The sequence below is a fragment of the Nannobrachium achirus genome (assembly GCF_963921795.1).
Source record: "Nannobrachium achirus genome assembly, chromosome: 17".
In the NCBI taxonomy this organism is placed as follows: Eukaryota; Metazoa; Chordata; class Actinopteri; order Myctophiformes; family Myctophidae; genus Nannobrachium; species Nannobrachium achirus.
In genome coordinates this window covers 22,652,591-22,724,679 of record NC_137824.1, presented here as the reverse complement: position 1 = coordinate 22,724,679, position 72,089 = coordinate 22,652,591, and the positions used below count along the sequence as shown (strand labels likewise).

Genomic DNA, 72,089 nt, shown 5'->3' with positions numbered 1-72,089 from the left:
GTGTGTGTGTGTGTGTGTGTGTGTGTGTGTGTGTGTGTGTGTGTGTGTGTGTGTGTGTGTGTGTGTGTGTCAAGAGCACATACAGAGAAAGTGAGAGGGAGACAGACATTTTGTTCTAGTTTCAAGGCTTTCCTCAGCTAAATTGTGGACAAAAGCAGTTGACATTTTAATGCATACCTACTGTATATTGAAGTATGAGACCTACACAATGGTGGAGCAAGGTGTTTCACCAGAAAAAGGTACTCATTGTTTAATATTGTCACATTTGCACCACCTGATATCAGAAAGTCTGTTAAAAAAAATTAGTACACTATAATATGTGGGACGACAGGTGATAATAACTGCAGATTAAACATTGAAAGTGGTGTAATTGATATGTTAAAATAAGTGTCAATTACCTCTATATTCTGATACTATCATAATATAGAGCTTTAACCTTTTAGCAAACAACTGCAAATCACTTACACCACCTTTAAATAAGCCACAAATACACATACTAAGGCCCGAGTATCCTTTAAAACAAGATAGCATGCGCAACACAGTGCTTCATCAGGCTGCACATGAGAGCTCAGACCGACGGTTTGAGAATGTTCTAGTTGCTGGTTACACATTGACATTGGCCCAGGAACAGCAGCTGGCATCCATCCCAGACACATTGTGAGTCATACATTCTAAGAACATGAGCCAAGTCAGGTCATTGGATATTATACTTAACCCCTCTTAACCCTTCAGCTCATATCTTGGAAACCAGAGCATCATATCAGGAAAGAAGCAGAGGAAGGAACTAGGCTAGGCAATATATTGATATTAAACTTCTCTTATTGGAAACCTGTTGAAAGGGACTGTCCCTTGTGTACAAGATGTACAAGTTGCATTCCTGACGACATCCTCTGTTGCTTGGTGATTGACGTATGCTGTCCATTGCAGATCCTCAATGCTAAGCTTTCAATCAGTTTGCCTTCACCTACAGACGTCACTGGTGGTCTTGCGTATGTTTGCCACAATGCTATGAACTTGGAAGCTTGGAGGGTCTATGATGATGTATTAAGTTAATGACTTACTGACCACCTCCCCATCTATTGATACAAATATGTTCTTTCATAACCCTGATCTGATTCTAAATGCCAAATAGGTTATGTAGGCTACTACAGTACAACGTTATGTGTTCTATAGTAATCTCTCACTACACTACGTATTTAGTTTTCTTTTTTTACCGAAAGGGTTCCCAGATAGTAGTCAGGGTAAACTAGAATTTGGAAGATGCTGGAGTGGAAATCCTATCCATGCATTAGATTTGGGGGTCAGGGGTGAGTGAATAAGCAGTTGAGATGGGATACAAAAAATCAATTCAGTCAGATAGCTACTGGCTTGTTGACCTCATATCATAGCATCGCTACAATAAGACATATTGACATCATATATTTATGCAACTTAATTTTCTCCATTGTTCCGATGACTGGATTGACAGAATATGTCATGTTGTTGTGGTCAAATTGGGCTCATTCCATGCATTTAATAACATAACTGCAGGCATATTATATCTTATATCACTCAATAGCAGCCGCTGTCTCCCGACTATAGTTTAAATCCCACAGTTTAGGTAACAATAAAATAATATTTACTTAAACACACACACAGACGTAAAATGTGTTTCTCCTTGTAGTTTTTGCACTTTCAAAAAAAGGAACATTTTGTCACATCCTTAGTCAACAATATTCAACAGCTCCGTTGCTAGGGAAAACCTGCATTGACAATCTAGGTAATGAAACATTTTCATTTTCAAACGTTGCTTGGGTACAGTGCGGCCCAAAATGAAATGGCCCCTTCACTCTACCGAGGAAAAAAAAGTATAAAGAAAAGGTACCTTATTTGTGGATTGTCTGTGGATTGTCTGTGGTGACCAGCTCAGTAACATCTCCAAACAGGGAAACTAGCAGCGTCCAACCCCTGTAGGTATAATCAATCTCTCCTTCTGTGTTCCACGAGTATTGGTAGTAACTGCATTTTGTAAAAAGGAGACAGGATACGGTGGAGTTAGGTGGAATAACAACTTTACTCATAAGCAAGGATAGTACAGACGTTCTACGTCAAAGCATGCTTGGTCCAGTGGTTCTCAAATAGGGGTCCGGGGACCACCAGGGGTCCTTGAGTGGTTTCCAGGGGGTCCCCAGCTAAATATGTTAATACTTTGAGCATATTGGTTGAATCGGCGGTTCTGGATAACTGGATATCCGAACCGCATTGTGAGCTGGTAGAGCAGACATTTTCAAAAAATCCGGAAAAGTATTCAGTATTCAAACGATGGGGGGGACAAAATTTACAAAATCTTTTCAGATGTAATTTGGGGGACCTTGACATTAAAAGGTTTGAGAACCACTGGAACATGTTCTTACCGATCGTGCCTGTCGGCCTGCCGTTGTATTGAGTGTGGTGAAGGGAAGGTGAGCATGGGGGGGGGGGGGCTACTGGTAAAGAGATGGTCACTCTGTTCCTCTCCCGGCTGCTGGTTCACTGCCGCAGCTGTTCATCTGTATGAAAGTACAAATATAGACATGAGTGTATATCCACAACCTTCACTGGCTCCCAGCAAAACACAGAATCGACTTCAAAATACTGATCACCACCTACAAGGCCCTTAAAGGGCCTACACCATGCTTTTAAAACTATATTTTTTGTATAAATATATGCTCAAAATTGAGTCTTAGACAGGTTTTAACCCTAAAAAAACACTCTGACCATTCTTTTTGTTTGTTCTAGCTCTACTATAATGAGGCTCTCCAGCTGCAATACCAAAACGGCCTCTGTTTGCTCAGGGGCGCATCTAGTGGGGTTTTTCCAGAAAAAAAAAATTTTTTTTGAAAAAAAAAAGTTTTGAAAAAAAAAAAAGTTTTTGAAAAAAAAAATTTTTTGAAAAAAAATTTTTTTGAAAAAAAAAAAGTTTTTTGAAAAAAAAAAAGTTTTTTGAAAAAAAAAAGTTTTTGAAAAAAAAGTTTTGAAAAAAAGATTTTTTTTGAAAAAAAAATGTTTTTTTGACTGCATTGCATTTTTTTGAAAAAAAAGTTTTGAAAAAAAAAATTTTGAAAAAAAAATTTTTTTGAATTTTTTTTTTTTTACTGCAAAAAAAACGGGTAACGAGAGTGACGTCACTCTCGTCAACTCTCAGAACAGCACTGTTCTGAGAACCCGTGGAAAGCTTTTCATCTCTGTCTGCCCAAAACCAGAGAAAGACACAACGGTCAGAAATAGGACTTTGTGAGGATAGAAGGTGCCAGTGGGACCCCAAAAAAAGGTTTTAAAATAGAAAAAGTGAAAATTCATGGTGTAGGTCCTTTAACAACCAGGCTCCCCACAACCTCTCTGACCTCAAACGCCATGTCCCCTCCCGCTCCTCAGGTCTGCTGATGCCAACACCATGAAATAAAAAAACGTACCTGGGGTAACCGGGCTTTTTCAGTTGCAGCCCCCACCCTTCGGAACTCACTCCCACCTCACATCAAAGCCACACCCTTGCCATATTCAAAGCTTCCCTCAAAACCCACCCCTTTAGACTTGCCTTCCCTGCATACCTCTACTCTCCCTTTGTGCGCCATTAATCTTAGCCTTTTATTTTCATGTCCCTGCAAAAGTTTTAGCTCTTATATCCGTTTAATTATTATCTCCTAAATAAAGTGGTTTATTTACATGTTTTATTTGTTTTGTAAAGTGTCTTTCGGTACCTTGAAAAGCGCTATATAAGTCTGATGTATTATTATATCTTCTTAGCATGGGATTCGGAGACCCCCAGGGGTCCTTGAGGTAGTTCCAGGGCGAACCCTTCAAAATTAGTGAACACAGCATACAAAATCAGTTTAACCACTTTAACCCTATCAATCTACTTATAAATGGCTCCAGCACACAACTTAGCCATGGGGTGGCCGTGGCTAAGTTGTTAGGGAGCCTTCCTGGAGAGCCAGAGCTCCTGGTTGTCACAGATACGATTTCCGGTCAGGCAGCTATGTGTCGATGTGTCCCTGAGCAAGACTCTTGACCCCTAATTGCTCCCCAAGCGCCACATATGGCTGCTCACTGCATGGGTAAAATGCAGAGAATAAATTTCACTTATGTGCAAATGTACTGTGACAAACAACCCCCCCAAGGAGTGGGGCCTGTATTATTATTATTATTATTATTACTTGTTGGATCACAAAGCTTGAGCTTGGCATGCTATTCTCAAAAAGTCTCAAGATTTTAAACATTTAACACCACAAATCTTGTATGGGGTCCCTAGATCTACAAACGCACAACAAGATACAGACGCACTGTGACAAAACTCTTATTGTCAACTACAATTAGACTAAAACTAAAACATTTCAGATGACTAAAATATGACTGAAACTAAAGGAATTTTATTCAAAAGACAAGGTTTGCTGTCCAAACATTGGTTTCCAAGCTAAATATCCCTGTCACAAACATACACTGTGCTCACACCTCAATAAAATTATATATTGTGCAGACTGTGCACAGCGGAAAACAAGAGACCAGAAGAATACATAGTGTGATAGGTCTTCCTTTATTTTCCTGGACAAATTAGTTAATAGCCATAGGTGGCAATCATTAAAACATAGTGTTTAACCATACGCTTGTACTCCTGGCTCTCACTTCAATCTGTGCTTGTTAGTGTGGTTGCCCAGAGTACTTTCTCTCTTTCCATCTTTCTGGATAAACTTCATTTTGCCGCACAACTCCTACCAAAACTGTGAGGAGTTGTGCTCATCTGCTTGCATTTTGCTAAGAGATAGGCCTATGTTATATATAGTTAATTTATATTCATTTATTTGTGAATTAATTTTGTCCATTGACTTGAATGGGAAAATGCAAAAAAAATTAACTTTTCCCAAATAGCCTATGAAGATGACTGACATCATGGATGTGGTCATAGACCACATGAGACGGACACATTATGTCCATATATGGGCATTCCAAGATATGGGCTTAATGACATCAGGGATCTCCATATATAGGCATAAAATGGACAAGGACTGACAGATCTCCATACAGTATATGGCCATTAATTTATTAGAATTAATTTTCCCCTTTGACTTGAAGGGGGAAAATCAAATGATAAGTAGCTTAAGACGGAATTCATTTGTGTTACTCGCGTCACAGCAACCACACTTGCAATTTCCCAGAATTGCATCTTTCTAGTTTTATATTATCCTTGCTTCTTTTGTTTAATCCGCCAGCCAGCCTACAGGTCTGGAACCGGAAGTTCAGTGAAATGGTTTTAAGTCTATGGCAGCCAGCCTGACCAGCTTGTGAACAAACACCATTTCTGAACGACGTCAGTTCATCGGTTACGGAAATATAAAAGAAGACATATCACAGGTTGTTTTCCAATCAAAAGGTGCAAACAGTATTATTTTATTGAGGCATCTAAACAGCGGGATGTATCGTTTCTGGCAGTGTTGTCAGATTTTTGTGTGAGAGCAACTAGGGCACTTTAAACCTGTATATGCTACTGTATACACTGAAAATAGCAGATCTACGACTACAAGTGAGCTTGTAGATCTGCTATTTTCCACAACAAAAAATCTTGAAATATTGGAATATTTGTGAAACATTCTAACAACACAAATCTGGTACAGGCTTCCTGGCACAACACATTTTTAGATGGGGGTTAGGTAGCTCTGGTTCATAAGTGGAGTTCTCCCTAACGCTATGTTCCTCTACATCCCAAATCCTTGGCAAATCCGGAAAGACCTGTCGTCTGGTCAGAAAATAACAAAAACTGTTTCGCCCCTCACCAAACCAAAGGTATCAGTGGACAGTTGAAAGCTTACTCTACTTAGTGGACGCGGTCTGAGCCCCCCACCACATGATTAAGATACATTTCTAGGGCAAAATGAAAAATACTCTACCGGATGGAGACTCCATTTCTTCTAGTTTTTCACTATTTGTCTTCACCATCAGGGTCCCAACTCACTACTGCCGTTCAGGTCAGAGGACCGAATTACACAGAGCGGTGTCTCATTGGGTGTTATTCAACTCTGCGACGTTGGAAGCGCTGTTTAGAGAAAAAAAAGGTCTACAACCAGGAAGAGTGTCTCCATCCGGTGGAATATACTGTATATATATATGTATTTAGCCATAGAAATGTATTTTTATTGTGTGGTGGGGGGCTCAGACCGCGTCCACTAAGTAGAGTAAGCTTTCAACTGTCCAATGATACCTTTGGTTTGGTGAGGGGTGAAACAGTTTTTGTTATTTTCGGACCAGACGACGGGTCTTTCCGAATTTGCCAAGGATTCGGGAGAGGAACATAGCGTTAGGGAGAACTCTACTAACGCTATGGACCAGAGCTAGGGGTTGGGGACAAACACATTAATTTGGGGGTACATGACATATTTGAGAACCACTGATTAAAATTATTTAAACATTGTGAAGCAAGCCTAAATAAACAACTACGCTTTAGAAACAAGCCCAAAGTCGCTTATAATAAGCAGACATGGCAACACTGGTTTCTGGCTAAGCCGGATCGAGAGAGGTGTTGGCACGTTCAGAAACATTCTTTGTGCTCTTTAGATATCTCAATAATCTCAATAAACATATACAGTGTACAGTACACATCGAAAAGCAACACAACAGAAAACAATGTGTGATATGTATTTTTTCTTTTCATTTTCCTGGGCCAAGTAATTCACAAAGGTCGCAGTAGTTCAGAAATAGTTTACAGTTTAGGCATTTAGCAGACGCTTTTAATCCAAAGCGATTTACAATAAGTAATAGTGTTTGTTCTAAGCTATTCCACCATGGCCCTCATAGACTCCAATGTATTCCACAGCTGCAGTTGTGGCTTCCAGAATTGTGGGTACAGTAGTCTAGTCTCTACCTCCACAACTCCACTTTTTAGCTCAGCAACAGAACGCCTTTGTATCACTTACAAGTCTTTCCCTATTCTCCCTCATGAATTTGGTTACAACTATCAATTTTCTTTCTTTCCATGTGAACTTATGTAACACTTGTAGGTTATATTTCCCATTCTTTTTCATATTTGTTTTAATTGTATCTACGTTAATCTTGGAAGACCTGTCTTTTTCCTCTGAATGGGTTCCCAAATTGATCTTGGGGTCTCCTCCCATTGCATTGCTGTGCAGTATTGTCTGTTGCCTCGTAACAGTTTAACAACGTCTCACTTTTTGTATTGCATTTGAAGTATTATGTCCATTTGTAGCTGTTCTGACAGCCTCCTTGTTTGTATCTCAATCACAATTTGGTCTCTTATGAGTCCATCCTTAAAGGCATAGCCTATGTAACGTTTCCCTGTATTTACATAAAACAAATTTTTACCAATCATTTCCCTCTATACCTGCACTATACCAAGTTGTGTTAGCGCTAGATGAAATTTGAGGGAGGGCGTTCTCTGGCAGCAGCGGTTTGTTCTGTTAAAGGGATATTACACTTTCAAAGTCATTTTATCGTCTAATCAGGCTTTTATGAACACCCTGAACAGTTTTTAATTTGCTTGATTCAATATTTAGATATTTGATGTAAATGTTACCAGGCCCGACACGCCCAGGCCCTCTCCACACACACACCCATTGTAACTTCAAACTCCATTTTAACCGTGATAAATTCATTAAAAACAACCATTATTTTTTCTGGTGACTCAAACTACCCTCCTAATACGTGAGCAGGCCGTGTTTTTTCGATAACTTTTTTCATTTATTTTTAATAATCCATTTTTGTATTAAATATTTTTCATTTTCCCAAATAATTATTAAAAATTAATGAAAAAAGTTATCGAAAAAACACGGCCTGCTCACGTATTAGGAGGGTAGTATGAGTCAACAGAAAAAACAACGGGTGTTTTTAATGAATCTATCATGGTTAAAATGGAGTTTGAAGTTACAATGGGTGTGTATGTGGAGAGGGCCTGGGCGTGTCGGGCCTGGTAACATTTACATCAAATATCTAAATATTGAATCAAGCAAATTAAAAACTGTTCAGGGTGTTCATAAAAGCCTGATTAGACGATAAAATGACTTTGAAAGTGTAATATCCCTTTAAGCACAGGGCAGGGCAAAGTAACATACTATGCTTTTAAGTGCTCAAAGGCTGCAATATTTGAACTTCTGCTAACTTGTGCACAGCTGTGATGAATGCTTCTGCACTCTTGTTGATGAGTTCATGTTAAACTGAGCTCTTTCAAGTCAGATGCGACGCAGTGTGAGCTTATAGATCTGCTATTTTCAAAAGATTTGTGTACATTTGAAAACTGAAATGGGACATTTTGCATAATGAGTAGGCTACTTTTAGCCCCATATAGAACCTCACCCGTCGCTGCATACTGTTGTGCTCCGAGATGAGGTCCTAGAAAGGTGGCCTAGCGATCGCTGGACTGCCGCAACAACGAGTTGGAAAACACTCGAAACGAAATGTTATCCAAAAAGTAAAAGCTCCCAGACTGTGGTTACCTTTATTTTTCTTCCTATCGCCAAAATAAAAGTCTGGGTTTCCGAGGCTAGTGGTTACCTAACATCGGTACATAAAACATGAACTTAAATCGCTAGTTCTGTAATGTTTTCCCATTCAACTGGAACTCCCCCGGCGGCACTTTGCCTGTATCTGCTACAATGGGAAAGATGCAGTACTTGCACCTGCCGCCGGGGGCTTTTCTGAATTTAATGAGACTAAATAAGCGATTTAAACCGTTTTCCCAACGCCGTGGTTGATGTTTTATTTACCAAGGTTAGGTAACCACAGTCTGGGAGCTAGGAACTACATTTACTTTTTGGATAAAATTTCGTTTCGAGTGTTTTCGAACTCGTTGTTGCGGCAGTCCAGCGATCGCTACGCCATCTTTATAGGACCTCATCTCGGAGCACAACAGTAAGCAGCGACGGGCTAGGCTACTTTAAGTTTTACTTTTGGTACTTTAAGTAGCCTACTTTTACTCTACTTTGTACATTTATAATGCTGGACATCGTTCTACTTACAGAGAGTATTCCTATATTGTAGTATTTAAACTTTTACTTGAGTAATGAATTTGAGTAGCCTACTTTTTCTACCACTGCCATGCATGTCGGTCGACGCTCCATCATACTTACCTCTCTCCCCTCCTTCTCGAGCAAACTTGCTGGCTTCAAGTTCTGCATTCAGTTTCATGCTTCTCCGCTGTATCAATTTCTTACTGAGAACATATTTTACTCTCAGGCTAATAATAGCACCATGTGAGACAACAAGACGCACGGCACTCGACTGTCTGGGGGCGGAATAATAACAACTTTACTCTCAAACCAGAACCAGTGCATCATGGGTAATGTAGTTTAGTCTATAATCGTAGGCTAGCTTTAGGAATGCGATGGAGTACACTCTCACTGGGCGACCGTGTGCATGTGGGCGTTTTTTGTTTTGTTTTTTACTTGCGGTGTAAAAAAATAAATTATATATATATATATATATATATATATATATATAGGATCTCTCTCTCTCTCTCTCTCTATATATATATATATATTTGGGTCAGTGACGTGACGCCCCAAAAAACATGTTTTTTAAAAAACTTTAAATAGCAGGCATAAAAATTATTTACTTTTGTTCTACTCACTCTCAACTTTATGGAAACACATTTTGTTTTTAGATATTTTATTGGAATCAGACTTTATTGAGCAGTTTGTTGTACTTGTGCCTAAAACCGTCATCTGGTGTGACATGACAATAATTGTTCATAAAATGAAAATGGAGTACACCTTTCTTAAGTTACTCACTTTATCAAAGTCCTTTATCATAACTAACCTGTGATCCACTATAGTTTTGTGAAAATTAATTGAATCTGTATATTTTTTTCATAATCAACACTCTGTGTGAGGCCCATGTTGTCGATCTTTCAACATATTTTAATTTTATTCTGACAAAAACTTTCTTTAAAATTACACAAATATTTGTGACTCTTCCTGATACTATTTTCTATGTAAACCATACACATTTTTTCGGTTTCATCATTAATAAAGGTATGATTTCTCACTATTTGGAATGTCACACCAGATGACTTAGTGTCACACCAGATGACCATATCTTCATGTGTCAAAGCAAACTGTGTTTTAACCTACCTATTAGTGAGTACTGAACTTTACTGATTGATTAAACAATTACCCAGGAAAAACAGCAACAGTAAAATTGCTTTAACATTAAATAACATGGCCTTAATATTTCTGAACAGGATAGTATTGTTGGGCCTTAACATAGGATAACAAAGAATTGTAGTAGTAGATGGATGATGAGGATGTGCACAGGAATGCTACGCACACCTAAGTCTTCTGCCGGCCCACGGCAGAAGGATCTTAAAGAGACAATAAGGTGCATAGCCACACTGGGAGCCAAGGCAACATTTTATTAACACCAATTATTGGAAACAACTCAGCATTCAGGTGTATTACTTTTTTCCGAAGTCTCCTGAACTTGAACACAGCATTTTGAGTTGAACAAATTTATTTACGAATCATGTCGTTACACCACATCTCCACTAGCTAAAGAGTGATGGGTTGTGCAACTCCGAAAATAGCTGATCTACAAGCTCTCGCAGCACAATGCGTTGAGAGCTTGTAGATCAGCTATTTTCGCTATGTTTGTCTCGGGTCCTACCTTACCTCATTGTCCAGTCCAGTGAGTGAAAGTACAAAAGTATTAGATTAGATTAGAATAGACATTTAGACTGCATTGTACATCAGCCAGTCACATTTGGTGAGGGTATAGACATTTAGACTGTATTGTACATCAGCCAGTCACATTTGGTGAGGGTAGCAAACCGTTTGCCCTGTTGCGGTTCTGCTATGCCACAGACAACTTCCTGCTCTTTGTAGAAAATGCAGTCTCGCCCCTTTGGCCAGACAAAACCATTTTTCATTTTTCCAAGTTGATTCATGCAGTTTATCTCTAGCCCCTCCTTATTAATGGTAACAATCTGCCCCACATATGGCTTTCCCTCATATTTGATTATGACAAACTGTCCTTGTGTGTATTCATCTGAGGAGGTGTCTGAATCCTCAGCTTGGGCCTCTCCAATAGATGCACTTGTGTCCAGCACCTGAGTAGAAGACCTTCAGGAGGAGACATTTAAATGTAATTTATTTGTCAGGTAGATTGTTTTTAGTAGTAAAATGTAATTACTAGCAAGTCCTCAAGTTTGCCAAGTATGTTATACTCACTGAGCTCCGGAAGCTGTTTTGGGCCTGCAGCTGACCTGGGAAGGGGGCAGTTCCGCAGATGGGCCACCACTTAGTTAAGGAAGAAAAGGAATGAATGGATGACATAAGTTACTTTATTGTCATTAAACAGGTACAATTACAGGTATCATAAAATTGGCAAAGAGAATGATTTAGTTATACTTACTCATCACTTGTCTTGTCACCTGGCACCTCAGCCCTGGAGACTTGGTCGAACTGTAATTTCCGTGGGTTGTGACAGGTGCAGATCTGAGGAAACTGGCAGAAACAACTCAGGTCTCTGTAAACTATCTTTCCCGGGAAGATAGAAAGAACCTGGTGCGTAGTGCTGATGCCAGTCACTGGACGCACTGATGGAGGGACCATTTCATCCATGTTGGATATCTTCTCTTCTTCGATCCACATGACAGTGACTTTTTCAGAGGACTTCTGTAAATACTCACACAGATCCCTCGGTGTTTGTAGGTCACTGCCTCCGAGGACATACATGTCTGCCTTACGCTTCAGCACCCCTCCCACACCATCAGGTGCGCCCTTTCCATGGGAACGCTCTGAAAAGTTCCAGGTGACCCTCTTGAATCCCCATGTATAAGGAATGCTGCTCATGAGGAAGCAGTTTGTGCGATTCCGGTACTGGGTTGCTGGCCCATCACTGAGGACATGCAGGGTGTCAATTGCATTGTCTTGTTTTCCTCGGAAATCATCAATAACTGGCTTGATGTGTGCCCACACAGCACGCTCATCATGGCGTAAGGACTGTGAAATGGTGGCATAGCACTGGGAGCCACTGACTGAGTAGGCAACTCCGGTATGCACTGTTGCCTGCTACCTATTGCCACCAAAATGAAACGCCTGAATCTCTGTGTTTAGTTTACATGCATAGTTCTCAGAAAAGTCTATATGCAAGACCATTTCATTGGGTTGGATGCTCTCCTTGATGTGTCTGAACTGCTTCACCTGATGAAGCCAGTTGAGCTGATGACTTGCAATCGCACTGAGCCTCTGGTTGAACACATCAGTGAGTTCTCCATGTTTGTGTATTTTGGAAATAATAAAATCACATTTTCTGTACAACCCATTTTCTGTTGTCAAGTGTCTTATATTAACTGCTTATAACGGATAGTTATTATAAAGTGTTACCACAATATAAGGTTTAGGTTTCTGTGAAGGGGTTTCTGCTCTGTCTGATGAATTTGCTGTATCACCGAATGAAGCTAAATTAAATTATGTAAAAATGTTTAAAACGTTGTTTTAAACATGTTAAAATGTTTTAAATGGACAAAAGAAACATGGGACTTGTTATTTATTGTTATGTCTGTAGGAAAATACAGTATATATCATCTGGTGTGACAATCAAGTCATCTGGCGTGACAAGCAGATATGTCACACCAGATGACGAAGTGTCACACCAGATGACGTTTTCTGCATTTAGGACTACCTTGAGGCTACCAGGTACACATTAGCATGCTAACAACATGCTAGCTATAACAAAACAACCTAGATTTACATGTAATTATGACCAAAGTTTCAAATAACTTTTGCTTTATTAATGAAAAAGGTGTCACACCAGATGACATCCAGAAGTGCCACACTTGTCAAAGTTTCAACAAGATGGCATTTCATGAAAATGTTAAAATCATAACTCACCTCAGACACCTGTCTTGCAGTTGTGCTGGGAGTGCTGAATAGCCTTACAGAAGAAGGACCTCTCTAGCCCAGTAGGTGTCCAAATTATTGCCTGTTTAATTTTTCCAAACTAGTGTCACACCAGATGATTTTGGTTTGGGGGACAAAATCTTTTTGATCAGAAATGACTGAAAACATTATGCTTGGACTTTGAAAAGATATAGGCTCACAAATAGACATTTTTTTTTGCCTAAATTCATTTTTAAATGAATTTTAGCAATTCTTTTTCTTAGTTTTATTCAAGTTCCCACTTTGAGAAACAAGGTCGGGACAGTCACACCAGATGACATTTACCATGTTTGGTTGAAGATTCTGAAGAAATGAGGAATGAAATGTTTTAATCTTGAGTAAGTTCACATAAAGCTTAATGTCCTGCACAATATTCAGAAGGTTTTTGACAAATATATTTTTTATTTATACATGTTTGACACCGAGGACAGCGAAAACGCTACGTCACGTCACCCACCCATATATATATATATATATATATATATATATATATATATATATATATATACACACACACACACACACACACACACACACACACACACACACACACACATTTGTCCGCGGACCCCCATCTGAAAATATTTTGTGCCAGGGACGAGGGACCCCAAATCTTTTTTCTTTTTTTTCTTTTTTCATATTCCACAAATGCCACTTTTTATAGCAGATCTACAAGTACAAGCTTGTAACTTGTAGATCTGTTATTTTCAAATAGAAAAATGATACCAACCACTTGAATGAACTTCACATTCTGAAGCTCTGCCCTGCTTCTTCCACATCCTGCTCTTCTCTCTCTCTCTCTCTCTCTCTCTCTCTCTCTCTCTCTCTGTGTGTGTGTGTGTGTGTGTGTGTGTGTGTGTGTGTGTGTGTGTGTGTGTGTGTGTGTGTGTGTGTGTGTGTGTGTGTGCGTGCGTGCGTGCGTGCGTGCGTGTGTACTTACTGTATACACACCCTCTATACTTTGGTCGCTGCAGCCAGGAGAAGTGCCTAGCATGCCCACATGCTTCATGGTGGTCCCCGACGTGGTGCTGCTGCAGGGAATGTGTGAGGGTTGGTCCCCTACTCCCCTCTGAGCAGTGCAGGAGTCAATGAGAAGTCTACATCTGGAGTTCCTGTGTCCTACTTACTCATCGAGTTGACAAACCCGGTGGCGGATTACAAAGTTATTGTATTGCTTGTCTCCACCTCTCCAGCCACCAAACCAGGAGCTCCTCTGACAGACAGAGGCTCTGACTCGTAATAATGCCTTATAATTATTATTGAAAACGAAAGGAAACATCCTCTGCCTATGAGAGGTCAAGACAATTAATAATTGACAATTTCCTAAAGAATGTGTTTGTTCAATCATATCTCTGCTATAATAGTGGCATTCTATCACGCCTGTCCATTTCCCTTTATAATGATGTCCTATTTGTAATGATCATGCATTTTTGGATCAGCAGCGCATCTGATGATTTGGCACAAATGAACAATCTGCCCAGGCCCTGAACCACCCACACCCATGGCACACACACGCTGACATCTTTGCTGACATTAATGAGCAGTAAATACAGGGCCCTGCTGTCCTGGATTATGTGCTCCTGGCACAAGGAGAGATGTGAGCCTGTCACTGAAGCAGACTGTTTGTCCTTGTATGGAAAGAAACAGACCAACTCAGATATAGGCAGGAACTGTTAGCTTTTATCTGAGTGCATAAAGAATGTTGTTGTGAGAAGGACAACTACGGTATGTGAACTGACCTCTTTATTATGACTCATTTACATTATAATCACTCCATTTATTTTTGATATGCATTTCATATGAGCACCACTCCACCAGTGGTGACTAAAGTACTCAACCCCAGCACTAAAGTCGAAATCTAGATACTCCTGGTCAAATATTACTCAACTACAAGTGAACATTGCTGTGTCAGATTTGTACTGGCGTAGGCCTACTTGCGTTTTAAACATTTTCCAAAGTACATACTTTAAATAATACTATAATTACTGAAAAGTACAAATTACAAAGTACACTTTCTTTTTAATATCAATCTATTGCTGTATTGATATACATTTTCCAAATAAATAACATTTTCCAGAAGAAAAATAGCAGATCTACAGGCTCACAACGCCTCACAATTCGACGTGTTGTGAGCGTGTACATGAGCTATTTTCACCACATTTGAAATAGGGCTTGGTTAATTTATATTGTCCTTTTTCCCTTCCTAAAGAATTTAATGTATTCAAAAATACAAATACTCAAGTAAAGCACTGATACTCCAAAAACGACTTCAGTACAGTACTCAAGTAAATGCACTTTGGGTCCACTGTTAAGTTCAGCATATATCCATTGTTTTGATGGATTTTTAGTAGTTCTATTTTCTGGTGTCCAGAACAGACATACATCCTGTGTACCTGTACAAAAAGCAAGGCAAGGTTTTTTACCTTAACACAATAAATCAGGTAATGAAAGCCATTAATAAACTGAAGGTTCCAAGTGCTGTCCAGGCATTTGGACAGAGGGCTTTCGGGTGACTCAGCATACGAGTCAGGAATCCAATCCACAGTAAAATAACTTACTAGTAAAGTAAAGCCAGACAGCAGTTTGACACTTCAAGATGGATTTCCATCCCTCTTGAGTGAGCGCCAAAATTGTTTGTCTATTCATATGAAATCTAGTCAAAACTCTGGTTCAGTGAGACTGAGAATTTAGGGTGTGTTGCATTGTGTTTCTCTCTCCCCCTTTGCACGTGTTGGACATTATGGACCAGAAGTTAATCTGATGGAGAATTCTTCAACATCCTCAACTGCAATCTTTTCAAAGCAGGCATGGCTCCATAAGCATGTATAACATAGAATGTGAATCGTCTTCAGATAAATAAGAGTTAGAATGAGATTTTAAAGATGTTATTGACTAATGTAATTATCAACTTCTGAAGCCTGACACTCAATATTTCTCCATTAACTGACTTGTTAGCCTGAACATGGCCTACAGCTTTCACAGGATAATGTAGACAGAAAACACAAAGACATCCAGTTGTAAATTCATCAAGTGTAATAGTCTATATTGCCGTTATATTTAACAGATCACCATACGATAATGCTCACTCTACATAACTTACATACTGTACCATCGATATTTACTGTACAAGAAGCAACTGTATGCTTGCCTTAAAATCCAAATAACTTCATACAATGGGGTGGGTGTGAGTTCATGATCAGAATTTTGGTTACGTCATTTTCTGTTCTTTTGCTATTACACCATAATTATCATTGCTCTTCAGATTTGTCACTCAAAGAATAAAGCATAAAAACAGTAATAGTAGTAAGTATAAGTAACATGTGTATGTATTTGTAGGTTGTATTAATGTTTAACAGTCATTCACTGATATAGCTCACATTTATACATTTTCAGTATATTAAAGCAAACATACTGTAAGGCTTTGAATATTTCATTTGCTGTAATCGCGTGCAGGTCTAAGTTTCAAATGTATGACATGATGTGAGAACACTTCGATATTCAGGAGCACCAATAGTTTGTCATAAAATCAAAAGTACATGGTCATACCGTATATGAAAATAGTTATGAGGAATCAATCGGTCCAGACTGAAAGACTCAATGGAATATTCAGAGTTGTGCTCATTTCAAATCGTCATACTCATTACGACACAGCCATTTTGGCAAAGTGAATCGGATCTCTTAGCAATTTGGCAGTGAATGGAATCTTGTAATTTGTGTTGAATTTCAATTCTTCACACACTGGAATGAAATCATGTCATTAATGTTCAATTACACTGCTAACTTTAAAAGAAAAAAAGGTCAAATGCAAAATTCCACACCTTTTACTTAACATTGAAATTATTAAACTGTATTCTTCCTAGAAGACTATGCTGTCCTATTAGTACAATGTTTAGCTTCGTTCACCGCTATTGTCTCGTCACAATGGAATCTTCCTCCAAGTCTTGACAATGACACAACAACGAGACCTAAATTGAGACAATGACTTGCTCAATATCATGTCTACCCTTAAACTATAAAAGTGTCTTGAATACTGCATGCAGAAACTCACTCTTTGTTGCCTGATAAGCTGATTAATGGAACCTATTCAGTCTGTCACATACTTACTTAGGCATGGCACACGCATATAAAGCACAAAGTCAAGTACACGACATATACTAAAAGCTACCACATTTACACAACACTGATTCCCTTATATCTTGTACTTTCAAAATCTCCATTGATGCTTTGCTCACATTTTGTAGATTTTTGTGCCGTTTTCCCCTCCTTTTTACATGATGTAATCCACAAAAAATGCGCCATTAGAACAAGAAAAAATAAAGTTGAAAAAAGGGCAATATCAAATTTTTACATTTAGCTTTGCGAGAGGGGATATAGTCCCTTAAAGGCAGTTCAACATTCCTGTGTCCGCTCTATTACTCCATGTTGTAGCTTCTTCAAATTTCCATTCCATACGCAATTTATTGTGCAGTCTTTGTCCTTGGGTTTTCTCTGCCGAAGTATGTTTTTATATCAAAGGCCTACAGTAGACTGATGGGTTGCAGCCATGCAGAGTCTTATCATGCATGATGAATGGACAGACATATTGTGTTGACTGGTTAAACATGTGCTTATAGGAAGATTGGCATGGGGCCGGGGGAGGAATTAAGGAGTCAGGGTTTGGGCAGGGGGAGTCACCATAGTGTCTTTTGGTCCTTCGTGGGCATGACAGTAACATGTCATAGCAAGGAACGAGCTCACAGGTCAAAAGGTGTTTGGTGGAACAGCATGGGGCTTCTCCTTTCCCTTCTCTGGGGCACCTCGTGGCATCACTCCAATGGACTGCTTGGGAAGGGGCCTTATGCGGAACTGTTGCTGCTGCTGCCGGTGGTAGATGCCTGAACATAGAAAGAAAGACAATTAGACAAATGTGGACAGGATCCAGAAAGCCTTGGGATTGGCCAGACTTTGACATGCCTCATGCAGCCGAGATCTGTCAAGTCAGACAGGGGCATCAGGCAGAGCAACAGAGTGGGTAGGGTGGGGGCAGGCCCTCGAATATGTAGTGATGTGGTGGTGGTGGTGGGTCTATCTATGAATACCATGCTCCAATATTATGTGAGGGACTGAGTGGTTGCTAGGTAACTGGGTGATTGGTTTCACTTTGCGTCTCCCCTGCACAAAGAACTGGGTCACAAATCACACTGCAGAAAACAGGAATTCACAAGTGTTGTGATCTCAGCATTTCAACGTTCAGCTAGTTCTAGTTCTAAACCATCTAATCACACAAAAAACACAACAATCAATCCCACATTCATTGTATTCCTAATCTGTACAGTGATGGGAATATAAAGGATGAACAGATTAATTTCACATGCACAGGGATGTTTTTGAAAGCACAAAAAACTGAATTAAAAATAACTTTATAGATTTATCATATTTTTCCACATATAAATTGTGAAAATAACAAAACAAAAGCAAGGCCAGGGAGAAGCAACACCTCACATGTACATCAGTGAGGTATTTTAAAAGTTGTGATAAATGAATTTCACATTAGCTTTATTCATTTTATATTCAATAATATTCATACTGTGAGCCCAAGGGACAGCCTAGTTCAGGGACTAGCTGTAGTCAACTCGGTGTGAGTGTTTGATACAAAAAGGTAATCTCTTGGGAGGAAATACCTTGAGACCCTGTAACCACGTAAACCCTTTATTAATAGAAAACAAATACTTCATTGACCGAGGTCAGCTCTGTGCTTGGCCTGCTCCTTTTCCCTCTACACCAAATCTGGTCACTGAAATCGGCCGTAGATCGTCTATTTTTGGTGATTCCCACCAGAATTGTTATGCTAGGGTTCATGTGGTTACACTGGATTACCACTTTAGCTTGATCCACTGAGAAAAACAGAGCAGAGATTATCGTTATTGTAATCACCACCATTATTATTATTATGGCCTCTGCTCTTTGCCCCCTGGGGTCAATCAATGTTATGAGAATAATCCACAATATGTTCTTATGACGTGTGTGTGTCACATTCTATTTACAGAGGGAAAAAGAGATGAGCAGCAGCACTAACTGCATGTATTCTTTCAATGACAGCACAGCACCTATAGCAGTAGTGCTCATTGGTTTATGCGATTATTAGACAGTTTAGTAGTGGCACTGAGGTCAAGTTAGTCGGTTAGTTATAGTTAGAGTAACCAGGCTGCTCAAATAGAAAAGTAATAATATATAGAGGTTGACTGAATGATCTTTAGCAAATCACAAAAGCCTCCTCCTTTGAGAGGAAGGGGGGGGGACTAGACAACAGAAAGAAGGGGGGGAAAGAAGAGGAACATTTTAAACTCAAACAATAACAAAACACTCAATTTTAAAAGATCATTCAAAAGGGGATAAATCCAGGGGAGTGTGAGACTCCTGCATACCTCCAGCTGCAGAGTGGACTTCCCTCATTTAGGATACTTTGGTGGGGAGAAAAGAAACAATCAGTCCAATGGTGAGCTCATTGCAAGAACGAAGAAATGAAACTAATATGCATGTACTGGTATCCTAGTACACAGTAAAATCCTCAGTGTTGATTTAAAGTCTGAGTTAAATTAACACTGAAAATGGTATGTGTATGAATGTCTGATTAATTAACACTACTTTTTATATATATATGTATGTCAAGGCACTATCAATAGAATATACTGTAAACCTTTTGTCCTGGGGGTATATAGAAACTAAACAAACAGAGACATAGTAATAGTAATTAATAGCAGATATAGGAACATTGTAAACAATCATGTCAGCATGTCATTCTGGAAAGGTGAGAAAGAGTCAAATAAATAGATGTACACACACCGGAATTCACTCAAGTAAACTACCAGTGGTTACTCCAGCCATACTTACCTCCTTTACAGCAGCCAGTGAACACGTGTTCACTCAGTTTTGAGGTTAACAAAGGACATTGACATAAAAATAGCTGAATGTCAAAGTTGCATGTGCACTGTATAGCTTCCAGTGTTTCAAACAGGGGTACTGGAGCGATGCAATGCTCTACACAAATACCCCCGACCCCCTTACAATGCAGCAGACTTTCTCCTGCTTTCTCTCCCACTATTGAGTGACGTAATGTAAGGAGGGGACGTACAGTAGCCCTCTGCACCAGAGAAGGGGTGTGGCAGGACTGATACTGTATACTAGACCACATCAAAGTTGGCTCCTGCTACTGTAACATATATACCGTACATAAAGTATACCATATACCACATATAGAATAAACATTTCCATTCATACCATAGCAATGCCGTGCTTCCCTGTCAAGCACAGAAGAGGAAGTAATCAATTCATGGGGGCCTTTAGGATGGGCTTGTCTGATATGAAAATATTTTGGTTATGTGCTCTCTACAGCAATAAGTGTCATCAGGTGCCCCAAATCCCAAAAAGTAAGTGGCTGTGAACATGAAAGTATTGCCCTTATGGGCCTTATGAATATGTAGTTGCTAAAGGTCTATACCGGGAGTGTCAATTACCGAACAGTAACAGTTACAGTATAGAAATGAATCAAGTAGATGAGTCTTCATGTCTCTCTAGTTTATTAAAGTTAGTAGGGTCACAAGCAGGATGTGGGGCTGGTGTAGTATTTGCTCTTGGCCGGCCGCTCTCGGGCCTTCTGTCCTGCAGTCTTCCCCTGCCAGTGCCACTACATATACTTTTACATACAGTATAAATGTTATATACTATACAGACTATATAATTAGTCGATGGCAGGGGAAATGTGCAGTAAACACAAGTTCAACATAAATACTGGGTCTATAAAGACAGCCTAAAAAAGTAATGCAAAAACCTAAGTCTAGTACAGGTATATCATTTAATTGTTTATTGTATGTTTATGTTGCTGTTGCCAGGTGTGTTATACACAACATTGTCTGTATTATTATTTCTGTCAAGTGACTGTAGCAATGCAGGCACAGCTGATACACTGAAATCTAGGCCACAGGCCAAAGTCACACACCACCATGTAACTCAACCAGTCGGAACAAATTAGTGAGGCTTTTAGTAGCAGGTATGGCAGCTGTGTACCCCAAAGAGGAAGAGATGGCGTCCCTGCTTGCTCCTTGCATGCAGGGAATGCAATTCACCAGTGAAATAGGGTCTGCAAGAACCATTTTAAAAATGGAATATGACATTTTAAAAAAAGAATATTGGGTACCTTTTAAATTTAATAAAGATTTTGTTTTTGAACAAGAAATCAATAATGTGTCTGTAAAATTTTAAAGAGTTGCAAAGAAAAGCAGAATAGCAGAATATCAGTGGTCCTCAACATGCGTGTCGGGACCCCCAGGAGGGATAATTTAAGGACTTTTAAAACCTTTTTAATACCTAAAAAAGGGAACAGAGAACAGACTATAAAAACTGGTCAAACATTGGCCAAATTGTCAAATGATATAAGAAAAGGGCATACATTGTGAAAATACAGTAGCAGATGTACAAGCTCACAACTACGAGGCGTTGCAAGCGTGTAGATTGACTATTTTCAGGATGTTTATCTGTGGAACCGAGTCAAACTAAATGTAATGCCTCAACTCCTACAATTCCAAGTGCTTGTCAGGGTGGGGGGTCCCCAGTTCAAATATGATTATTTTAGGGGGTCACGGCCTGAAAAGGTTCAGAACCACTGGCCTACATGATATTACTGTACATTGACTGAAAATAAGTATATGAAATTAGAAACTGTAGAAATGTAAATAGTATTCTGGTTTGTTGTTATTCTTTAGGACACAAATCCCATCTTTACGTACTTGGTGCTGTTAGTTTTTTAGGCAGGTCCAGAACAAAATAATATTTATATGAATGAAATTCGTTTTTGGTTTTATGTGAAACCTTGAATTTGACGGAATAAAGCGGTTTCCGATATTAGACGTTATAGAAGGATTGGATTTTTTTTTTTGATCGTTTATAGGGCTTTTAGCAGCAGCAGCTTGTTTTGATGGGTATTATCTTACCTGTAGAGTTGAAGCTGCTGAGTCACTGGTGTCTGTCACACCTGTACTCCTTGGTAAACTGGACACAATGTATCTGGAGCCCTTTGGCACAGGCTGTCTAACCACCAACTTTCCTTTCCTGGTCTCTGCTAGAAACAGACTGTACCAGTAGGCATCATTGGAGACCAGGGTGGAATCAGCGATGGTGGAGTTCCTCTCACTGAGCACACTGTTCCTACAAGGAGGAGCTGTTTTGCTGTAGCTGGGTTTCTGACACTTGAGTACGATGGTGACCAATATGGTGATCAGTAGAAGAAAGGATACTGAGCCCAGACCGATGAGCAAATACAGGTTTATGTCTGAGAAGATGTCATATTCCAGAGGCACTTCAGTCATGTCAGAGTAGGCCTTGACAGCAGTCTCTATCGTGGATAACTTGATGGTAACTGTAGCAGAGAGAGCAGGCTCCCCGTTGTCCTTGGCAACAACAACCATCTGTTGGTGACGTGAATCTCTGTAACTGAACATTCTCATGGTCCGGATCTCTCCATTGTATTGGTCCAGACTGAACAAGGTGGCATCACTCACTTGTAGAAACTGGTAGCTAATTCGAGAGTTCTGTGGGGAGTCAGTGTCTAAAGCTATCACCTTGGCAACCATTGAGCCTTTATCAGTGGATCGTGGGATCTTTTCCTCGACCACTGAGCCATGTGGGCGCCATGGAGAGACTATGACTGGCTTGTTGTCATTCTGGTCCACAATAATGATGTGAACAGTTACATTACTGCAGAGTGGAGGAACACCAGAGTCCCTGGCCTCAATGTGGAAGAGGAACTCCTTCTCGATCTCATAGTCAAAGGTTTTTAAAGCATAGAGATTTCCATTTTCAGGGTTGATGGAGAACAGCATGGACATGGAAGTGTTGGCTATTTCTTTTTCTAAAATGAAATAAACTAGATACTGGTTTTCATGGAGGTCTGGGTCAAATGCAGTGAGAGAGCTCAACAAGGCCCCGGGAGCATTATTCTCCTGTACACGTATTTTATAAAATGACTGAGGGAACTGTGGGACATTATCATTAACATCTAAAAGTTCTAAAGTCATTGTCTCATTGTCAGATAATGGAGGAGAACCTCTGTCTGTAACTGTGAATGTAATGTCATATTCTGGTACCTTCTCTCTGTCTAATGGTTCTGACACTACTAATTCAAAATAATTATCGGATGATTCTCTCAATTTAAATGGGATATTATTGGGAATTTTAAGATCAACTATCCCATTATCACCTGAATCTTTATCACTCACACTGACTACTGCTATGACTGTGTCTGTTGGTGCATTCTCTTTTATAGGACTTTGAAATGATTTGATGGAGATTTCTGGGTGGTTGTCATTCATATCTGTTACTACTATTGTTAATTTACATTGTCTGGATAAAGAATTTGGTCCTTTGTCTGTTGCTATAACTTCCATTTCATAATTTTTTAAATCCTCATAATTGATCAACTCTTTAACTCTGATTTCACCATTATCTGGATTCAAGCTGAATGTGCTTTGCGTTTTCTCTGATGTATACAAACTATATGAGTAAATCAAATCTGAGTTCGATCCCTCATCTAAATCAGAGGCATGGACTTGAATTACAAGGCTGCCTATTGGAGAGTTTTCCATCAAATCTACCCGATACATTTCTTTGTCAAATGTAGGGGCGTTGTCATTTATATCTAACACGCGAACGATGATATTGGCGGTACCAGAGCGCGCTGGTACTCCCCCATCTACAGCTGTGAGTATCAATTTGTGAACAGCCTGACTCTCTCTATCTAACCCTTTTTTCAGAATTAAGTCAGCAAACTTGGACCCATCTCTTCCGGTCTGAATTTCAATACCAAAATGTTCGCTTGAGCTCAGCTGGTAGTCCTTAACAGAATTAGATCCAACATCTGGATCTACTGCGTTGTTCAAAGAGAAACGTTCTCCAGCGGAGCTTGACTCAGATATATCCAAATGCATCGTGCCACGTCGAAAATGTGGAGTGTTGTCATTAATATCCATGATTTCTACTTCAATGTTGAACATTCGCAGTGGGTTTTCGATCGTAACATCCAATTTCAGAAAGCAGGACGTAGTTGTCTTCAGTGGGCACAACAGCTCTCGATCCATCTTTTCTAAAATATACAGCTCTCCCGTGTTCTTGTTTATCTCGAGATACTTTTTATTGGCCACCACGTCTATCCGCATTTTTCTTTTATTCAGTGTCTTTATGTCTAATCCCAAATCAGATGCTAAATTGGCAACAACTGACCCTTCCTCCATTTCTTCAGGAATAGAATAGTGAGTCACAGCCGAGGATGTGTCCATGATGACAGCAAGAACGAGGAAGCGCGACACATACCATATCCAAGATGACTGAAGTAAGTGATGCGCCATAACGGTGGAATGCACGTGTCCCGTTCCAAAATCCACTCCAAGCGTTCTGATTCTGATGTTCGTGTGAGACCTAATCTTGTAAATTGTAGCTCAGCGTCGTCACACCACAATGTCGACCTTTTAGAATGGATGCTTTCAAGAAGACCAGAAGGAGCCGCCCACATACATCTTCCTGATGACGTCGAAGGACCGAGTCGTGTTTTATAGACTGGGTTCCATTTGATTTGCAGGTTGCTGTTCCGGTGTTTGTGTCTCGAGCGGATGCGGAAGCGTTGCGTCACGTCAATATATGTGTGTGTGCAAATTACAGGATACAGTAGGCGGATCCTAAACTGGATCATCAGACACGTGTTAATTTGGAATAGAAACCAGGCTTTCCTATACGGTACTGGCTGTGAAAAGCCTTCTTATACGCGATGTTAGTATTTATGGTGAGCAGCGACGCGTTGGTGTTTTTGTGCTTTTGCTGGATCAAATCTAGATGCTGACTGATTTGTATACAAGAAACATTAATAGGGGAATAATTTTAACAGGCCTATGAGCCTGTGTAAGAATGGGAAAAAAGTTAATGAAAGATTATGCGACTGTTAAACAATAGGATTGTATTCATAATAACGAGTTTTAGGCATATGTGCGTAATCCGTGCGTAATTAACATTGTTATCAATAGCCGATCATAATAGTCATTTTGGGTGGAAGACAAAGTTTCATGCAATAGGCTAAAGCATGATAATTTACATTTATGGCCGTAAATGTGGAACATGGGGACAGTGGCCGGATTAAGGGGTGGGTAGCCAGAGACTAAAATCAAATATTTGCTTCTGGGGGTCCCTGGAACAAAATATTTTGTGATGGGGGTCCGTAGCCAAATACATATCATTCTGGGGGTCCTTCACATGACAAAGTTTGAGAAACACTGATGGCAACATAAGTTTTTTTCAGAAAAGTGTTATGATTTAGAAGACATTTGTAGAATGTGCCTATCAGTGGTTAAGGACCCCCAAAATGAGTTTTTGGCCGTGGACCCCCATCTCAAAATATTTTGTTCCACGGATGGACCCCTATTGTAAACTTTTTTGTTCCAGGGACCCCCAGAAGCACAGATTTGATTTTAGTCTAATCTGCATCTAGCTTAAGGCCACAGACCATAATAACATATATTTTTTTACAATTTGTATATATTTATGTATTATATGAGTGCAATGATTCACCCATGCCAACAGTTGAACGCAGTAAATCGGATTCACATTTTATGGCAACATGTGAGAAGAAAACTTGTTGCATCCCAGACCATTAGAGAGGGACTTCACATTTCGCGGTTGATGAAATGAAAGGCTGTTTAGTCTTGAGATTCAGTCCAACAGACTGCTGATTGCAGCTCTATTGAATCAAGGTAAATTCTTGTTTAAAACAAATGCCATAATATAATCTTATTGAAGCTGTTACTGCACGTTATGTTGACGTCTTATTGGTCGACTTTATTGAATAATAATTGGTGGCTTTGTTATGTTTCACTCTTTTTCCATTCTCCCTCTCAACTCAGATCCCACTTCGCTGTCCATGGTGCTGACACGGGCGCATTTGCTGTGTCAGAGGGTTGCAACTTGCAACCATAGAGTATAACATACAGTAATATATTGCAACACATTCGTCAAGTCACCGGCTTTGTGGTAATTGGCTGCCGCTGCATATTTTATTTGATGACGTAGGAAGTTCGATCTATTTTTTAAATGTGGCACTTTGAAGTTGTTGTTGTTGTTGTTGTTGTTGTTGTTGTTGTTGTTGTTGTTGTTGTTGTTGTTGTTGTTGTTGTTGTTGTTGTTGATGATGATGATGATTTATGATGATTATGATGATGATCATCATCATTTAATTTCATTGTGCAGTGGTCTCTCACCTTATTTGTTTAGTTAATCTGTGACAACCTAGCATTTAATTTGACATATAGGCCTACTGTAGGTTTCTTTATGTTAAGTTGTTAAATTGAGTCATGGTTCCCTGTAGGCCAACGTGTTTTACTTGTCTCAGGTTAGAAATAATTGTTTACACGAAATGAAGAGTTCACTAATTATCCATATACTCATCTTTCTAAAAACTGTTGTTTTCCATTCATAGAAGGTACATTCCTGATTCTGACAAAAGTGTATTGACTATTTAGCTCAACCAGCCTTCTGTTCTTCTGAATCAACATCTTGATTGGTTGGTGTGGTCTGAGCTAATTTTAGTTTGTTTGTTTGATTCACTTTAAGACATGGGATAACCTGAATCATTTAGATAAGGTTTATCCCCAGATCCCATGGGCCCTTTGTGTTCTTAATCTGGCTTACATGTTATACTTTACAGAACACCAGATATACTGTATATCAGGTTGTTGAGGATGTAATTAAAGAAAGCTTTTGATGAAGGGACTTTCATGAAATGTATTATGATAATATTTTGTGGTGGTGCATCGATATTTCTGAATCCGTATGGTTGGACAATGAGGTGGATTAGTTTGTGCAAAATTGAAGCTGCTGAGTTGCTACTTTCTGTCATGTACTTCTTGGTATAATGAAGACAATGTATCTGAAGTCCTTTGAAACAGGCTGTCTAACTACCAACATTACTTTCCTGATCTCTGCTAGTAACAGAATGTAACAGTAATAGGCATCTGAGGCCAATAGTTGGTAATACAATCACACCCAGTGAATTATTAGTTAATTTCATTAAGTGTCCCACGAAGCTTGGCCAATGACAAGCTTTGCAGAGCTTTCGTACATACAATGAGACAAAGCCAGATGTAGGAGCATTTAGCACCGCTAAAAACAGTCAATAATGGAAACAATTGCACAGTGGGTAGTGCCTGTGTTTCGCTATCCCGCCTGATAGGCCTGAGGCCTGACAACTTCCCATGGACCAGAATCTGCCAGTGTAATTCCAACAGTGCAGATGGATTCCCTGCACTGACACAGCAGCTTCTTGGTTCCTTAGAAGTCTGTGATGTCAACTGAGCCCAATAACCGGGTCTCAATGGAAGGAAAAAGGATCCGGGCCCCAGAGCTGTGAGTTTGGCACTGAGGTTTTGTTTTATTATTTAGTGTTTCATTGTCATTGTATTGTGCACTGTATGATTTTAGGTTAGAGTACCATTGGCTCAGGTATAGATATAGTTGTGGGTTTATTGGGTGGGGTTTATGTATTTTATCTTAACTCTTTTTCTGTTTACCTAAATGGCCTTTTGGGTGTCTCTGGATCTTAGATGTTAATATTTTAGACCCCTCTAGGGAAACAGCAGCAGATAAAAGATGTATGTGTGTGTGTGTGTGTGTGTGTGTGTGTGTGTGTGTGTGTGTGTGTGTGTGTGTGTGTGTGTGTGTGTGTGTGTGTGTGTGTGTGTGTTTTGTTCTGTTTTTGATTTTACCTGCAGGGTGGAAGCTGCCGAGTCACTAGTGTCTGTCACACCTGTACTCCTTGGTAAACTGGATACAATGTATCTGGAACCCTTTGGTACAGGCTGTCTAACCACCAACTTTCCTTTCCTGGTCTCTGCTAGAAACAGACTGTACCAGTAGGCATCATTGGAGACCAGGGTAGAATCAGCGATGGTGGAGTTCCTCTCACTGAGCACACTGTTCCTACAGGGAGGAGCCGTTTTGCTGTAACTGGGTTTCTGACACTTGAGTACGATGGTGACCAATATGGTGATCAGTAGAAGAAAGGACACTGAGCCCAAGCCGATGAGCAAATACAGGTTTATGTCTGAGAAGATGTCATATTCCAAAGGCACTTCAGTCATGTCAGAGTAGGCCTTGACAGCAGTCTCTATTGTAGATAACTTGATGGTAACTGTAGCAGAGAGAGCAGGCTCCCCGTTGTCCTTGGCAACAACAACCATCTGTTGTTGACGTGAATCTCTGTAACTGAACATTCTCATAGTCCGAATCTCTCCGTTGTATTGGTCCAGACTGAACAAGGAGGCATCACTCACTTGAAGAAATTGGTAGGAAATCCGAGAGTTCTGTGGAGAGTCTGTGTCTAAAGCTATGACCTTGGCAATTAGGGATCCTTTGTCAGTTGATCTTGGGATCTTTTCCTCCACCACTGACCCATGCGCACGCCATGGAGAGACTATGACTGGCTTATTGTCATTCTGGTCCACAATAATGATGTGAACGGTTACGTTACTGCTGAGTGGAGGAACACCAGAGTCCCTAGCCTCAATGTGGAAAAGAAACTCCTTCTCGATCTCATAATCAAAGGTTTTTAAAGCGTAAAGATTTCCGTTTTCTGGATTAATGGAGAACAGCATGGACATGGAAGTGTTTACTATTTCCTTCTCTAAAATGAAATAAACTAGATACTGGTTTTCATGGAGGTCGGGGTCAATTGCAGTGAGAGAGCTCAACAAGGCCCCAGGAGCATTATTCTCCTGTACACGTATTGTATAAAATGACTGAGGGAACTGTGGAACATTATCATTAACATCTAAAAGTTCTAAAGTCATTGTTTCATTGTCATATAATGGAGGAGAACCTCTGTCTGTAACTGTGAAAGTAATGTCATATTCTGGAACCTTCTCACGGTCTAGCGGTTCTGAAATTACCAATTCAAAATAGTTATCAGATGATTCTCTCAATTTAAATGGCATATTATCAGGAACTCGAAGATCAACTATCCCATTATCACCAGAATCTTTGTCACTTACACTAACTACTGCTATCACTGTGTCTATTGGTGCACTCTCTTTTATAGGACTCTGAAATGATTTGATCGAGATTTCCGGGTGATTGTCATTCATATCTGTCACTAATATTGTTAATTTGCACTGTCCAGATAAGGAATTTTGTCCTTTATCTGCTGCTATAACCTCCATATCATACATTTGGAAATCCTCATAATTGATCATTTCTCTAACTCTGATTTCACCAGTATCAGGATTCAAAGTGAACGTGTTTTGAGTTTTCTCTGATGTGTACAAACTATAAGAGTAAACAATATCTGAATTGGAGCCTTCATCTGGATCAGTAGCATTCAGTTTAACTACAAGACTACCAATAGGAGAATTTTCCATTATGTCTATTTTGTAGTTATCTTTATCAAAGTTGGGGGCATTATCGTTAACGTCAAGCACACCAACGATGATGTTTGCAGTCCCAGAACGTGTTGGAACCCCACCATCTACAGCTGTGAGAATCAAATTATGAACAGCCTGCTTTTCTCTGTCTAAAGCTTTTTTCAAAATTAAGTCAGCAAATTTGGACCCATCTCTTCCAGACTGAATTTCAATAGCAAAGTGGTCACTTGAGCTTAAATGGTAGGTTTTCACAGAATTTGTTCCAACATCTGGGTCCACAGCATTATTCAGCGAGAAACGCTCTCCAATGGGTGTCGATTCCGAGATATCCAACTGCATTGTACCGCGTCGAAAATGTGGGGCGTTGTCATTAATATCCGTGATTTCTATCTCAAAGTTAAACATTCTTATTGGATTTTCTATGGTGGCATCCAGTTTAAGAAAGCAAGTCGTTATTTTGGCGGGGCATAAATATTCCCTGTCCACCCTTTCTAGAACATATAGCTCTCCTGTTTCCTTGTTAACGTCGAGATATTTTTTATTAGCAACCACGTCTATCCTCATTCTTCGCTGAATCAGCGTCTTCACGTCAACTCCCAAGTCAGCAGCCAAATTAGTAACGACCGAGCCTACCTCCATTTCCTCGGGAATAGAATAGTGAATAACTGAAGCTGCCGTGTACATGGCTGCAGACAAAAGGAAAAATAGAGAAGCGTACCAACTCCAAGACGTCTGAAATATGTGGTAAACCATTGTGTACAATCCGTGCAGCCAGGAAAAAAAACTGTTGGCCTATACGCAGGATCTTTATGAAATGATATAGCCTTTCACAATAGTCTGAGAGAGGTATGCAAATGAAATGTGTCGCTTCCAAAGCCGCTTGCAATCAACTGTCATGCGCATGCTACCCTCACTGACTGGTGTGTTTTCGTGGTGAGCAGCGACGCCCCAAACCCTGCTTATTTTGGACTGGGGGAAAAAAAACGAAACTAAATTAAACTTTAGGTAAAATATTACACAAGCGATGGCGATGCGTTATGTAGGTAGAAAATAAAAAACTAGATTGTTACTGCAGATTATGACCTCTTGACATTTATTATAAGCCTAAAATACAACGACCCATGGTTCAGGTTGACAATATGTACCTATACTGTAGTTCTAATATACTTCCATGCTAAGTCATATATATTAGAAGTGCATAATTTAAGATATCTCTATTTATACAGTGTGTCATGCCGAGTGGTATGCATTGCTTCCCGTGCGTAAAAACCGTGCGTAATGGATATTGTTTTTGTTCATTAGATTGCTGCATTTTGTGTTCTATCAATATCACAGTTTATATTATTGACTAAATTATTGATTATTATAGAACAGCCCTCCATGCAACAGTTGCTTCGTTTAAGCCTTGTCGAGTTTTACGCATAGCTCCATGTGCGTAAGGACGATTGATTGGCAGTAACATTTTTGAGATTCTTGGATATAAGATATGGTTAATCATTTTACAATATACACCAGAAACATCTTTGAAAATGTTAGGCCTACGATTTAATTTGAGGCCCGCTCTTAAGGGCTTGTTAAACAGGGCCACGAGTGTTTCTGTTGTCATTCAGAGTGGGTCAGCAGTAAAATCACCAAACCACCAAAATGACAGCCGATAATATGGAAACTGTACAGTAATTGTGCCTGGATTATATTTGATTAAAGTTGGAAATGGATAAGAGAAAAAAATCATATTTTGTTTATTTTTTTCCTTAACTGCATAGTGGAAGCCAATCATTCAGAATCATGTCAGATCACAGGTTTACAGCTGTAAAGAAGTTATTCCTGTACTCCTTGGTGTTGGACCCAAACTAAGTCCAAACTGCATAGTGTACATCTTTCACATTATTCAAATAAAATCTAATTTGATAGACCTATCAATTATATATAGCATACTTTCTGATTATTGTTAGAAAGATATCTCTGTCTAACAATTGGTTGATTTATGTACAATATGTAATGCATTGAGTTTATGTAGTGCAAGGTTATGCATTGTTTCCGTTGCATATAAGTGATATTGTTTTTGTTCGTTTTATTATTTTCTCATTGTCACAGTTTATAGTCTACTTTTTCATTATTATTGATAATCACTGAACAGCCATCTGTCACAATCACTTCATTTAGGTTTCGTAGAGTTTTTGCTCCCCGTGCGTGTACAACATATAATAATCCAGAGTGAGTCAACAGTAGCAGTAAGTAAAATCCAAAGTTTTGCTTGCTGCTATTAGGAGTACCATAGTACCTGTATTTGACTAAAGTTGGCTCAGGATGCCCATGTGTACCCATGTAAAATATAATTTGTTTTAACTGGCGTTTTCATTACCTGTAGAGTTGAAGCTGCTGAGTCACTGGTGTCTGTCACTCCTGTACTCCTTGGTAAACTGGATACAATGTATCTGGAGCCCTTTGGCGCAGGCTGTCTAACCACCAACTTTCCTTTCCTGGTCTCTGCTAGAAACAGACTGTACCAGTAGGCATCATTGGAGACCAGGGTGGAATCAGCGATGGTGGAGTTCCTCTCACTGAGCACACTGTTCCTACAGGGAGGAGCCGTTTTGCTGTAACTGGATTTCTGACACTTGAGTACGATGGTGACCAATATGGTGATCAGTAAGAGAAAGGACACTGAGCCCAGACCGATGAGCAAATACAGGTTTATGTCTGAAAAGATGTCATATTCCAGAGGCACTTCAGTCATGTCAGAGTAGGCCTTGACAGCAGTCTCTATTGTGGATAACTTGATGGTAACTGTAGCAGAGAGAGCAGGCTCCCCGTTGTCCTTGGCAACAACAACCATCTGTTGTTGGCGTGAATCTCTGTAACTGAACATTCTCATGGTCCGGATCTCTCCGTTGTATTGGTCCAGACTGAACAAGGTGGCATCACTCACTTGTAGAAATTGGTAGCTAATCCGAGAATTCTGTGGGGAGTCTGTGTCTAAGGCAATCACCTTAGCAACCAGTGAGCCTTTATCAGTCGATCTTGGGATCTTTTCCTCCACCACTGATCCATGTGGGCGCCATGGAGAGACTATGACTGGCTTGTTGTCATTCTGGTCTACAATAATGATGTGAACAGTCACATTACTGCAGAGTGGAGGAACACCAGAGTCCCTGGCCTCAATATGGAAGAGGAACTCCTTCTCAATCTCATAGTCAAAGGTTTTTAAGGCATAAAGATTACCATTCTCTGGATTAATGGAGAACAGCATAGACATGGATGTATTGGCTATCTCCTTTTCTAAGATGAAATAAACTAAATACTGGTTTTCATGGAGGTCTGGATCAAGTGCAGTAAGGGCACTTATCAATGCACCTGGAGCATTATTCTCCATTAAACGTATTCTATAAAATGACTGAGGGAACTGTGGAACATTATCATTAACATCTAAAAGTTCCAAAGTCATTGTTTCATTGTCAGATAATGGAGGAGAACCTCTGTCTGTAACAGTGAATGTGATGTCATATTCTGGAACCTTCTCACGATCTAGAGGTTCTGACACAACTAATTCAAAATAGTTCTCAGAGGATTTTTTCAATTTGAATGGCATAGTTTCAGGAATCTTAAGATCAACTACTCCATTATCACCAGAATCATGATCACTAACACTAACTACTGCTATCACTGTGTCTAATTCTATATTTTCCTTGACAGGGCTATGGAACGATTTGATGGATATTTTGGGATGATTGTCATTCATATCATCAACATGAATTGTTAGTTTACTCTGCCCTGTTAAATGATTTGTGCCTCTGTCAGTTGCTATTACCTCCATGTCATAAACCTTGTAATCTTCATAGTTTAACATTCCTTTTACAGTTATTTCACCGTTGTTGGGGTTCAGATAAAACGCTTCTTGTGTTTTCTCTGACGTGTAAAGACTGTAGGCATACATTATTTCCCCATTAGATCCCTCGTCTAGATCTGTAGCGTTAAGCTGAACTACAAGACTTCCAATTGGAGAATTTTCTATTATATTTATATTGTAGTTTTCCTTGTCAAATGTTGGAGCATTATCATTGGTGTCTAGCACACGAACAATGATGCTGGCTGTACCCGAGCGGGAGGGGACGCCCCCATCCATAGCAGTAAGAATGAAATTATGAACCGCCTGCGTTTCGCGATCTAAAGATTTTTTCAAAATTAAATCGGCAAACTTTGATCCGTCTCTTCCTGTTTGTATTTCTATAGTAAAATAATCATTTTCGCTTAAAAGGTATGTTTTGACAGAGTTTGACCCAACGTCCGGGTCCACTGCATTGTTGACAGAAAAATGTTCACCAGCCTGGGTTGCTTCCGATATGTCCAAATCGATTGTATCCCTTCTAAAATGAGGAGCATTGTCATTGATGTCCATAATTTCCAATTCGATGTAAAATATCCTTTTAGGGTTTTCAATGATGGCTTCCATTTTCAAATAGCAGGACGCCGATGTCTTGGCGGGGCAGAGAGACTCCCTGTCAATTCTCTCTACAATATACAGCTCCCCCGTTTCTTTGTTCACGTCCAGATATTTCTTACTGGCTATTATTTCCAACCGCATTTTCCGTGCAATTAGCGTCTTCACATCTAGGCCCAAATCCCCTGCTAAATTGGCGACAACAGATCCTTCTTCCATTTCTTCAGGAACAGAATAGTGAGTGACGGAAGATGCCATTTTCAGAGAAGCAACAAAAATGAAAATGGAGACATACCGCTTCCATGGTTTGGGGAAGGTCTCTGCCCCCATTGTTTCCAAGCTTTGTCGTACAGTTTCCGTCTTGGTATAGGCCTACAAACTGTGCGCGTATCCTCGCACTTTTCAAGAATGTTTGCTAAGCACAATGGCACAAGTAGCCTAATCAGAGTGATGAAGCGATAAGCCTTGGCTAGAGAGAAATTAAGCGCCGCTGCCTTTCCGCTGCTCGGTGCAGTGCCACGATGTGCTGGATGTGTATAAGTGATCAACAGCGACACTTCGTGCGCATAATAACACCTGATGTTGGAACTGATTAAGTAACAAGTATGCAGCAGCTCTGCATACGTTTCCTCTCCAACTGAGGAAAATGTTTAAAACTTCTTCTCTGCCCCAAAATGGAATCGATCCAGTCAGAAGGCTGTTTCAGCACCAGGGAGCTGTCCAGTGGATCCACGCAAACCATAAAGTGTTTTATGTAGTAAACAGCGCCACCTTTCACATATCATACACAGCTGTACCTATGGCTAAAATTGTATTCAAACACTGAAATGTCACCTTACCTTTTTTTTTTTAAATCAATGTAGTCGGTATTATTTGACCATTATTTATTATATTATGAATCGGGTTATTAATTGTTATTATTTGCATTATTTGTATTATGAATATGATATAGTTGTTAAAAGTATGTTAATTAAAATGGCATACATACAAATGTGAGAGACCTGTATATTTTTTTACAGCATAAATTATGAACATGCTAATACATTTAAGAATGTAAGATGTCTCAAAAGCGATTTGAGTTTGATACATTGCTTTTGTGAATAATACATTCGTTTGAATGTTTTTCTGTTCGTCTTTGCCGTGTGTTTACAATTTGTACTATTGAATATTATTGATGCTTAACAGTCCCCTGTGCCAGGCCCAAGTTTTACGCATATAGCTCGCCGTGCGTAAACCACATGCGTAACGACGATTGCCCCATGTTCTGCCGCACGTAGAATCCCAAATCGGCATAATTACAAGTAACTAATAATATGGGAACAGTGCTGTAATTTGTGTCTGGATAATACAAGGTGATCTTTTGTTTTGACGTGTTTTCCTTACCTGCAAAGTGGACGCTGCAGAGTCACTAGTGTCTGTCACTCCTGTACTCCTTGGTAAACTTGACACGATGTATCTGGAGCCTTTTGGCACAGGCTGTCTAACCACCAACTTTCCTTTCCTGGTCTCTGCTAGAAACAGACTGTACCAGTAGGCATCATTGGAGACCAGGGTGGAATCAGCGATGGTGGAGTTCCTTTCACTGAGAACACTGTTCCTACAGGGAGGAGCTGTTTTGCTGTAGCTGGGTTTCTGACACTTGAGTACGATGGTGACCAATATGGTGATCAGTAAGAGAAAGGACACTGAGCCCAAGCCGATGAGCAAATACAGGTTTATGTCTGAGAAGATGTCATATTCCAGAGGCACTTCAGTCATGTCAGAGTAGGCCTTGACAGCAGTCTCTATGGTAGATAACTTGATGGTAACTGTAGCAGAGAGAGCAGGCTCCCCGTTGTCCTTGGCGACAACAACCATCTGTTGGTGACGTGAATCTCTGTAACTGAACATTCTCATAGTCCGAATCTCTCCGTTGTATTGGTCCAGACTGAACAAGGTGGCATCAGTCACTTGAAGGAATTGGTAGGAAATCCGAGAGTTCTGTGGAGAGTCTGTGTCTAAAGCTATCACTTTAGCAATTAGAGATCCTTTGTCAGTGGATCTTGGGATCTTTTCTTCCACAACTGACCCATGTGCACGCCATGGAGAGACTATGACTGGCTTATTGTCATTCTGGTCCACAATAATGATGTGAACGGTTACGTTACTGCTGAGTGGAGGAACACCAGAGTCCCTGGCCTCAATGTGGAAAAGAAATTCCTTCTCGATCTCATAGTCAAACGTTTTTAATGCATAAAGATTGCCATTCTCTGGATTAATAGAGAAGAGCATTGACATGGAGGTGTTAGCTATATCCCTCTCTGAGATGAAATAAACCAGATATTGGTTTTCATGTAGATCTGGATCAAATGCAGTGACAGAACTTAACAAGGCCCCAGGGGCATTATTCTCCATTACACGTATTGTATAAAATGACTGAGGGAACTGTGGAACATTATCATTAACATCTAAAAGTTCTAAAGTCATTGTTTCATTGTCAGATAATGGAGGAGAACCTCTGTCTGTAACTGTGAATGCAATGTCATATTCTGGAACCTTCTCTCTGTCTAATGGTTCTGACACTATTAATTCAAAATAGTTATCAGATGATTCTCTCAGTTTGAAAGGCATATTTTTAGGAATATGTAGATCAACTATTCCATTGTTTCCTGAGTCTTTATCACTGACACTAATCACTGCTATTACAGTATCTAATTCTATACTTTCCTTAACTGGACTATGGAATGATTTGATAGATATTTCCGGGTGATTATCATTCATGTCTTCTACTGAAATTGTTATTTTACACTGCCCTGATAAGGCATTGGCTCCTTTGTCTGTTGCTATAACTTCCATATCATAAATTCGAAAGTCCTCGTAATTTAACATCCCCTTTACATTGATCTCACCAGTGGATGGATTCAGGTTGAATGTTTCCTGGGTTTTTTCTGATGTGTACAAGCTATAAGAGTATATTATATCAGAATTTGATCCTTCGTCTAAGTCTGTTGCGTTAAGGTGGATGACAAGGCTTCCAATTGGCGAATTTTCCATTATATTGATTTGGTAACTCTCTTTATCAAACGTAGGAGAGTTGTCATTGGTGTCCATAACATGAACAATAATACTGGCAGTACCAGAACGTGTAGGTGTGCCGCCATCTACAGCAGTAAGTATTACATGATGAAGAGCTTGCTGCTCTCTGTCTAAAGCCTTTTTTAGAATCAAATCAGCAAACTTCGATCCATCTCTCCCTGTCTGAACTTCAATATTAAAATGTTCACTCTCACTCAAATGATATGTCTTTACTGAATTTACGCCAACGTCTGGGTCAACTGCATTACTCAGGGAGAATCGCTCTCCAACGGGTGTTGACTCCGATATGTCTAAATGTATAGCGTCTCTTCTAAATTGAGGGGCGTTGTCGTTCATATCTAATATTTCTAGTTCCATATTGAATATACGTAGGGGATTTTCAAGTGTTACCTCCAATTTTAAATAACATGATGTGGACTTGCTATTGCAAATAACTTCTCTATCAATCTTTTCCACGATATACAACTCTCCAGTCTCTTTGTTCACATCCAGATATTTTTTATTAGCGATTATGTCGAGGCGCATCTTTCTTTTACTCAACGTTTTAACATCCAAGCTTAAATCCGAGACTAGATTGGCAACAACTGATCCTTCTTTCATTTCTTCTGGTATGGAATAATGAGTGACTGAAGACGTTATGAACCGAACAGTGGACAAGAGAATGATAAGCGAGACGTACCTTTTCCATGGCGGCATTGTTAAAAACGAGACCATTGTTGGGTAACTGACTGTAGCCTAAATGTGCAGCAGCTCAGCCAATATAATACATGTTTCCATTAAGAGAAAAATCGTTTCGTTTTCTGTTCTCGGTTGAAAAGTCTATAGTCAAGTCTCAACTCACAAGAAGTAAAAATCCGTTTATCTCGGAAAGGCCGTTTCAGCACCAGGGAGCTGTCCAGTTGCTACTGCCTACAGTTTCACATTTCTAATTATAATACTGTGTCATGTCATGGCGACAACGACCATGAGTTTTTAATGTAGAAAATAGCGCCACTTGTCGTAAATAATACACCTCTGCACCTAACGCAATACTCAAATTAAAGTATTAGGTCTATACAACATTGAAATAACAGCTCAAGTTTATGTCGTTGTTATGATTTAGTAGTTGAATTGTTCAATATTCATTATAGCTATTAATTGGTGGTCCTATATTCATCAATAAATGTATCCATTCATTCATTCATTCATTCATTCATTCATTCATTTTCATTCTTTCATTCATTATTTTGTTCGTTCAAATTGTTTTAATATATAACAATAAAACTGGAGTTAATAAGAAAAAAATAATAAACTGATGAAGAGGGAAAGAGAGAGAAAAATGTAAAATTAAGTAGAAACAAACACTGGGCGAAAAGAGCAAGAATCCCAAAATATCGAATTTTTATTCTTTCTGGAATACGGACATTTCCGTCACATATCCTGACTTTTTTTGATATGCACTATATCTGGTCAAATATGAACCAAATATACATCATGAAGACAATATGGTGTACTAGGATACAAGCAAATATTTTATTTTTGTCATATATATGTTCTGTAAATGACCTTAGGTCATATCTGTAAATATCTGATCACAATATTCTTTCTAGAATACTTGATGTGTCAAATATTGAGTTCATATATGACCTAAAGTCATATCTTTACAGTGGATCTGCTAGAGAATACTGACCATTTCTGAGGCATATTTAAGGTTTTGTTGACATCAACCATATCTTATCAAATATGGACAAAGTATACATCTCCTTGTCATATACAAAGTATGCATATACGTAATGAAGTAAAATATGAATATACTGACAGCATATTTTGACAAGAATAATGGCAACATCTGTAGCATATATCATCAACGATTTTCATTTCAAATATACTTACTACAGATTTTGCCATTTGGCATGTTTTGTGTGAGATATTTAACTGATATTGATAGGTCATGAAACAGAGCATTTCTGATGCATATATGAGTTCCATAAAAATGCCATATCTGGTCAAATATGAACCAAATATATATCATGGAGACAAATCTTGTACTAAGATACAGGCGTAATTTTAATTTTGTCAAGTATATGTCCCGTAAATTAGCTCAGGTCATATCTAGAAATATCTGATCATAATATTTTTTCTAGAATACTTGATGTGTCAAATAGTGAGTTCATATATGACCTAAAGTCATATCTTTACAGTGGATCTGCTAGAGAATACTGACCATTTCTGAGGCATATTTAAGTATTTGTTGACATCAACCATATCTTATCAAATATGGATGAAGTATACATCTCCTTGCCATATACAAAGTATGAATATACGCAATGCAGTATATATGAATATACTGACAGCATATTTTGATAAGAATAATGGCAATATCTGTAGCATATATCATCAACGATTTTCATATCAAATATACTTACTACAGATTTTGCCATTTGGCATGTTTTGGGTGAGATATTTAACTGATATTGATAGGTCATGAAACAGAACATTTCTGATGCATATCCTGACTTTCATGGAAATGCTAGATCTGGTCAAATATGAACCCAATATATATCATGGAGACAAATGTTGTACTAGGATACAGGCGTAATTTTAATTTTGTCAAGTATATGTTCCATAAATTACCTCAGGTCATATCTGGAAATATCTGATCATAATATTTTTTCTAGAATACTTGATGTGTCAAATAGTGAGTTCATATATGACCTAAAGTCATATCTTTACAGAGGATCTGCTAGAGAATACTGACCATTTCTGATGCATGTTTAAGGTTTTGTTGACATCAACCATATCTTATCAAATATGGATGAAGTATACATCTCCTTGCCATATACAAAGTATGAATATATGTAATGCAGTATATATGAATATACTGACACCCTATTTAGATTAGAATGATGGCAATATCTGTAGCATATATAATCAACGATTTTCATATCAAATATACTCACTACAGATTTTGCCATTTGGCATGTTTTGGGTGAGATATTTAACTGATATTGATGGGTCATGAAACAGAACATTTCTGATGCATATCCTAGGTTCCATGGAAATGCTAGATCTGGTCAAATATGAACCCAATATACATCATGAAGAAAATATGTTGTACTAGGATACAAACAACATTTTATTTTTGACATGTATATGTTCTGTAAATAACCTCAGGTCATATCTGGAAATATCTGATCATAATATTCTTTATAGAATACTTGATGTGTCAAATAGTGAGTTCATATATGACCTCAAGTCATATCTTAACATTAGATCTGCTAGAGAATACTGACCATTTCTGAGACATATTTTAGGGATTTGTTGACATCACTCATATCCTATCAAATATGGATGAAGTATACATCTCCTTGTCATATACAATGTATGACTATTACCTAATGCAGTATATAAGAATATAATGACACCCTATTTTGAGTTGAATGGCAGTATCTTGAGCATATATTATCGATGATTTTAATATGAAATATAACTTTTACCGATTTAGCTATTCGCCCTGTTTTGGGTGAGATATTTAACTGATATTGATAGGTCATGAAACAGAGCATTTCTGATGAATATCCTGAGTTTCATGGAAATGCTAGATAAAGACAAATGTTGTACTAGGATACAGGCGTAATTTTAATTTTGTGAAGTATATGTTCCATAAATTACCTCGGGTCATATCTGGAAATATCTGATCATAATATTTTTTCTAGAATACTTGATGTGTCAAATAGTGAGTTCATATATGACCTCAAGTCATATCTTTACAGTGGATCTGCTAGAGAATACTGGCCTTTTCTGAGGCATGTTTATGGTTTTGTTGACATCAACCATATCTTATCAAATATGGACAAAGTATACATCTCCTTGCCATATACAAAGTATGTATATACGTAATGAAGTATATATGAATATACTGACACCCTATTTTGATTAGAATGATGGCAATATCTGTAGCACATGTCATCAAACGATTTTCATATCAAATATACGCACTACAGATTTTGCCATTTGGCATGTTTTGGGTGAGATATTTAACTGGTATAGATAGGTCATGAAACAGAACATTTCTGATGCATATCCTGACTTTCATGGAAATGCTAGATCTGTTCAAATGTGAACCAAATATATAGCTTGGAGACAAATGTTGTACTAGGATACAGGCGTAATTTTAATTTTGTCAAGTTCCATAAATTACCTCAGGTCACTTCTGGAAAAATCTGATCATAATATTCTTTCTAGAATACTTGATGTGTCAACTAGTGAGTTCATATATGACCTCAAGTCATATCTTTACAGTGGATCTGCTAGAGAATACTGATCATTTCTGAGGCATATTTAAGGTTTTGTTGACATCAACCATATCTTATCAAATATGGATGAAGTATACTAATATACTAAATAATGGGAATATCTGTAGCATATATCATCAACGATTTTCACATCAAATATACGTACTACAGATTTTACCATTCTGCCTGTTTTGGACGAGATATTTAACTGATATTGATAGGTCATGAAACAGTACATTTTATGCATATCCTGAGTTCCATGGAAATGCTAGATCTGGTCAAATATGTACCCAATATACATCATGAAGACAATATGTTGTACTAGGATACAAGCAACATTTAATTTTTGTCATGTATATGTTCTGTAAATGACCTTAGGTCATATCTGTAAATATCTGATCACAATATTCTTTCTAGAATACTTTATGTGTCAGATATTGAGTTCATATATGACCTCAAGTCATATCTTTACAGTGGATCTGCAAGAGAATACTGACCATTTCTTAGGCATATTTAAGGTTTTGTTGACATCAACCATATCTTATCAAATATGGATGCAGTATACATCTCCTTGTCATAATGCAGTATATGTAAATATTTTGGCAGCCTATTTTGATAAGAATAATGGCTATATCTGTGGCATATAATGATATTAATAGGTCATGGAAATTGACAGAATTGGGTGAGTTATACTGGGCAAAACAGACCAGACCAGTGTCATTGATATGTCATATTTGGTCAAATATGAACCCGATATCATGAGGACATTATATAAGGAAACCAGTTACATCTTATCTTTGTCATTTGTGTTCTAAATATCACTTTATATCTTATTTTTGTCATGTGTGTTTCAAAATATGACTGTATGTCCTATCTGGACATTCTGATGAGCACTATCCTTTTCTAGAATACAGATCAAATCTATGGCATATCTGAATGTGTCCCATTTTCGATGGTTCGATTTTCTTGGCATAACCCATATCTAATCAAATATGGATGAAGTATGAACATGGCTTAATGCAGTGTACTGTCTGGAATGTTGATAACCTATTTTGAGAAGATGACAATAGGGCCTATACTGTATGTAATATATGATCACCTTTTGCCATATATTGGGCCTGTTGAGGGTGAACTGTCTAAACTGATATTTCATGAAAAGTGACAGAAACTGGTCATTTTTACTGGGTGACCGTGAAATCCCCAACTTTTCTATGGAATACGAACCATTTCTTATTCTTAGTTTTCTATTACCTTGGAACCTTGGAAGACAGTGACAAATGTCATTTTTCACTTTATCCAAATTGAAAGTGTTCATTAGCGTTCTTGTGAAGTTTGGAAGTTATTAGCAAACGCGGCCACAGGTTCTGTTATCAAGGTTATGTCCCCCAGGTTATGGGATCAGCTCTGTTGTCACAGATACAGTCCCAGGCAGTGGATGGAATTATAGCTACAGGATGCAGTACACACACTCGCACCCTGTCACACAGACAAGAAACAGACAAGAAAGCAGTAGCGACAGCTACTAAAGGTCTTGTAAAGGGCTTGTGGAGCTGTGTCCACACAAGACTGCATTTATGAGCATAGCTTTGGATATCATGTCCATAGCACAATGTTTATTCACAGGCGCAATGTTAAACCTTGTTATTTGCACATTGTTGTTTGCACATAGAACCTAGCAGCCCGAAACAATGTAAGTGTAGTGGGTTGACCTTTCCTGTAGGCAATCCTTAATTATGTGATGCTCCCTAATCAACCCTAATCAAGACAGGTGAGACACAGATGACTGCTAGTTTAATAAAAATGAAACACACCAGGCCATCATAGTAGATGGCTGGCTTGGGTTTATCTGGTGGTATGTTAGGTCACAGGGGGAGCGTATCGCTTTTACTACATGTCATCTTTTCGACACCCGACTCAAACCCTCACCCTAACCCTAACCTCCGTGGAGTGAGTCGTTAACCTTCCAGTCGAAATGATGGTCGTTCTAAAGAGCGTGATTTACCCGGTCACAAGTGCATGTCCATATTGGCATTCCCAGATATGGGTTTAAATTAATATTGATGACTCAGGGATCGACCACACTGGTTATCGTGAGACTGACACAACAGGGATCTTGGCAATATATGGAGATTGATATTAGGCATGAATGGCACACGCACAGACGGACAGACAGACATGATCTGCAGGTTTTCATGCTAAATAGATTTTAAACTTTGTCTAGTACAAGCAATTGATAAACTATTATATATTTCCCAACCTGACTTCATCTCTGCTCCTCTCTTTCATTCTGAACTGTGAATTTATGTGATATTTATTGGGGTGAAACCCAGGTGAAACTGGTTGCCCTGGCCACAAAATCATGCACTATTCATGGTTGTGGTAACGACTGACTTACTCAACATCAGGTAAATGACTGAATTACACACAGCCATGATCAAATGAGCAGCCTCCACTCCTGAAGTTTAACTAAGCATATAGGCTATGTGCACACAGTGAGTGCATAACCCAAAGTCTGCAAATCCTTTGAGTGCTCATATGTACCAGTATTGTATAATACAGATTACATCTATGGCATATCTTTGTGTGTCACAATTACATACAGTCTATCTTGGGTTCATATTATGTAAAATATCTAACTGATGCAAGTTACAAAAGAAATGGGTCGAGCTCAAGAGCTTTAAGTGGATACAGACTGTCTCACAGGTCAAAATGGGATTGGGCCTATAGATTCCAAAGACCTTACCAGGGAAGCTAAGCATAATGAGTCTGTTTTTATACCTTTAATAAACAAATGGAGTCAGCTTGTAAATGTCCTTATTTCTGTATGCATTGCAAAGGATTATGCTTTGCTGGGGATAAAAACAGAACCTCTCTGGTTAAAGACCACATAAAGTATGCAGTTGAAGGGACAGTAAGGTGTCATTACAGTTAGGGACATCTGAATGTTTATGAAATTAAATTAATTAGGATCATAGCATTCATTGGACTATCAGCGTCTCTCTTGAATGTAATGGTAGTTACAGGTAAGCATGAGCATTCAGTTAATCTTGGATGTGAACAAGACCAGTATAACTGGGGAGTTTATAGGCATGGACATAGTGAACAAGGTATCTAGCAAGAATGTCAAAGTTCCTTGATAAGCAACCCCTGAGGACACTAGCCACTTCATTGGTCCATCGTACCATTACATTGGCTCAACAAAAAACTAAAGATAGACCGCAACAGTGCCGATTATAAACAAATGTGGGTTGTCCTTAAAGTCCAAGACCATTTCAATTTCAATGTTTTGAATCCTAAATAAGAGCTAGTGTATCTAATCTGAAATGACAGGAACTTAGAGGACAAGTAGGCCTATATTTCTTCAGTGGGGGTATAACAAAATGCATTGTGGCCTAAACTCGGGCGATAAAGAGAGAAAGACAGACAGACAGACAGACAGACAGACAGACAGACAGACAGACAGACAGACAGACAGACAGACAGACAGACACATAGGCACATGATGCTTATCTAACAGTACACAGCAGCACTGCTTTGATAATGACCTCTGAATCTTGAACCCTAGAGTCCATGATTAAAGGCATATCATTCAGCCACAGAAGGGCTTACATACAACTGTTAATGGAAAGGTCTTGACCTCAGCTGTCATAGGTCATTGTTGAACATCTATGGGACACCATCAAATGGGGTATACCCATTTAAAGATAAAAAACTCACACAATAACAACATATCCCATAATATCTCCTGGCACAGGGATCATCAATGTCTGTACATTGACACATGTGGTGAGACTTGTCTTTGTCCATGGTAGATGGCAAAAATATCATTCAGACAAAAATGTCCACCGCAAGCCAGCATGGCGATGAACCCTGCCTGGGGTATCCACAGTTTAATACTACATACTATTAACTATGAGGTTTATCAATGTGAAACATTATAGATGTGACATAGAACTTGTTACAAAGTGTACAAATCAGCCCAACATACACAACCCAGTATGGACGGGAACCCCTGTTTTATCCCTCAGGCGGGGGAACACATTTTTGTGTTGTTTTTCTGAAAACTTAGGTCAGGCTTTAGAAGGTATCGACCTTAGGTCTTAATGGGTTAAAAAAAAAACAGTAAAGATATATGGAATGGCAACCTGATATTAACTGCATTAGTTCTCGAAGTGGGGTCCTTGAGGGAGTTCCAGGGGGTCCCCCGCTAAATGATAGTTAGGAATGAAATGGACCCTTATGGGTAACTCATAGAGTGTACAAATGGAACCAAAATGGACCCATTAACATTGATTTTACAATAAATTGGGGTCTCAGATAGAAATGCCATAGAATGGGGTCCGTACTTAGACTAATGCATGTCAAACTGGGGTTCTTGCAATTAAAATAGTTGAGAATCACTGCTAGACTCATCAAAATCTTCTCTAATGGAAATGTTTCTTCTTTGAAATGTTTGAGATCCACTACCATACTGTATTCCTCAATGCTTCAGAAGCTTAATATAAAACTATCCTGCTTGAAATGAGTAGGCCTATAATACAATAAAAACATCATCATACAACAGACACGACATACACAGTTATATAAGCAAATTATCATCTGTAATTAAATCTGATATATATTATAGTTTGGAGGAAACATATGAAAGATGAAGGGAGCCATCTTTGTAGTTACAGAGAGGAACACAATATATGTGTTTTTATGGAAAGCAGTTTGAAAATCAACTACACTTCCCACAATGCAATTGCAAATGCCTGATTGGCTGTGTGTCATGTGACTGTGACGTGGCCAGCTACCATTGGCTCTGCTGAGAGCACACCCCCACTTTGAATCCAAACAGCCAGCAGCACACAGCACAGCAGTTACTGTACATTTGTCACCAACAGCAAGCATTGAGAGCTGCTTGTCTAAAAGTGATTTAGGATAAAGCTAAACTAAATAAAATCACTGTTGATTGTTGAACAGGAAGATAGGTTGCTGCCAATCTATTTGTGGGATTAAATCTACATTATGGAGACTTTTGGCACACAGAGAAGGAGTTTTGGAGCAGGGAGATGACACAGGTATGTAAAGCTATTTCAAGTGATTGCTTTTGCTTCCAGTATTTTTTACAACTTCACTATTTACAATTCATACTCCAGTGTTTTCAGCCCTTTTCATGTCAAGGACCCCAAAATCCAAAATGTAGACTATTTGGCTGCAGACCCCTTTTAATATGTGACAGGAACCCTCATTCCTGTTAAAATGTTTCCATTATACAAGGTCCATTATATATTCAGCAGTTAAATTGCTTTATTGTGACAGTAATCATTGCTATAGAGTGTTTGTTTAGTAACATGTTAGGTTGAGAACCACTGCACTAGTGGTCTATGAGGTGGTTCCAGGTGGTCCCCAGCTAAATAATGTTGATAACCAAATGGACCCCTATAGATATTTTAATTATTGTAAAATCAAACCAAATGGACAAGCTAAATTATTGTTACACATGATCTGCACTAAAGTATTGGGTATGAGACTGAGAGGCTAAATCTCACTAAATGGTGAACCATATGGCTCAAATACATAAATAATTGATATCAAAAAGGTTTGAAAAACACTGATTTAGTGCCATAGTTCTCAAAGTGGGAGTGGGAGCTAGTGAGTTACAGGAGTTCACACTGCATTGTGTGTGTGTGTGTGTGTGTGTGTGTGTGTGTGTGTGTGTGTGTGTGTGTGTGTGTGTGTGTGTGTGTGTGTGTGTGTGTGTGTGTGTGTGTGTGTGTGTCATGAAATGTGATTTACCATAATCCCAGTAATCCTTAATCCTCAAATTAGACCACTGCAGAGGGCAGGTGTGTTTGTCCAGCCACCAGCTGACACTAGTTTGAATCTGCATCAAGGCAATTAGGCTATGCTTCTGCCCAGTCAAAATCATTTCAACAGAAAATGTACTTTAGTATTAGGCTACTTGAGTGAGTTCACCAACAAGTAAGACAGTAATGCTAAATTCATAACTATATATTATTTTCTCCCACACAGGGTTGGTGACCTGGCAGAAAACCTACATTCAAAATGGGATGCCATCATGGAGAATATTGATGGAGTGGACACAAGAACTTCCTCATCCAAAATCCCACCTGCCTTATCAGAAGTAAGTGTGGTATTGCATTAATTTGGGGACATATGCCCTTACATTGGTTGTAATTTTAACAATAACAATAGGATTTCCTGGCATACCTGTGATCCTAGATTACTGAGGTACTACACTGTCTCTCTGCATTCTATGTATGTGTTAACCTTGCTCACTGTAAGTCGCTCTGAATTAAAAGCTTCTGCTAAATGCCTAAATTGTAAATTTAATTTTACACAGTTGAAGTTAACAGATTGCGCACTGACTAATATTGAAAAATGTAATATTGGTGCAAGTGATTTGTTTGAAAAGGTTAGTTTTCTATTCAAACATTAGTGATTTCTATAATGTTTTCTAAATTAAATAACAGGGGTCTCCCTTCACTGCAACTTGCAACTCTAGATTATTTTTAAACATGTTGAATCTAGAGCTGCAACAACCTTTGGCAGCCCATACATCTAAACAGAAAACAGAAAACAAAAGGTGAGTTTAAAATAATTTGGTACTGTCAGATGGGACTGTTTGTTTGGATGTACGGGCAGTCAATAGTTAGTGGTGCAACTCTGGATTGCAGATTTGTACATTTGGTCTGCTAATTTCTTCGAGTCATCACTATCCTTTTGAGATGCCTTTATTATATATTTAGAGTTCATTTAGTTGTATTTGTTGTTTAATTCACTAGAGGCTTGCAATAGAGCTTATGAAAACCTAAAGGCCAGCAAGAAGATGGAGCTGGATGGGCCCATAGAGGACGTGAAGAGGAGAAAGACGATTACCAGCAGGAGAGATCGGGTGAGTTATTGCCCTGTTGTATTACGGTTGCATTTGTTTGATCATGTGAATTATCAATTACCTTATGTAAGGGATATAACAGTGAGGTGGTCATTGCTGAGAAATGGTTTCACTACTCACAAAAACACAAAGGCAGGTTTATGATCTTAAGCTTATTCTACAGGTCTGGGCAATAGCATTGTTGTCCAGTCCAGATAGGTGGCACACTTGAGCGAATCAAAGATTCTGTCTGGTGGGTATATTCTATTTCCTGGCCAAAGGTGGATTTTACCCAAAAGGTGGGGTTCTGAGAGGCTTCCTACCATAGGCTTTCATGAGAGCAGTGATAGCTGAGTGGTTAGTATCCACACCTAGGACTCCGGAGGCCCCAGAGGTCGCAGGTACGATCCCCCGCTCCAGCTATCACTGCTCCCCTCTCCCCGCGCTCCTTGTGGGCAGCACCGGGTTCGGCTGGGTTAAGCTGGAGAAAAAAAGCAGCTGGGTTGGGCTGCGATATCTGAATTTCCCTCGCGGGATGAGTAGGTATTCATTATTATCATGATGGTATCATGAAATTGCCTTCGAGTCAGTAAATATCAAACTGTTTACTCAAGTGTTGTGATGATTCCCAAGTGGGGGTCCACTGATGAGTAACTAATGCAACATTGTTTTCTCACCCAACAGTAAACATACCAATATACAGCATAAGTGTATACAGACTTTTTTTTTTACGGCTTTCATTGTAAGCTTGTAGATTTTAACAATATTTATCAGTGGAACAGTCAACTAAATGTAATGAATCAACTCCTGCAAGTCCAAGTGCTTGTCAGGGTGGGCATCCCCCAGTTCAAGTATGATTATTATAATTTTTTCTAGACATAATATAGCCCCCATAAAGTCATTTCGGATGGAAGCTGGCAGCAAGGGCTGCTGGTAGCAGTGAGTTGGATGATGCCTGCGACAAGCTGTTGAGCTGAAGTGGATGCATCTGTAAACCAATTGAAGTAGTAACTAATAACATTAGTTTTTCTTCCCATCTGTAACATGTAGAGTATTGTCATACAGTTCATATTGGATGAAAGTGATCTCTAGTTTTCCAGAGCTTTAAGGCCTATTGCATTGTTACATTGTGTTGCCAAGAACAGGGTCAGATTCATTTTGTGACCTTGAATAAGTGTTTCAGCTGGACCAGAATAATCCCTATTCTTTAAGATCCTAGTTGGGTTGGAGTTTGAAAAGGGTAGACATTAACGTGTTCCTGGCCCTTCTCTAGTCGCCAGCATTGATTATTGCCCTTATCTGTTTCATTCAACTTCCTCCTTAGTGGGCAGCAAGTGTAATGCAGGTAATCGCTTTTTTATTGCCAGGTTTGACAAGAGAAACAAGGGACTGGGTATAAGTCAAACAAGCACAAAAGAACTAGGCTAAGTTTGACAACTCTACAGTACACCGGCTATTTGAAAATGGCAGATCTATAAGGTTTGTTAACCATCTATGTGTGCAGTTAACCTGGTCATGTCTCCTCCTATCTATGCTGGCCTACAGCAGAGCTCAGAGTGGTCTCAAAATATGGTTAGCTGTTTGATATTAACTTGATTATAACAAATGAGGCAAATAAGCACATTTTATTTGTATTTATTTTTACTTTTTACAATGCAGGGCAACGGTTTAGGGAGTATGTTTGTACAATATTTATTCAGTGGAGTTATAAGCAAAACCCCAAATCAGCCTGTTATAGTGAAGACGGACAGCCAGGAGTGAAAACATTGTCTCCCAATGCCTTCGGCCTGGTGGAGACAACACGCCTAAAATTGCTTATTATAAGCAGACAAGGCAAAACTGGGGGCCCCATATCAAAGGTTTTCCTTTTGACCAGAATGGGTGAATAGAACATGTTGAGTCTAACCTCCTCTTCCCATCTGTTACACAGCTCTTCAAGAAACAGGTCGGTGTTGGACAGAAGATACTGTCCAAAGAGGACCAGCTATACCTCAGCGGTGCAGCTGCAGACGCCAATTTCGTCAGTGACAAGGACAAAACTGTTTTCAAAATCAAATCACCAAAGTGGCGCTCATCACGGCTGTCCAAAATAATGGCGGACTGTCGGAAGGTCCTGGATGACAATAGGAAGAAGGGTGTGCAGCCCAGGTCCACCCATGTTCGCACCTATTGTGGACAATTTATGCCCTCCTGCAGAGGGCAAGCAGATCTACCTGCAGCAGAGTGAGGAGGACACCACTGGGACTTAGTAAGGCTTGTTATAGGCTCTGAGTACAACTGTACTCCTGGGTTTTTAGAAGGGGCATCAATTTTTCCTGTTCAGATTCCCATAGCTTTGTTTCATTGGCTCAGCAGCAGATTTGAACCAGAATAACCAGAACAAGCTATGGAAGAACGGGAAACATTTATGCCATCTTCTAGAAACCTGGGATTATAGTTTGCACAACGCCAATTAACGGTGGTGTTCTGTTCATGCTTTTGGTTCTGATTTGTTTATTCTGTCCAACAGTGACCTGTTTCAAATATGGTTCTTACCTACCTGGAGTGTGTTAAGTAATAATTGGATGTGTTCTATTAATTTTATATTCAACAATCCCTGTGTGTGTGTGTGTGTGTGTGTGTGTGTGTGTGTGTGTGTGTGTGTGTGTGTGTGTGTGTGTGTGTGTGTGTAAATATTGTTCTCAAAATACTGTTCTTAGGTTTTAGCCCCCGTTTTAAAAGAACATTTAAAATAACATTTGCTCTAAAAAATAAATATTTGCTTAATTGCATTAAGTGATTTTCATGTGTTGAAATGTGTACCTTCATATTTAATTTTTTGACTATCATTTGGTGTAGAGAGAAAGGAGCGGACCTAGTATAGGCTCATGGGGACAATGAACTGTGTCCTGGTATGGTGAATCATCCTGATATGGTCCATGGATGGTATACAGGTTATAGGTCATATCAATCATGAATGTATCCTGACATAAAAATACACCTGGTGTTTGGACTTGACATATGGTTACAGGTCATATCAATACAGTATCCTGAGCTAAAATACACCTGGTGTTTGGGCCTGAAATATGGTTACAGGCCGTATCAATACAGTATCCTGAGCTAAAATAGACCTGTTGTTTGGACCTAATATATGGTTACAGGTTGTATCAATACGGTATCCTGAGGTAAAATATACCCAGTGTTTGGACTTCCTATATGGTTACAGGTCGTATCAATACAGAATCCTGAGCTAAAATACACCCAGTGTTTGGACTTAATATATGGCTATAGGTCGTATCAATACAGAATCCTGAGCTAAAATACACCCCGTGTTTGGACTTCATATATGGTCACAGGTCGTATCAGTACAGAATCCTGAGCTAAAATACACCCCGTGTTTGGACTTAATATATGGTTATAGGTCGTATCAGTACAGAATCCTGAGCTAAAATACACCCCGTGTTTGGACTTCATATATGGTTGCAGGCCGTATCAATAAAGTATCCTGAGCTAAAATACACCCTGTGTTTGGACTTCATATATGGTTACAGGTTGTATCAATACAGAATCCTGAGCTAAAATACACCAAGTGTTTGGATTTGAAATATGGTCACAGGTCATATCAATACAGTATCCTGAGCCAATGTACACCCGGTATTGGCACTTGAAATATGGTCACAGGTCATATCAATACAGTATCCTGAGCTAAAATACACCCAGTGTTTGGACTTGAAACAAGGTCACAGGTCGTATCAATACAGTATCCTGAGCTAAAATACACCTGGCGTTTGGACTTGAAATATGGTTAGAGGTTGTATCAATACATTGGATATGAGTTATGACTCATCTCCAGAAATGACAACTGTCCATTTCTGATGAGATATTTTAGACACTGCCTGGAGTTATTTTCCGAATATGGCATGTGGTCGTATACAGTATCTGGGAAAAGATTAACTCCATATTCTAGCAAGAATAAAGTGGTCCCATATTGGGAGTTCGATATGCTCCGAACATGAAATGTATTTCACTTGCTGTTCGGAGAGTATCCAATCTGGATATCAGCACATATATAGTTACAGGTCATATCAATACAATATATGGATTTAAGATACTTCTGGTGTTTGGACTTGAAATATGGATAGTGGTCATATATGTATAATATCTTGACATTGGATATGAGTTAAGAATCATTTCCAGAAATGACAGCTGTCCATTTCTGATGAGATATTTTAGACAGGGATTAGAGTTATTTTCCGAATATGGCATGTGGTCGTATACAGTATCCGGGATAAAGATTAACTCCATATTCTAGCAAGAATAAAGTGGTCCCATATTGGGAGTTCGATATGCTCCGAACATGAAATGTATTTCACTTGCTGTTCGGAGAGTATCCAATCCGGATATCATCATACATGACTTGTATCTGGTAATATTCGGGCAACGATATCTAGGGATTCTTGGTCTTTTTGCGCAGTGAAATAATAAACATGAAACATGCAATGTTTGCATGCAGTTTAATAAATTGATATGTTTAAATCATTGGATATATCACCAGTTTTTTGTGATTACCCATGTATAAAGAGAAATCCTTACTACAGCTAATCTCATTGTCTAAGGCAGCTATTCTTCAGGGAAATTAACTTGATTTCACCTTATTTCCCATCCATATGGTACTTTCTTTTTTTTAAGATTTGTTTTTTGGGCTTTTTATGCCTTTATTGATAGGACAGTAGACTGACAGGAAATGGGGAGAGAGATGGGAAATGACATGCGGCAAAGGTCGTCCGGGTCGGGAATCGAACCGGCGACGCCAGCAGGCATCATAGCCTAGTATGTGGTATGCGCCTTGACCACCAGGCCAGCGGGCGCCCCCCATATGGTACTTTCAAAGAGCTTTGGGGACCATTTTTGTATTCTGTTGAGCAAAATTAAGTGGTTATTACTTGCATGCCTGTGGGGAAGGGATGAGAGATATTAGCATGTGGCACTGTTTCATTTGATTGATATCCAGTGTATCTTATGGGATCAAACTTCTGTGAAATCTGTTTAGTTTAGTTTAGTTTAGCTTAGCTTTGCTTAGTTTAGTTTAGTTTGAATTTCATTTTCTTTTGTTTATTATGTATCCATTTTTACTGGTAAGGATATCGACAGCTGTTTGTATTTCTCTATTGTCTGTCATGCAATGTCTTAACATTCATTATTGTTCGTTAAAAATAGGAAAATGTATAAACTAAATGTAAAAAAAAGAAAATCACAATATTAGTCATAGTAGTAGTAATCATAATATTACTAGGAGCAGTATGGTGGTAATTCATTTTGCTTTTGTGGGAATGTTGCTATCAGAGCACCGTAAGTTTGAGGTTTTAACAGTATTAAAATGGGATACATGAATACATCTGAAAGGCCTTTATTCAGGAGGTGAATTCTAACCTGCAGAGTTGAAGCTATTGAGTCACTGGTATGATCTGTCATGGATACAATGCATCTGAACACTTTGGCACAGGTTATTAGAAGTAGTGGCATTTAGTTGCAATATGCTGTTATTATTACGGTGATTGTTGATTTTGCTTTTGTGGATATTAGTCTTCTACAGAGCACCATAACTTTTCCACAACATTGAAACAGAGTATATAAAAATATGATAGGGTTGGAGAAAAGTCAAAAAACAGTTGGTGACTTCTCACCTGCAGAGTTGAAGCTGCTGAGTCACTGGTGTCTGTCACTCCTGTACTTCTTGGTAAACTTGACACGATGTATCTGGAGCCCTTTGGAACAGGCTGTCTAACCACCAACTTTCCTTTCCTGGTCTCTGCTAGAAACAGACTGTACCAGTAGGCATCATTGGAGACCAAGGTGGAATCAGCGATGGTGGAGTTCCTCTCACTGAGCACACTGTTCCTACAGGGAGGAGCCGTTTTGCTGTAACTGGGTTTCTGACACTTGAGTACGATGGTGACCAATATGGTGATCAGTAAGAGAAAGGACACTGAGCCCAGGCCAATGAGCAAATACAGGTTTATGTCTGAAAAGATGTCATATTCCAGAGGCACTTCAGTCATGTCAGAGTAGGCCTTGACAGCAGTCTCTATTGTCGATAACTTGATGGTAACTGTAGCAGAGAGAGCAGGCTCCCCGTTGTCCTTGGCAACAACAACCATCTGTTGGTGACGTGAATCTCTGTAACTGAACATTCTCATAGTCCGGATCTCTCCGTTGTATTGGTCCAGACTGAACAAGGTAGCATCACTCACTTGTAGAAACTGGTAGCTAATCCGAGAGTTCTGTGGGGAGTCAGTGTCTAAAGCTATCACCTTGGCAACCAGTGACCCTTTATCAGTGGATCGTGGGATCTTTTCTTCAAAGATTGAGCCATGCGCACGCCATGGAGAGACTATTACAGGATTGTTGTCATTCTGGTCCACAACAATTATGTGAACGGTTACGTTACTGCTGAGTGGAGGAACACCAGAGTCCCTGGCCTCTATATGGAAAAGGAATTCTTTTTCTATCTCATAGTCAAATGTTTTTAATGCATAAAGATTACCATTCTCTGGGTTTATAGAGAAGAGCATTGACATGGAGGTATTGGCTATCTCTCTCTCTAAGATGAAATAAACAAGGTATTGGTTTTCATGTAAGTCTGGATCAAATGCAGTGACAGAACTTAACAAGGCCCCAGGAGCATTATTCTCCATTACACGTATTGTATAAAATGACTGAGGGAACTGTGGAACATTATCATTAACATCTAAAAGTTCTAAAGTCATTGTTTCATTGTCAGATAATGGAGGAGAACCTCTGTCTGTAACTGTGAAAGTGATGTCATATTCTGGAACCTTCTCTCTGTCTAATGGTTCTGACACTACTAATTCAAAATAGTTATCAGATGATTCTCTCAGTTTGAAAGGCATATTTTTAGGAATATGAAGATCAACTATTCCATTGTTTCCTGAGTCTTTATCACTGACACTAATCACTGCTATCACAGTGTCTAATTCTATACTTTCCTTGACTGGACTATGAAATGATTTGACAGATATTTCTGGGTGATTATCATTCATGTCTTCTACTACAATTGTTATTTTACACTGTGCTGATAAGGCATTGGCTCCTTTATCTGTTGCTATAACTTCCATATCATAAATTCCCAAATCCTCATAATTTAACATTCCCTTTACACTGATCTCTCCAGTAGATGGATTCAAGTTAAAGGTTTCTTGTGTTTTCTCAGAAGTGTACAAACTATATGAATACATGATATCAGCGTTTATCCCCTCATCTAAGTCTGTTGCATTAAGATGGACGACCAGACTTCCAATTGGCGAATTCTCTATTATACTGATTTGGTATATATCTTTATCAAATCTAGGGGCGTTGTCATTGGTGTCTAAAACATGAACAATAATGCTGGCAGTACCAGAACGTGTTGGTGTGCCGCCATCTACAGCAGTAAGTATTAGATGATGAACAGCCTCCCGCTCTCTGTCTAAAGCCTTTTTAAGAATCAAATCAGCAAACTTAGATCCATCTCTCCCAGTTTGAATTTCAATATTAAAATGTTCACTTTCACTTAAATAATACGTTTTTACTGAATTACTTCCAACGTCTGGGTCAACTGCATTACTCAGGGAGAATCGCTCTCCAACGGGTGTTGACTCTGATATGTCTAAATGTATCGCATCTCTTCTAAATTGGGGGGCGTTGTCGTTCATATCCAAAATTTCGAGTTCTATATTAAATATTCGTAAAGGATTTTCAAGTGTTACTTCCAGCTTTATATAACAAGACACTGACCATTTTGTTGTACAAATATATTCTCTGTCAATCTTCTCCACGATGTAGAGCTCACCAGTCTCTTTGTTCACATCCAGATATTTTTTGTTGGCGATTATATCAAGACGCATCTTCCTCTTACTCAACGTTTTAACATCCAAGGCTAAATCTGAGGCTAGATTGGCGACAACGGATCCTTCCTTCAATTCCTCGGGTATAGAGTAATGAGTGACTGAGGACGATGTAAACCGAACAATGGAAAAAACAATAATGAGCGAGACGTACCTTTTCCATGACTGCATTTTTAAAAACGACCCCATTGTTGTGTAACCCTGGTAAGTGCGCAGTATAGCTCAGTCAGTATGATGCATGCAGCATGTTTCCAGCTAGAACAAATGGTAGATACGTATTCTCGGTCCAAAGTTTTAGAGCCATAAAAAGTGACAATCTGTCCAGTTTATCGTATAAGTCTGTTTCAGCACCAGAGAGCTGTCCGGTGACATCACACGACATTTCACATTTCTCACGGTTTACTGTCGTGGGTGGCGACCGTGGAGTGTTTTATGTGGTAAATAGCGCCACTTGTAGTAAATATTTCACACCTGCACCTAACGCAATTCAGTATCTTATAAAATACCAACATAAATGCCAGATAGATATGTCATTGCTATTAAAAGTAGGTGACCTATGTGACCTTAATTACAGTTATTATTACTGCTATTATTACTGCTATTATTATTGATATTAATACAATTAAAATGACATTGTTGTTGTCTTAGCTATCACATATCATTTGAATTTTGTGTTGTAGGCCTAAAATAAAAAATGGTCCCCAACCTCTATAGGAAGATAATTATAAATCTATCTTCCTATATTTCATTAAAAACGATACTTTCATTTTATTTTGTTGAGCACAATTATGTGGATGAAATACTGGCTAATGAGGCAATTGCTCTGGGTGAAATGGTATTTGGGGCTGGGCTGCTGGCTGCAACACATTCTGGGGATAGGGATGAGAGATAGGCCTATCTGTATTTAGCATGTGACACTGTTTTTCATTTGTGTTGTTTGGGATCAGGTTTTTACACTTCAGTTTTTGTTTTTGAGGTTTCATTATTTGTGGGCTCGCCTGGCGAGAACACTTTGTTATCTTCATTATTTATTTACCAAGTTCCGTCGCAGACAGTACAAAGGCAGGGCCCTTAGCCAATGAGGTGCAATTGGCGGAAAAACATCTGGGAGGGGTGTTAGCTGGAGTATTGGTTGAGCTTCACATGACAGTTAGCACGCTGCAGAATAGTCAAGTTGGCAAACATAAGAAATGAAGGAGAAACAAGAATTTATTTGATTAAGAGTTTTATTTTAGTTATTTGTTTCAAATTATTTCTTTACGAGCAAGCCCACACTGTTTCGTAGGAACAGTACTTCTAGTTTCTTTATGTCATTGTATGGTATTTCCTTTCTTATGTATCCAGTTTTCATGTGGTTGTAAGGATATTGGCAGCTGTTTATCTGTTATGGGAATATTGTTGTATTAACAACATTAAAATGGAAGCCATAAATATCAGATGAGGATATGGTGAATTCTCACCTGTGCAAAGTTGAGGCTGCTGAGTCATTGGTGTCCATTATTGTGTACTATTATTATTATTATTACGACCGAAGGTCGCAGTTTAGTATGAGAAAGGCACATCATGTCTCCGTCCGCCTGGACATCTGTCCGTGTACGCTTTTTTATGGTCTATGGGTTTGCCACTCTGACATCAAGCTCTGACATCACGCTCTGACATCACACTCTGACATCACTCTGATGTCAGGAGAACCACACTGAATCCCTTTTACAAGGCTCTTTTCCACCGGCAGCGATAACGATGACGATAACGACACCGATAAAGACAACGATAGCCGACAACTACATCGTTAGGATCAACAACGATGTGGTTAAGATCACAGTGATATGGAACTGGGTCTCTGACAAACAGCTCGCGATGCAGAGCGGCTGTTAATTGGCGCCTCTTCACATTGATGTCCGATAACTTTATCGGACATCAATGTGAATGCATAATTTTCGCTGTGATATTTTATGGCTATCGTCATCGTTATCGCTGCCGGTGGAAAAGGGCCTATACCCATATATGGAGATCCATGATGTCATCAATATTATATCTAACAGGACTTCATATGGGAATGCCCCTACAGTTTATGGAGGCCAAATCGGCCACATACCACACTAATCCATAGATGGCCAAAACAGCCCATATCTGTGTGGCTGGTTCTACAGACAGGGATCTCCATCTATGGGCATAAAAAGGATTTTATGTATGATGTCAGATGTCATAGACATCATAGGACTTTCACATAACGTAAGCATGTTTGGGGTATCAAAACCAGCACATCTCCATATACAGTACATGGATCTCCATATATGGGTACCAGGGGTGTCCATATATGGGTAACTGGTACGATATCACTGGCAAGATGGCCAAGACATGGCGCGACCTCGATTGGTCGCTTGTCGCCCTTAGGAGTCTTACTAGTTATTAGTAGGTGTAGTAGTAGTAGTAGCAGTATTATTATTATTGTGGTGATTGCTGATTTTGCTTTTGTGGATGTTATTACCGTTATATCAGAGAACATAATGTTTTCATAGATTTAAAGCAGAATAAATCTGATGGTCCTAGGAAAAACAGGATGTGAATTCTTACCTGCAGAGTCGAAGCTGCTGAGTCGCTGGTGTCTGTCACTCCTGTACTTCTTGGTAAACTTGACACGATGTATCTGGAGCCCTTTGGCACAGGCTGTCTAACCACCAACTTTCCTTTCCTGGTCTCTGCTAGAAACAGACTGTACCAGTAGGCATCATTGGAGACCAGGGTGGAATCAGCGATGGTGGAGTTCCTCTCACTGAGCACACTGTTCCTACAGGGAGGAGCCGCTTTGCTGTAACTGGGTTTCTGACACTTGAGTACGATGGTGACCAATATGGTGATCAGTAGAAGAAAGGACACTGAGCCCAGACCAATGAGCAAATACAGGTTTATGTCAGAAAAGATGTCATATTCCAAGGGCACTTCAGTCATGTCAGAGTAGGCCTTGACAGCAGTCTCTATTGTGGATAACTTGATGGTAACTGTAGCAGAGAGAGCAGGCTCCCCGTTGTCCTTGGCAACAACAACCATGTGTTGGTGCCGTGAATCTCTGTAACTGAACATTCTCATAGTCCGGATCTCTCCATTGTATTGGTCCAGACTGAACAAGGTAGCATCACTCAGTTGTAGAAACTGGTAGCTAATCCGAGAGTTCTGTGGAGAGTCTGTGTCTAAAGCTATGACCTTGGCAATTAGAGATCCTTTATCAGTTGATCTTGGGATCTTTTCTTCAACAACTGACCCATGCGCACGCCATGGAGAGACTATGACAGGAGTGTTGTCATTCTGGTCCACAATAATGATGTGAACAGTTACGTTACTGCTGAGTGGAGGAACACCAGAGTCTCTGGCCTCTATATGGAAAAGGAATTCCTTCTCGATCTCATAGTCAAATGTTTTTAAGGCATAAAGATTACCATTCTCTGGGTTTATAGAGAAGAGCATTGACATGGAGGTATTGGCTATCTCTCTCTCTAAGATGAAATAAACCAGATATTGGTTTTCATGTAAATCCGGATCAAATGCAGTGACAGAACTTAACAAGGCCCCAGGGGCATTATTCTCCATTACACGTATTGTATAAAATGACTGAGGAAACTGTGGAACATTATCATTAACATCTAAAAGCTCTAAAGTCATTGTTTCATTATCAGATAATGGAGGAGAACCTCTGTCTGTGACTGTGAATGTAATGTCATATTCTGGAACCTTCTCTCTGTCTAATGGTTCTGACACTACTAATTCAAAATAGTTATCAGATGATTCTCTCAGTTTGAAAGGCATATTTTTAGGAATATGGAGATCAACTATTCCATTATTTCCCGAGTCTTTATCGCTGACACTAATCACTGCTATTACAGTGTCTAATTCTATACTTTCCTTGACTGGACTATGAAATGATTTGATAGATATTTCTGGGTGATTATCATTCATGTCTTCTACTACAATTGTAATTTTACACTGCCCTGATAAGGCATTGGCTCCTTTATCTGTTGCTATTACTTCCATATCATAAATGGTTAAGTCCTCGTAATTTAACATTCCTTTAACAGATATCTCACCAGAAGATGGATTCAAGTTAAATGTTTCTTGTGTTTTCTCAGAGGTGTACAGACTATATGAATACATTATATCAGCATTTGACCCCTCGTCTAAGTCTGTTGCATTAAGATGGACTACAAGGCTTCCAATAGGCGAATTCTCCATTATACTGATTTGAAAACTCTCTTTATCAAATGTTGGGGCGTTGTCATTTGTATCTAAAACGCGGACAATAATGCTGGCAGTACCAGAACGTGTCGGTGTGCCGCCATCTACAGCAGTGAGTATTAGATTATGAACAGCCTGCTGCTCTCTGTCTAAAGCCTTTTTAAGAATCAAATCAGCAGACTTCGTTCCATCTCTCAAAGTCTGAACTTCGATATTAAAATGTTCACTTTCACTCAAATGATAGGTCTTTACTGAATTACTTCCAACGTCTGGGTCAACTGCATTGCTCAGGGAGAATCGCTCTCCAACGGGTGTTGACTCTGATATGTCTAAATATATCGTGTCTCTTCTAAATTGTGGGGCGTTGTCGTTCATATCTAAAATTTCGAGCTCTATATTAAACATACGGATAGGATTTTCCAGGGTTACCTCCAATCTCAGATAACACGAAGCTGATGATTTTGTATAGCAGATATGTTCTCTGTCAATCTTCTCCACAATATAAAGCTCACCAGTCTCTTTGTTCACATCCAAATATTTTTTGTTAGCGATTATATCAAGACGCATCTTCCTTTTATTGAGCGTTTTAACATCCAAGCCTAAATCTGAGGCAAGGTTGGCGACAACGGATCCTTCCTTCATTTCTTCAGGTATAGAATAATGAGTGACTGAAGACGATATGAACCGAACAGTGCAGAGGAGAATAATGAGCGAGACGTACCTTTTCCATGACGGCATTGTTACAAATAACCCCATTGTTCTTTATCTTGCAAGTGCGCAGACTCAGCTAATATAATGCATGTTTCTTGTAGGAAAGTGATCTTGGTTAAAAAATATATATATATGTAGGCCTATTATATCAGCCAAAAGAAGTTAAAATCCATTCCGTGTTTCTCAAACGGCTGTTTCAGCACCAGGGAACTGTCCAGTGGCTCCGCTCATCTATTCCAATTGAAGTCATGGCGACTACAACCACAGTATTTTATGTAGTAAACAGCGCCTCTTTTCGCATATCATAAGCCTCTGCACGTATAATGCAATTCATATTGAACCTTAAATAATATTAAAACAACGTTTAAACCATCAAAACAGTCTTGACTTCATTACTACCATTAATTATGCCTGAAATAATGTGTATTCGACCATTATTATTGTTATTATTATGGTCATGATGATGATTGATGATTACTATTATCATTATAATTATAATTGATATTAATATCGTTGTTGTTATCGTTTTTATTATTGTAGTTGTTATCAAAATATTTTTAATTTTGTTATTATTACTATTATAAATGTATTAATTGCTTGTTGTTTTTGTTGTTGTTATTTTTTGTATTATAGTTGTTATCATCATCATAATTTGTATTATTGTTGTTATTATTACTATTATTATTATTATTACCCTTATTACCCATATATTATTAGCCTGCTGCTGTTGTTGTTGTTGTTGTTCTTCTTCTTCTTCTTCTTCTTCTTCTTGTTCTTGTATTTCATTATTACACAATCAGAGCACCATAACATTCATGGCATTAAAACGGAATTTAAAAAATGAGAATACGTAAAATGACTTCTCACCTGCAGAGTTGAAGCTGCAGAGTCACTGGTGTCTGTCACTCCTGTACTCCTTGGTAAACTGGATACAATGTATCTGGAGCCCTTTGGCACAGGCTGTCTAACCACCAACTTTCCTTTCCTGGTCTCTGCTAGAAACAGACTGTACCAGTAGGCATCATTGGAGACCAGGGTGGAATCAGCGATGGTGGAGTTCCTCTCACTGAGCACACTGTTCCTACAGGGAGGAGCCGTTTTGCTGTAACTGGATTTCTGACACTTGAGTACGATGGTGACCAATATGGTGATCAGTAGAAGAAAGGACACTGAGCCCAGACCAATGAGCAAATACAGGTTTATGTCTGAGAAGATGTCATATTCCAGAGGCACTTCAGTCAAGTCAGAGTAGGCCTTGACAGCAGTCTCTATTGTGGATAACTTGATGGTAACTGTAGCAGAGAGAGCAGGCTCCCCGTTGTCCTTGGCAACAACAACCATATGTTGGTGACGTGAATCTCTGTAACTGAACATTCTCATAGTCCGGATCTCTCCATTGTATTGGTCCAGACTGAATAAAGTGGCATCACTCACTTGTAGAAATTGATAGCTAATCCGAGAGTTCTGTGGGGAGTCGGTGTCCAGGGCTATTACTTTCGCCACCAAGGAGCCTTTATCAGTGGATCTTGGGATCTTTTCCTCCACAACAGTGCCGTGCGGGCGCCACGGAGAGACAATGACCGGTTTATTGTCGTTTTGGTCCACAATAATGATGTGAACACTGACGTTACTGCTGAGAGGAGGAACGCCAGAATCTCTGGCTTCAATGTGGAAAAGGAACTCCTTCTCAAACTCAAAGTCAAACGTCTTTAGTGCGTAAAGATTTCCATTCTCAGGATTTATGGAGAACAACATGGACATGGAGATGTTGGTGACCTCCTTCTCTACAATGAAATAAACTAAATACTGATTTTCATGGAGGTCTGGGTCAAACGCGGTGAGGCAACTCACTAGAGCCCCGGGAGCATTATTTTCCATTACACGTATACTGTAAAAGGGCTGAGGAAACTGCGGTGCATTGTCATTTACATCCAGTAGATGGACAGTTATTGTTTCGTTATCAGATAAGGGGGGTGTGCCTCCATCTGTCACAATGAACATGACGTCATATTCAGGCACCTTTTCACGATCCAAAGGTTCTGAAACTATGAGTTTGTAATGGAATGGCCGATCAGAGGACTGGTTCAGAATAAAGGGCAGTGGTTTGTTAATGGATAGACTTACTTTCCCATTATCACCTGTATCCCTGTCACTTATGCCTACCAGCGCTATGACAGTCCCTACAGGTATGTCTTCATTCACAGTGCCCTTAATAGACTGTATGGTAATCTCTGGGTAATTGTCATTCATATCCATTACATGGACCACTACTTTACATTGCCCCAATAAGGGAAGTGTGCCCTTGTCTTTAGCTTCAATGTGCATCTCATAGAATTTCATGTCTTCATAGTCAATCGTTCCCTTCACCGTTATCTCTCCTGTATCAGGATTCAGTGCAAAGACATCTTGTGTTTTCTCTGACGTGTAAAGGGTAAAAGAGTAGACTATCTGCGCATTGAGTCCCTCGTCTAGATCTGTAGCGTTGAGTTTCATCACCAGCGTACCTATCGGGCTATTCTCGGTCATGTTAACCGTGTAAACCTGCTTGTCGAACTGAGGGGCGTTGTCGTTTGTATCCTGTACCCTGACAAGAATGTTAGCTGTGCCCGACCGTACGGGGACCCCACCGTCCTCTGCGGTCAGTATTAGATTATGAACAGAATGCTCCTCTCTATCTAAAGATTTGGTAAGGACCAGGTCGACGTATTTAGTGCCATCACTGCCGGTTTGGATCTCTATTGTAAAATGTTCACTGACACTGAGTTTGTACGTTTTAATTGTATTTATTCCGACATCTGGGTCCACAGCATTGGGCAGGGAAAACCTTTCTCCTGGTGTAGCCGCTTCTGAAACGTCGAGTTCCATCCGATCTCTTCTAAAATGGGGTGCATTGTCATTAATGTCTGTTATGCCTAGTTCTATGTTGAATATTCGCAAGGGACTTTCTATAATAAGATCTAGCTTTAGAAAACATGACATAGTGGTTTTAGTTGGACAAAGATATTCTCTGTCCATCTTTTCTATTATGTAAAGCTCTCCTGTCTTCTTGTTAACATCTAAATATTTCTTGTTATGGAAAATATCAAGTTTTACCTCGCGTTGAGCCAGGCCTCCGAGATCAAGTCCCAAATCCGAAGCCAAATTAGCCACAACAGAACCCCTCTCCATCTCCTCTGGTATGGAGTACCGTGTCACAGACAAAGCACTGGGCCATACTGCACACAAGACAAAGACAGTGGAGACACCCCGAAAATACATAGTTTCGCCTCCAAGAAAAAAGAACAATCCCATCTCTGAAGGACCTCGTCTTGAGTGGATATGTGTGAACACATATATAGCCGCTATACCTATAGCAGCAAACTGGACATGTACCTAGGCCGTATTATTGCTAGTTAGAAAAATAATGCAGAGCAGAGGGCTGTAGCCTATACAAGTCTGTCCCTCTGGAATGGGTGTGTCACTGACTGTGTCATGAGAACCATAGACTTTGATTTAGTGGGCAAACAGTGACACCGTGTGACAAAATCATAGGAGCATAGCACAATGAGATGAGTCTTTACCATGCATTTACACCTGTCATGAAACATTATAGCCAGTCTACTCTATACCTCATATTTGAAGAATTATTATTACTTGACTGTATTTAACGAAAAGTGTTATGCATATAGTTAAAATACACATTGAAAACGCTTCTAAATAATATAGGCAATGCTATAGGCTACCCACACAACATTACAAATAGTTGATATACGGTAATTGAAAAAAACACGGTCTCACACATTAGAAGGACAATATCAGTCACCAGAACCAATGAACAATCCAATGAATCTTTAAGGATCTGTGTTCAAATTAATGTCTGTTCAAATGGTGTCTGTTCAAATGAATATCAAATATCTAAATACTGAATCAAGTGACTTAAAAACTATCTGGGGTGCTCACAAAAACCCAACGTTACAATTGCCCCAAACATGTTTGAAAGTGAAATATCCCTTTATGTTTGTACAGCATATTAACATTTTAGTTTGCTTATGGTTGAAGCACAACACATGAAAATTACTATTTGAAAACAAGCCTCTAAAAAGTGTACTTTAAGTAATACATCTTATCATATAAGTATATTTATACTATAGCATATTATAACTTTAATGTAAATATGATCTTACGTGCATGCAATTATATGTAAGTAAACTAAACACATTACTCTTATTTAGATCACTTAAAATCATTTCATTGGCTGGCTCCCACCAGGGGGAGCTGAGGTCTCAGGAGAGAATTCAGCACCATGGACAGCGCACAGGTCCTGGCCTGCAGTGCTGATTGAAAGAAGTATCCTGATCAAATCATGTTCTTAATCAGTTCGAACTAGGTTACACCTGCAGGTTTTATTAGACAGGTGACGCTCTCCTCAGATTGGGGTGCTATTGTAATGGTGGGCGACGTTGTCGCTGTCTTTGTTATATTAAAGATGGCTTATGTTGTGCTGTGTATAGTTTTGAGGCCACGTCACAAAAGTGGAGTTCACGTTATGTTGTATCGTGTCTGAGGGGGTTGAAAAGGGCATCACAAATCTCCCAGACGGCTGTGTAAGTTTTAAGCCTGATGCTCATCTGCCTATAAAGTCTCCTATAGTAGACAAACGCTGTAAATGCACACGGATTTGAAGGCATTACAAATATATGATATCCCTCGCGTTTTGCATTGGATTTTTGGAGACAAAAATCTAGCCTACTACTACAGTCAGAGAAATAGAGTGCATGTGAGAACAACGGATGTTAACCAAGGGGACTTTTATGAAGGCTAATGCTACGGTATATACAATATGCCTACTATCTGACATTCTGTTACACTATTCTGTTTTAAGATTCGGAGGGAGTTTAGAGAAACAATGACATGGTGATATCCATAACCCCAACATCTCTAACTCAAATAATGTATACCTAACCTGCCTCCCCAGAGTGTCACTGTTTCCATCTATCACCGTCTATGTCTCTCTCACACACCTCTAGTCTATTCCACCCTCTAGTGTTTAGTTTATTTCTTGCAAATGCTACTTATACTGAGATCACTTAAACAGGCTGTGTTCATATTATATTACCGTACTATGACCTCTAATAATTCATATACAAACACTCAATGAATAAACACACTTCTCAAAGATGAAGGCATCCAAAAATAAATATCAATACTCCTATAGATAGACTAATGTTTCTTGATATACAGTATATTAATTTGTTTCCATGGCTTCTGTTATTGCATGGGTCTTACTCAATGACACCCTCTGCTGGAAATACTTTGATGTAAATGTTATGCTGTAAAGGTCTATTAAGCAACCTTTATTGCGACCGTAGGTCGCATTTACTACCAAAACCTCCACCGGCTGTCTGTGAGTGAGTGAGTCAGTCAGTCACTCCGTCACACTTTTGCCCTGCTCATATCTCCACAACCGTTGCCCCCATCCATGCCAAATTTTGCACACACACTCCTTGACTGCCAAACTACAACCTCCAAGGACCCCCGGAGCCCCAGGGACCCCCAGGTCCCTGGGGGACCCCCAGATGTAAAAAATGACCAAATGTGCTCACACGTCACGCGTCACACTTTTTCCCTGCTTATATCTCCGCACCCGTTGACCCGATCCATGCCAGATTTTACACACACACTCCTTGCCTGCCAAACTACAACCTCCAAGGACCCCCGGAGCCCCAGGGACCCCCAGGGAGAGACAGCCGCTGATACGAACGACCTACGGCCTGGTCGCGACCTAGGCCACGACCTGGAGGTCGTAGGTCCCGGTTCTGGAGGTCGTAGTTCGCGGTACATACTTGTTAGGTCGCGGCCGGTCTAGTTTCGCGACCCCCGGCCGTGGTTGCGCCACCTCGGTCGTCCCCGGGCCGTCTTTTTGCAGAATATTCTAGAGCAGCAGCGCTATTCAACCTTTTGAAGCTTGTGATTGGCTGAACCGGAGGTAGGAAGCGCTCCATTGTAGTCACTTGGACCGCGCGAGGTGCACCAAAACCTATCCTTAACCCTAACCCCAACTCTAACTCTAACCCTAACCTTAACCCTAACCCCAACTCTAACCCTAACCCTAACCCTAACCCTAACCCTAACCCTAACCTGCCGACACTGAGTAGCTAACCTGCCGACGCTGTTGAAAACGAGCGCTCCTTCCCTTAGCAAGCGTAGAGTTTCTAAACTCGCGTCCCTTCCCTTAGCAAGCGTAGAGTTTCGATCGCGGCGCTCCTTCCCTTAGCAAGCGTAGAGTTTCTAAACTCGCGTCCCTTCCCTTAGCAAGCGTAGAGTTTCGATCGCGGACTTCCCAGGTCGCTGAATTACGACCGAGATCGCGCAAAACCTCCAGAACCGGGACCTACGACCTCCAAGTCGTGGCCTAAGTCGCGACCAGGCCGTAGGTCGTTTGTATCAGCGGCTCTTGCTGCCCCCAGGTCCCTGGGGGACCCCCAGATGTAAAAAATGACCAAATGTGCAAAAATGACCAAATGACCACCCCAACGGGACTGCTCACGGGGAATTCCCGGGGACCACCGACTCCTGGTGCTCCAGAACGGATGCAAAAGTGGTGGCGCCCCCAGTGGAGGACCCCCTGCCACTGCAGCGCCCATAAAATGCCGTAACTCGGGCTAGGAGCGTCCGGGAGAGCCGGGGCCGGTACCTATTCGTCCGCCAAGGCAACGCGGAGACCCCACCCCTCATTTCTCACATGGCCCTATTCTAGCGCCACCTTCAGGCCGATTTTTAAAACACCTTTTTGGACACTGCTCCTACAGTTTTTGCCCTAAAATCACGAATATCACTACACAGCATGTCTACACTCATGTCATCAACATGGATCAGGAAGATTTTGGAAAAACAGATTTCAGCCCTATTTGTGGACATAAGCCACCTACGGTCGCTTATCTCCCGATTAGGGAGTCTTACTGGTTTTATTGTGATATTTAACAGATGTCAACGTAATGCATTCTGTTTTTGACATGTCATTATAGTATAATTGTACATTTTCTTTTCTCTCTTTTCCAGAATGTTCATAAATGGCAAGAATAGCAGATGTACAAGTTCAAAATGTATCGCATCACCACTTGTAGAGCTTGTAGATCGGCTAATTCAACAAAGTGCCCTTTAGTCTACAACAAAGTATAGGGCTTAAAATATAAATTGATAAAAACCTGAATGGATGGATGGAATCTATATGGATTTATTTAATGGTTTAAATCCCTCTATAAACTTGAAAGCTTTAAACACTGTTTATAGCATTGTGATTAGTGGTTGGGCTATCATTATAGCCTATTATACACATTAACACATACTGTATATGAGAAGTTAAAGGATGTTTATTATGTTATTCGAAAACAGAACCTTTCAAACCATTGACCCAAAACCCAAATTGGGTCACAGCCAGGTCTTCTTGAGGGAACATGACAATCTATTTTGATCATGAGTCTCTGCTCTAAAGTGTTTGTTGGTCTCTCATAGTCTAAATCCTAGAATATATAGAAAACTGTGCTGAAGGAAATAAAATGTGGCCAGCAAAACCTTCCACAAGAGAGAGAGAGAGAGAGAGAGAGAGAGAGAGAGAGAGAGAGAGAGAGAGAGAGAGAGAGAGAGAGAGAGAGAGTATCCATTAAGCAGTAAAATGTCACAGCTGCCCTCTGGTGGGTAAGCAAAAAATTACTTTATGTCAGAAATGAGAAAGTGGTCTGGTTTCAGCACTACAGGAGTGGACAGCTCCCAATGTGACTGAAAGAAAAACAAGTCAAAGTTTACAAAAGGCAGACAGTTCTCACAGGATGACCATAGGATTTACTTCAGGTCTTCAGGTCCCTGGTGAACACATACACAGCCAAATCAGTGTTCATTTAACTCGTGGGTGTTGTGTTGGGTCCAATGCAATGAATGGACAACACAGGATTTTACCACATTCACATTCATCAACATATGGCTGAAATGAGATTTTTTTTTTCTTTGTTTTTATCTGCGTCTTTCTCTAATGTATGTAATTGAACGTCATGGCCACAGTTCCATTTCATGTAGCTTATTCCCAATCTTAGCCTATAATAATACTTGTTCACGGAGCAGAGGTTTTAGTTGAATACTCTATTTTGAGCGATAGCTCCATTTTTCACTCATCTGAAAAGGGAGTCAACCTGACCTAAATACCACGGCACCTTCCTCCACACGTCCCCACGGATCACCTCAGCACGGAGAAGGTTAACCGACTCACGGGAAGTGGTTTCATTCCCTCCGTTGGCACCCGCTTTCTTATAAATTGAATTATTTTCAATCTGAGCCATGTGGCAGGCAACCTAATTACCTCACTCAATTCTGGCCAGCTCTCATGTGTTGAAGCACATAACTAAGACGTAAAAGGGCACAGAGCGAGGGGCCACAGGGCCTTGTAAATCGCATCCAGGTGTGGCATTTAGAGCAGAGCCCACCACCCCCCAAATCCCCTTCCCCTGACACTTGTATTCGTGTTCGTGCTCTTAATTAAAGTGATATTTCGAGAGAGGAGGTTCTGTTTGTTCAGTTAATGAACCGCCACTATTCTCTGCGGGCGAATGGAAATGCAAGCACTCCAATTAGCATATCTTAGCATTTTCATTTTTTCTTTTTTTCTTTCTTCAATATTTTGTTTATTCCTTGCCGTCGAAAACAGCTTACCAAAGCAAAAGGCTCACAGCCACTGTAAAATAAGCTGTACAACTTTTTCACCCCAAAATAATTGACTCAAGTTGATTAAACATGGACCGAGTTAAGTTATACTATAAATATTTGATGCAAAGGCTGTCCTCATGCCATCAAATGTTGTTGCTTGTGTGTTTGTACTCGTGGAAGGGGTTAAAAACCTTGCGAAGTAGCCTGGCAGACATCATGGTAGAAGTGAGGAATATGAGAAAAAATACTTTATTTTCAGAAATGTATACAGTACGTGTATTGGGAAGATCTCCCTCTGTTCTTGATTCTTACCTGCACCAGGTTGCATATTATACACACTACTTCTTTATATTAACAAGTTCTGCTATAGTGAACAAACCGAAAAGAAATAAGAAAAAAAACAACAACACCATTTTAAAACATTACAAAATATAATTTCATAATGGATGTGCAAAGTTTGTTGTCCACCATTTAATACCTTTTGAATGTATCAACAACGGATCCAGCATGATTGTCTAAATAATAATAACAATAATAATAACAACAATTAATAATAATCAGCAAATATGCATATGCTGAACATTGCAGACAGTGACATGTCAACTCAATGGCTGTCCGTCCATCTCCCTCAGCATTTTTTCAGAGGTCGATTGTTAACCATAAGCCCTGTTTTACACTTCGTAGTATGGCGGTGTCCCACGACAAAATTGCCAATCTACAAAATCACGGCGCTTCGCCATGCAACATGTTGTGAGCTTGTAGATCTGCTATTGTCGACGCCAGGTTGAAAGAGGTTAATTCGTTCATTTCTGAACTTTTGATACATCATTTATTTGCTCGCCAAAGTTATACAGTGTAGGCCTGTCTCTTTTTGATTTGTTTTAGACCATATAGATTGGTCATTTCTTCATCATTCTGACTCATAGTCTCTGTCTTCATCAAGAGTCAGTGATTCATTCATCCATCCACTCGTTCAGGCGGTCTGTCAGTTAATCATTGTACAGGTCATTGTTGATGATGGCAGCCTCTCCCTGGGGGGACATCTGAAGACGTCTCTTCTTGCCAAACGTGGAGAAGGCATTGTGGACGTCCAGTTCGCTGCGCTGCACGGCGGGCCTCAGGGTGCAAAAGCCGGAAGGCGTCCCCGGGATGTACACGTTGTGCTGATAGTCGGGCGGAGGGTGCGGGTGGGACGTGAGCGCTGGCTGTTGCTGCTGGGGCGGAGGCGTGCAGCGAGGTGTCCAGGAGCGAGGAGGAACGCTCGGGGCCGGAGGAGGAGGAGGAGACATTTTGTATTCTGTGGAAGGAGCTGGGTGTCAATGAGGGGGAAAGAGAAACACATTCTCCCCTGTGAGCTCGTATTGCAACAGTCACATTTCACACAAGTTTGCATCTGTTCCAGTTGTGTTACATTTTGTGCGCATACAGTCAGGGGTCAACAATGTGTCTGTGCGGCAAAGACTTGGCCTTGTCTGTGGACGTTTTTTTTTTTTTTTTTTTACATACCACATTATAATGTTCTTGTTTTGATTATAAGACCCAATTACAGAATGTCAAGTTTCCAGATTTTCTTCAGAATATGTGTGTCACTTGTTCACTACGACACTATGGCATATGGCATATTAGGAGTAGGCATATTTTCAAATGTTTTATTTGCAAGGACCACCATACAGTAACTCTGAGAGTGTACAGTACAGTACAGTATACTCTCAAAGAGTACCCTGAGAGAGAATTTGGTTCCATTTGTACACTCTCAGACTTAAAGACATGTTATGGTCATTCAAGTCTTGCGCTTTGTGTGTTTCTGGTAATATTATTGACTACTCATTTTGTATGTCTGTGGCAAAAATGGGATTTTGACAAAAACATCCACAACAAGCCAGCATGGCAATGACCCCTGCATACAGTGTGTGTGCATGCGTGCATGGTACAGGTCTCCTTACCTTTCACCCCTCTCATGTGAGTGCCCCAGGTCCAGTACTGTCCAGGGGCCATTGAGGTAACGTAGTTGTCAGGGTCTGCGTGCATGGCCTTGCGCATCAGGGTGCCATCCATGTTGATAGAGTTATAGCTGCAGAGGATACAGACAAAAGCCCCCCATATCAATTGAGGCAACCCGATACTACATTTTAATCTAAGACTGAGAGTGTACGTATACACAATTACACATGCAACCGAATGGCATTTTTACACTCTCTGAGATGAGTTATAAATGAATGAATTAACACTGAGGACTTTACTGTGTGTCTGTGAGGCTATAAAGCTCTCTGAACTTCTGCAATGAATAAAATGGCAAATGATGCTCAAATGAAAAGAAAGCATAATATTGAATTACCCTAAGACGTTATGTTAAAGGAGTAGTTCACCCCCAAAATTACTTTTCTTCTATCGATTACATACCGGTACAAATACATGTGGGTCCCCATCTGGAATCAATGGGGGTACATTTACCATGATCAAATTATTGTCTTAGGAATACGACAAATACAAAAAAATATTATTGAAGTCTCCATGGCGTGAGTAATCAATAGAAAAAAAGTCATTTTAGGGGTAAACTACTCCTTTAAGTATTTGATGTGTTATAACCACATTTATAAGGCAACAC

General features: G+C 39.6%; 5 protein-coding genes across 5 annotated transcripts in view; all 5 read right to left on the bottom strand.

Moving 5' to 3' along the window:
- Positions 1-17,011: 17,011 nt before the first annotated feature.
- On the bottom strand, positions 17,012-29,977 carry LOC308301484 (protocadherin beta-16-like). Its single transcript, XM_080745481.1, has 4 exons — positions 27,671-29,977; positions 21,863-22,933; positions 19,301-19,336; positions 17,012-17,770 (listed from the first exon to the last, which is right to left on the bottom strand). Exons 1-3 carry the CDS (start codon positions 29,960-29,962, stop codon positions 19,325-19,327), a joined length of 3,375 nt encoding a protein of 1,124 aa, XP_080601607.1. The 5' UTR covers positions 29,963-29,977; the 3' UTR covers positions 17,012-17,770; positions 19,301-19,324.
- A 1,648-nt stretch (positions 29,978-31,625) lies between these two features.
- On the bottom strand, positions 31,626-34,019 carry LOC308302331 (protocadherin alpha-C2-like; the record flags this gene model as incomplete). The annotated part of the gene is made up of 1 exon (XM_080746587.1): positions 31,626-34,019. One exon carries the CDS (start codon positions 34,017-34,019, stop codon positions 31,626-31,628), a length of 2,394 nt encoding a protein of 797 aa, XP_080602713.1.
- Positions 34,020-35,066: 1,047 nt separating this feature from the next.
- LOC308302330 (protocadherin beta-16-like) lies at positions 35,067-56,044 on the bottom strand (the record flags this gene model as incomplete). Its single annotated transcript, XM_080746586.1, has 2 exons — positions 35,067-36,215; positions 53,654-56,044. 2 exons carry the CDS (start codon positions 56,042-56,044, stop codon positions 35,067-35,069), a joined length of 3,540 nt encoding a protein of 1,179 aa, XP_080602712.1.
- Positions 56,045-56,338: 294 nt separating this feature from the next.
- LOC308302329 (protocadherin gamma-A4-like) lies at positions 56,339-64,042 on the bottom strand (the record flags this gene model as incomplete). The annotated part of the gene is made up of 3 exons (XM_080746585.1): positions 61,679-64,042; positions 58,448-59,518; positions 56,339-56,344 (listed from the first exon to the last, which is right to left on the bottom strand). Exons 1-3 carry the CDS (start codon positions 63,977-63,979, stop codon positions 56,339-56,341), a joined length of 3,378 nt encoding a protein of 1,125 aa, XP_080602711.1. The 5' UTR covers positions 63,980-64,042.
- Positions 64,043-70,473: 6,431 nt separating this feature from the next.
- LOC308301482 (protocadherin-10-like) overlaps positions 70,474-72,089 on the bottom strand; it is a gene marked incomplete at both ends in the record, with an annotated part of 7,896 nt that continues 6,280 nt past the window's right edge. The window contains 2 exons of the mRNA XM_080745477.1: positions 70,474-70,781; positions 71,428-71,555. Of these exons, the coding sequence (XP_080601603.1) occupies positions 70,474-70,781; positions 71,428-71,555 (436 nt within the window). The remainder of the gene's footprint in view (positions 70,782-71,427; positions 71,556-72,089) is intronic.

What these genes read in the sequence shown, in the direction of transcription:
- LOC308301484 (XM_080745481.1), bottom strand. Translation starts at nt 29,962, where the DNA reads ATGGAGGTAGGCTCGGTCGTTACTAATTTGGCTGCTGACTTGGGAGTT. An exon ending in CGGCAGCTTCCACCCTGCAG is followed by an intron (nt 22,934 to 27,670) that starts GTAAAATCAAAA and finishes ATGACTTTAGAA; the next exon opens with CTTTTAGATGTTAATGATAA.